Source organism: Phyllobates terribilis, unplaced genomic scaffold (assembly GCF_046119375.1).
Source record: "Phyllobates terribilis strain yellow unplaced genomic scaffold, ASM4611937v1 Scaffold_204__1_contigs__length_3514536, whole genome shotgun sequence".
Lineage (NCBI taxonomy): Eukaryota > Metazoa > Chordata > Amphibia > Anura > Dendrobatidae > Phyllobates > Phyllobates terribilis.
Window position 1 is genome coordinate 632,155 of NW_027362964.1, and position 72,089 is coordinate 704,243.

The 72,089-nt window shown below is 46.7% G+C and overlaps 1 long non-coding RNA gene across 1 annotated transcript; it reads left to right on the forward strand.

The window, feature by feature from the left end:
* Positions 1 to 24,398: 24,398 nt before the first annotated feature.
* Positions 24,399 to 57,157, forward strand: LOC141213659 (uncharacterized). The gene is made up of 3 exons (XR_012283077.1): positions 24,399 to 24,482; positions 26,618 to 26,713; positions 57,063 to 57,157. It is a non-coding gene; the product is annotated as an uncharacterized lncRNA (long non-coding RNA).
* Positions 57,158 to 72,089: the final 14,932 nt, after the last annotated feature.

Consider the following 72,089-nt stretch of genomic DNA (forward strand, 5'->3'; position numbering starts at 1 on the left):
AGCGATTGGCGTGGCCGTAAGAAAGGGATCTTATCACATTGTCCGCTAAAAGAAGTAGACATTTTAGTTTGGCTGGAAGATGGTCTTTCTTCTGCACCTACCCCACGGACACAACCTTTTTTCCCCTTCCCAACACGCCTATTCCCCTTTCCACCAGCAGCAGGCCTTTTTCCACTCATTTTGGTGGTTAACTAATTAACAACTCTGGAGTTGTTTGCACAAAAAAACAATGGATGGTAACCGAGCAGAGCTGAGTGGCCAAACTGTGGTATTAGGCCAAAACTATTGGCTGGGTTAGATGCAGAAAAAAATTATTTTTAATTTGCAACCTGATGGAGGTCAGTATAGATGGACTAATAGACCAAGTCCCACACACCGCTAGAAGCCCAAATATTTTTTCAGAGCTAGATGCAGAAAAAAATTATATTCAATTTGCAACCTGCTGGAGGTCAGTATAGAAGGACTAATAGAACAAGTCCCACACACTGCTAGAAGCCCAAATATTTTTTCAGAGCTAAATGAAGAAAAAAATTATTTTTAATTTGCAACCTGATGGAGGTCAGTATAGATGGACTAATAGACCAAGTCCCACACACTGCTAGAAGCCCAAATATTTTTTCAGAGCTAGATGCAGAAAAAAATTATTTTTAATTTGCAACCTGATGGAGGTCAGTATAGATGGACTAATAGACCAAGTCCCACACACCGCTAGAAGCCCAAATATTTTTTCAGAGCTAGATGCAGAAAAAAATTATATTCAATTTGCAACCTGCTGGAGGTCAGTATAGAAGGACTAATAGAACAAGTCCCACACACTGCTAGAAGCCCAAATATTTTTTCAGAGCTAAATGAAGAAAAAAAATATTTTTAATTTGCAACCTGATGGAGGTCAGTATAGATGGACTAATAGACCAAGTCCCACACACTGCTAGAAGCCCAAATATTTTTTCAGAGCTAGATGCAGAAATTTTTTTTATTCAATTTGCAACCTGATGGAGGTCAGTATAGATGGACTAATAGACCAAGTCCCACACACTGCTAGAAGCCCAAATATTTTTTCAGAGCTAGATGCAGAAAAAAATTATTTTTAATTTGCAACCTGATGGAGGTCAGTATAGATGGACTAATAGACCAAGTCCCACACACCGCTAGAAGCCCAAATATTTTTTCAGAGCTAGATGCAGAAAATTTTTTTATTCAATTTGCAACCTGATGGAGGTCAGTATAGATGGACTAATAGACCAAGTCCCACACACTGCTAGAAGCCCAAATATTTTTTCAGAGCTAGATGCAGAAAAAAATTATTTTTAATTTGCAACCTGATAGAGGTCAGTATAGATGGACTAATAGACCAAGTCCCACACACCGCTAGAAGCCCAAATATTTTTTCAGAGCTAGATGCAGAAAAAAATTATATTCAATTTGCAACCTGCTGGAGGTCAGTATAGAAGGACTAATAGAACAAGTCCCACACACTGCTAGAAGCCCAAATATTTTTTCAGAGCTAAATGAAGAAAAAAGTTATTTTTAATTTGCAACCTGATGGAGGTCAGTATAGATGGACTAATAGACCAAGTCCCACACACTGCTAGAAGCCCAAATATTTTTTCAGAGCTAGATGCAGAAAAAAATTATTTTTAATTTGCAACCTGATGGAGGTCAGTATAGATGGACTAATAGACCAAGTCCCACACACCGCTAGAAGCCCAAATATTTTTTCAGAGCTAGATGCAGAAAAAAATTATATTCAATTTGCAACCTGCTGGAGGTCAGTATAGAAGGACTAATAGAACAAGTCCCACACACTGCTAGAAGCCCAAATATTTTTTCAGAGCTAAATGAAGAAAAAAATTATTTTTAATTTGCAACCTGATGGAGGTCAGTATAGATGGACTAATAGAATGATGCTATGCCCAAAAGATTTTACTTCACTAGGTGCAGTAAAAAAATTGGTATTCTATACACAGGTGGTATATCTTGCAACACAGATAGGCTACTCCTCTGACTAACACACTCTGCAATAGGCCAAAAAGGATTAGCTTTGCTAGATTCAGCCAAATGCTGTGAAAAAAACTTGCACAGCACTGGCACAGACCTGCCTGGCAAAAACTGATAGGAACTGATGTAACCTAGTCCTGAAAAGGACTCCAATTACAATTAGTCTTTACTCCCACAATCTATCTATTTAAGAGCACAGACCTGCTTGATAAAAGTCGTAGGAAATGCTGTAACCTAGTCCTTAAAAGGACTGCAATCACAACTATTCCCTACTCCCAAGCTATCTGTATATTTGTGCGAAAATTGGCTTGAAATTAACAAGGTATAGCGCACACAGCAACAGCGGTGCCGTCTAACACGCAGCTGCAGCAGTGAGAAAATGGTGGCGACGGGGAAAATGGCTTGGTCTTATAGGGCAAGGACATGTGACATACACTGCCAATCACACATGCCCTTGCTTGTGTGAAAAAAAGCACTTCGCTCCGTGTGTGCGCTGCTGATAGGCTGACAGATTGCACCTCCCCACTGCAAATGCGGGAAAGAGAAAAAAAAATGGAGATCTTCATTGTTCCTGCAGAAATCCATCCCCTGCCCCTCCCCCCGCCCCGCTGTACACTCAAACTGCGTATTAACATTAATTTTCATCATTACTGAGAAAAAATCCAGTTATGATTTTGGTGCACGAACAGTTATCGAACATAACCTCGAACAGCCGAATTTTTCTCAAATTGTTCGTGTTCGCCGACCGGCTCGAACACCGCCCAAAACAGCTCGAATTTGAGATTGGCGAACAGTTCGAGTAGAACAACGCTCATCTCTAGTGATCACGCTTCAAAAGTTTGGAAATTTCAAGACTGCTGCATCCCTCTGCAAGACATCAAACAATTTTGGACTTTTCAGAGCCCGTCAAATCTCTCTTCTGACCCATTTTGCCAAAGGAAAGGAAGTTGCCTAATAATTATGCACTCCTTATATAGGGTGTTGATGTCAATAGTCAACACACCTCCTCATTACAGAGATGCACATCACCAGATTTACTTAATTGGTAGTTGGCTCTCAAGCCTATGCAGCTTGGAGTAGGACAACATGTGTAAAAAGTATCATGTGATCAAAATACTCATTTGCCTAATAATTCTGCACGCGGTGTAGATTATAGGAGGCTGAGAGTGCGGTAAATGTTATATATGAGGTTAGAGTGCGGGAGGGCCTACATGATGTATATAACGCACTCGGCCTCCTATATAAAGTATAGACTATAGGAGGCTGAGAGTGCGGTATACGTCATATATGAGGCCTAGAGTGCGGGCGACGGGTCTACATGATGTATACAATGCACTCAGCCTCCTATATAAAGTACAGAATATAGGAGGCTGAGAGTGCGGTATACGTCATATATGAGGCCTAGAGTGCGGGCGGCGGGTCTACATGATGTATACAACACCCTCAGCCTCCTATATAAAGTATAGACTATAGGAGGCTGAGAGTGCGGTATACGTCATATATGAGGCTTAGAGTGCGGACGGGCCTACATGATGTATACAACGCACTCGGCCTCCTATATAAAGTATATACTATAGGAGGCTGAGAGTGAGGTAAATGTTATATATGAGGCTTAGAGTGAGGACGGGCCTACATGATGTATATAACTCACTCGGCCTCCTATATAAAGTATAGACTATAGGAGGCTGAGAGTGCAGTATACGTCATATATGAGACCTAGAGTGTGGGCGGCGGGTCTATATGATGTATACAACACACTCAGCCTCCCATATAAAGTATATACTATAGGAGGCTGAGAGTGCGGTATTCGTCATATATGAGGCCTAGAGTGCGGGCGGCGGGTCTATATGATCTATACAAACACTCAGCCTCCTATATAAAGTATAGACTATAGGAGGCTGAGAGTGTGGTATACGTCATATATGAGGCCTAGAGTGCGGGCGGCGGGTCTATATGATGTATACAACACACTCAGCCTCCTATATAAAGTATAGACTATAGGAGGCTGAGAGTGCAGTATACATCATATATGAGGACTAGAGTGCGGGCAGCGGGTCTATATGATGTATACAACACACTCAGCCTCCTATATAATGTATAGACTATAGGAGGCTGAGAGTGCAGTATACGTTATATATGAGGCCTAGAGTGCGGGCGGCGGGTCTACATGATGTATACAACACACTCAGCCTTCTATATAAAGTATAGACTATAGGAAGCTGAGAGTGCAGTATATGGTCATATATGAGGCTTAGAGTGCGGACGGGTCTACATGATGTATACAATGCACTCGGCCTCCTATATAAAGTATATACTATAGGAGGCTGAGAGTGAGGTAAATGTTATATATGAGGCTTAGAGTGAGGACGGGCCTACATGATGTATATAACTCACTCGGCCTCCTATATAAAGTATAGACTATAGGAGGCTGAGAGTGCGGTAAATGTTATATATGAGGCTTAGAGTGCGGACGGGCCTACATGTTGTATATAACACGCTTGACGCGCCCCCAGGGCCGTGGGGTGCTCGGCAGCCGGGCCTATGGATGCCGGTTTGGGGAACATCACGGTGGCTGGCCCGGTCCGTGACCCAGTGCAGTCAGTGAAAAGGGGTGTTTTAATTTATAGGGGATTTGTAAAGTTCGTGACGCCACCTGTGGATTGCGGCTAAAGGGAGCCGCCGCTGTGGAGCAGTCCTCTGGAGCTGGTGTTCGTCAGCAGGGATGGTGTGGCTCTCCACAGGTAGAGCTAGCTCCAGGGCAGTGTAGAAAGTGTAAGTTGCGCTGGGCGTTGTAGTGCCGGGACGGAGAGCTGGCGCAGATGAAAGAATTGACGGAGGCAGTACAGTGCAGTCATCCGAGTTTTTACTCACAGTTCTTATGACAGTTCCACTGGTGCACTGTACGGGTGCTAGTCTCCCACGTCGCGCTGTGTTCACCAGGAAGGGGTTCAGTTCTTCCTCAGCAGGTTAGGAGTACCTGACAGAACTCCACTTTCTCGTGTTTCTAGCTAGACCGTCTTCACGCTGGGTCTTTCTCCCTTCTGCCCTGCGCTTCCCCACTCCCAGACCTGCTTGACCCTCATGGGGATTAGAATGAGGCTTCGGCAACTGACTATACAAGCCAAAAGCCTCCGGTTTTCCTAGCCGAGACTTAGAGTAACACAGCTGGACCAGGGGCCGGTCCCCTTCTAGCGGCCTACGATCCCTCTGTCTTCTGACAGATTCGGGGCGTACGGGTGCCGTCCTGCACTCGCGATACCCCCTAGGATCCCTTCAACAGATTGGAGCCTACTCCCTGCTCCCCTCCTGGGCCTCTAGGACTAGGCCATACTTGTGGAGCAGAGCTCCTAAAGAGACTCTGCTCCCAGACTGTTCTTCTGAACTGTCCTCTCACTAACTGACCTGCCACCCTAAGATGGCTTCCCATTATATACCTACTTCTCCAAGTGCTCCCCCTAACTACTGTACTTACTCCACCCACACCCACTACTGGTTCCCCCTAACTTTGGGTTCCCCCCACTCCAGCCAGGGACAGAGCTCAGCAGAAAACACATTGCATCTTGCCCTTCCAGCCAGCCTGGAGCAGTGTAGTGTTGAATGTGGGTGCTGGGGTTCCGGGCAGCACTCCCTCCTTACCTGAGAGAAGGGAGACACCACACCTCTAGTTGAGGTGCAAGTACCTCTGTGGCGACTGAACCCTCAGGGGCGCCACACACTCATCCTCCTATATGAAGTATAGACTATAGGAGGCTGAGAGTGCGGTAAATGTTATATATGAGGCTTAGAGTGCGGACGGGCCTACATGATGTGTGTCACCCCAGGCCTGGATGCCACAATTATTAAAGGCTGTGTCTGAGAGCAGGAGGGAGGTTAACTGGTCAGGGAACATTAGCATGCAGCACCTCCTGTCCCAGGCCAGTAGGGGGAGCAGGCTGCCCCTATAAAAGCTGGAACTGAGGGCAGGGTTAGGGAGACCAGGACCCACTTCTGAAGCATCCAGAAGGGTTCCCAGAGAAAAGGGACAGGTCAGCAGCAGCTGAGGAGTCCGGGAGGCAGAGGAGGAACAGCAAGCCAGGGACAGAGGCGACGAGAGCCGGTCCTGGCTGAGAGAGAACTACACAACCGGACACTGGGGTCCGAGGCTGTCAGGGTTGCAAGCCCGGCAGCAGATAACCGACCTGAGAGGGATTTTAGGTCCCTTGGCCTGAGAAGCCTGGAGGCTCCGCCACACAGAGTTACCGGTACAGCACGGAGAAGCTACAGGTACCTAAGGCCCGAGTCGCAAGCCATACAGGTGAAGTACAAGGCCAGCTCAGGTACGTGGGCTATCACACCACGAAAAGGGGGATAGTCAGCAAGGGCAGACAGAGAACGGTAGGCCTACCCACTCACCATGATCAGTGGAGCTCCCCGAATGCTCTCAGACACCCAGGCCCATTCCTACCCTGTACTCCTGTTGGGTCATTAGTACTAACTACAATAAAGACCCTGGACTGAAGCGGACTCTGAACCCTTATTATTGCGGCCTGCACCATCACCCCCAGCATCCTATTACACTACCCTGAGGCTACACTCTTCCCGTGGGGAGTTATCCTATCCCTGTGCTGCATACCAACATCAGCCTCAGCGGTCTGCCATGCAGCGGCGGTCATCCCTGACCGCAATCCACGGGTGGCGTAGTCGGACATTCAAAACCCTACAAATAGACTGCCACAGCATTTGGTCTGACCACCCTGAGCCACAGGATCGGGTTGCCACTACTACCCCCAACATTGCACTGAAGCCCGGTTCCGGGTGCCCCACGGGCAGCTTTGGCGTAGTCTGCAGGATTGTGACCAACCCGCCACAAACGTGTATTGCGCGCCTGAAAAAGATTGTACACGTACCTCAAAAGGAAGTTTCCCGCCATTCGGAGCCGTTTCCCGCCATCTTCAGCCGTTTTCCCGCCATCGGACGCCATCTTCGGGACGCCGCGCGGGAAGGAGAGGGGCGTGGACGTCCAAACCGCGTGAGACCTGAAGCCCCGCCCTACTCACCGACGCTGCGCAAGGTCCTGGAAGGAGAGAGAGCGACGCTGACGTCACCAGGACGCGACGCAAGATCCTCGCCCGGAGCAGCACCAGCGGAGCCACGGCCTATGTAAGAGGATCAACGGAAGGTAGGCCACGGTTAACTAGGGGGGAGGAAGATGTCGGAAGCAGAGGCCCCCTCTACCACCAGCGTGGCTGCAGCCGTTCTCCATGCCCTACATCCCCGGAGCAGCCTGGCTGCCCCAATACTCAGGGGAATCCCATACATTAACTGACTTTAAGGAAAGACTGCACAGTTTATTTAAAGTTTATCCCCTGACAGAAGAACAGAAAGTGAGCATTCTGACGGGGCAGTTAACCGGTACAGCCCAGCGGGAAGTGAAATCATGGTCAGATGAAGAGAAAAGGACAGTAAAGGGCATTCTGACCCGGCTGTGGAGTACCTTTGATACCCGTACCTCAGCAGAAATCAAAATGCGGTTCTATGGTTGTAAGCAGCGAGCCCAAGATAGTATCAGAGACTATGACTTGAACCTGCAAGAAGCTCTGGGAGCAACTAAACAAGCTGACCCTGGCAGCGTGCAGGACACCGATAAACTGTTGACTGACCAGTTCATAGAAGGTCTGCTGTCCAGCGCCCACAGAACCCAGCTGCGCCTCATGGCTCTACCGAACCCCGATTTGACTTTTGCGCAGTTCAAAGATAGGGCCATCCGGGTGCTCCGAGAACCCGCACCAGGTGGCGCTGTAGTTTCTTGGCGCCCTGCCATCACTTACCACCAGGAGGCGGCGCCCTACCCCGCAGACCTTGTGGGGGCTGATGCGCAGGCCCTAAATCCATCCCAGCCAGCCAACCTGTACCATCAGGTCCAAGAATTAACCAAGAGTGTGGCTGCACATTGACCATGACCGTACAGTCGTTGCAGGTGGAATCATCAAGACCAATCAAGCTGGCTTCCAGTCCGGAGGATGTCCCGTGGCGTCGACAGAGGAGGATCCCGTCGTTCAGAGGGAGGCCCGCCGACCGTTACACTGAGGATGGACAGCCGTTTTGCCGCCGTTGCAGCCATCCAGGACACATAGCCAGGTACTGTACTTTAAATGGGTCCGACGTGGGGCAGAGGGCCAACCCCCAGGGATAAGGTCATCAGGCCCGTCAAATTGGCGCGATAAGTACGTGGGGGGACGCCCGGTCTTACCCGTAGTGCTGGACGGTATCCCCATGAGCGCCCTGCTGGACACCGGGTCTCAAGTGACTGCCATCCCCTACGTACTTTTCAAGCGGTACTGGAGTGACGCTGACATAACCCGCTATCCAGACAATGTCTTAAGCATCATCGCTAGCAATGGCCAACCCATGCCGCAGGTGGGGTTCAGAGAGATGACTATCAAGATTGGTAAGGTTGAACTGCCGGCACAGGGAGTGATCATTGTGGACATTGACCGTCGTGAAAGTCACCCTAAAATAACCTTGGGTACTAATGTGATTGAAAACTGTCTTTCAGAAGTAATTGTAATTTTGCAGCAGGTGGCGATGAATGCGAGCTCCAGCCAACAGAGGGTCCCCCAGAAAGAGATAAGAGCCCTGATGAGACGGCAACAGGTAGAACTGTCTGGTGGTGAGATTGGTAGCGTGAGGATGAGCGACCCGTTCCCCATTGCCATGCCTCCCAAAAGCGAAATGATGATCTGGTGTCGGACTGCAATCGGGTTAAGAGGGAGAGACTACCAAGGTAGAACCCCTGAATTCAGACAGCAGGCCCACCATTTTGACAGCCCGGGGGGTGGTTGATGTCCGCCATGGAAGGGTGCTCGTACGGATCTTAAACATCGGGGAAAGGGAAGTACACTTGCCCCGGTACGCTACACTAGCCAAATTGTTTGCCGTCGAGCACAATGCTATCAGGGTCGTGGAACCCTTGCCTCCATCCCCACCGGTGGAGAATAATGGCTCCCAGAAACACAAGGAGGACTGGTGCCAGAAACTCCACATGGGTGCTGACTCGACTCCCTCGCACCAAAAACAAGGAGTCTACCGGGTGGTTCAGGAGTACGAGAGAATCTTTGGTAAGCACCCGCTAGACTTCGGCAGAGTGAAAGGGGTAGAACACCACATCCACACGGGGAGCCACCCACCAGTAAAAGAGAGACACAGACCTGTACCCCCTTAACATTATCAGAACGCAAAGGGCATGCTGAGAGAAATGAAGGAAGCTGGGGTCATTAGAGATAGCTGTAGCCCCCGGGGCAGCTCCCTTAGTTTTGGTAAAAAAGAAAGACGGTACAATGAGAATGTGCGTGGACTATAGACAAATCAATCGTATCACCCATAAAGACCCATTACCTAGGATAGAGGAGTCTTTAGCCGCACTAAAATCAGCTAATTTCTTCTCTACTTTGGACCTTACTAGCGGGTACTGGCAGGTTCCTGTGGCAGAGGCTGACAAGGAGAAGACCACCTTCACCACCCCGATGGGATTGAGCGAATTCAACTGTATGCCATTCGGGCTCTGAAATGCACCCGGGACCTTCCAGAGGCTGATGGAATGCTGTCTAGGGCACCGAAACTTCGAGACTGTCCTACTTTACCTGGACGACGTGATCTATTCGAAGACCTCCGAGGACCATCTAAAACACCTGGCAGAGGTGTTCGAAGCCCTGGCAGGCTATGGCATGAAAGTGAAACCCTCCAAGTGCCATCTGTTAAAGCTGAAGGTACAGTACCTGGGGCACGTGGTGAGTGCAGAAGGAGTAGCCCCCGACCTCGACAAGGTCACAGTAATCAAGATCTGGCCAAGCCCCTCAAACATTAAAGAAGTGAGGCAGTTCCTCGGGTTGGTAGGCTACTACTGAAGGTTCATCCCCGGGTTCACAAAGATGGCAGCTCCAATGCAGGACCTCCTGATAGGTCAGTCTAAGACCAGAAGCCAAAAGCCACCCTTCAAGTGGGAAAAGCCGGAAGAGGAGTCCTTCTGCCAGTTGAAGTTGGCCCTCACGGGGGATGAGATCCTGGCCTACCCTGATTATGGCCAGCCTTTCATCCTCCACACAGACGCCAGCAATGTGGGGCTGGGAGCCGTACTGTCACAGAACCAACAGGGCCGAGAAAGGGTGATCACGTAAGCCAGCCGGAAGCTGAGGCCCACTGAAAGAAACCCAGAGAATTACAACTCCTTCAATTCTTGGCAGTGGTGTGGGCCGTCACAGAACGGTTTAAGCATTACCTGGCCTCCGCAAAGTTCACTGTGTACACGGACAACAACCCGCTGACACACCTGGACAATGCAAGGCTAGGTGCCCTAGAACAGTGGTGGATGGCCCGGCTATCCAATTATGACTTCACAATCAAATACCGGGCAGGCAGGACCAACGCCAACGCAGACGCCCTGTCAAGGGTGCCTCACCTACCCGAGGGAGAAGAAGACTCGGAGGAGCTGGAGGAAGTAGAGCTCCCTGAGTTCCACCGGTATGAGGCCACTCAGTATTCTCACCGGGTAAGAGACAAAGACCTAACCACCGTCATGTTGAACCCCTTACTCCTCCACGGCTGGGCTGAAACGCAAGATAGTGACCCTGCAGTTCGCCTGGTGAAAGACCTGTTAACCAAGGCAGACGCTAGCCCTGGCCCGGATGCTCCAGAGGAAGCCAAGCAGTTATGGAAGGAGAAAAGCAGGCTATTCCTCTACGAGGGCAAGCTGTGCAGAAGGCTTGTCAACCACCGGACGCACGAGCTGACCTGGCAGGTAGTGGTCCCAAGACGAGATGCAGCAATGGTCCTGGAGGCCTACCATGACAGAGCGGGACACTTTGGGTGGATGAAACTGGAGTTCCTACTGAGAGAGCGGTTCTACTGGGTCAGTATGAGAGGGGCCATAGAGAAGTGGAGCAGGGACTGCGGCCCATGTCACCTCAGAAGGAAGGACCGTAGCCAGAAGACACCCTTGAGGCCCATCGTCACCAGGCAGCCTCTTGAGCTGGTAGCTCTGGACCATGTGTAGTTGGCTCCAAGCCGGTCCTGCTACATCTATGCCCTCACGATTGTGGATCATTACTCCCGGTTCCTGGTGGTGGTTCCTGTTAAAGACCTGACAGCCCAAACAGCGGCCAGAGCCTTCCAGCAACACTTCTGTCATCCACACGGGTATCCGGAACAGGTCTTGACAGATCAAGGTCCAGCGTTTGAGGCTGAAGTCTTCCAGGAGTTCTGCAACCTCTACGGCTGTAGGAAGATTCGAACAACGCCTTACCACCCGCAAACCAACGGGCTGTGTGAGAAAATGAACAATATCGTCATTGATCTCCTCAAGACGTTGCCCCTGGAAGAACGCAGCCTGTGGCCGGAGAAAATGCCAGACCTGATTGACTTGTACAACCATATCCCGGTGAATGCTACAAATTGCACCCCGGCTTACCTGATGCGCGCAAGACCAGGTAAGCTGCCGATAGACCTGGAGATGGGAGTCCTGACACCCGAGGACACCACACCAGACGCGGACTGGGATACGGAACGGCGGCTACAATACAAGAAGGTACAGGAGAGTGTGGAGAGGAGTCAGGCTCAAGCGAGAGAAAAGCAAGAGAGGCTCTTCAACCAACACACCCCTGCTGGTCCCCTGGAACCTGGTGAGCAGGTCCTGAAGCGGAAGAGAAGGCTTCACAAGCTGGACGACCAGTGGGAGAGAGACCCGTACACAGTACTGCAGTCCAACCACAACAACCCGAAGGTATGTGTGATTACCAAGGATGGAGGAGAAACCACTAGCACCGTCTCCAGAGACCAACTAAAACGGTGCCCCGAGCAACTGCAGAGTCCAAGTGAAGATCAAGATGGCCTTGAACCCGCAGAGGACAAGGAAGAAATGGTCAGCACCGTTCTCGGAGAGTTCCCCCGGACCTGGACTCGGATAAATGATGCCATAGTGGTACCCGCCCTACACTTCCTTCAACCTACCCAGCAGGAGCCTGCAGAAGAACAAGAAGAACAAGCAGCCCCAGAGGCAGAGGAACCCATGCCAGCAGCCCAGGAGAGTCAACCCTCTGCTGACAGTGAGGCTGCCATGCCTGCGTTAAGCCAAATAATCCGCAGACAGCTGCCTGCCCTGCCTGTAAACCCAGCTAGCTTGTCAACCCGGAGCACTAGGGGTCAAATGCCAGCTTGCTGGAAGATCTAAATGTATAATGTATATATTTAATGTGTTATGTTTGTACCCTGGTTATTAATAATGTTTCTCCAGTTTTCTTAGATGCAATGGACTGACAAGTTATGGACAGTGAATAACCGGAACTACCATGTAGATAGTTGCACCTGGTGCCCTCTTTCCAAGTTGGCCACAGAAGAAAAACCTGTCCGGCGTGTCCTCCTTGTGGTCCAAAGTAGTTAGCTCAGCCTTGCCGCCACGCCCAAGGCCAGGAACTTGGGGTTTATAGGGACAGGTCCCCACATCGCTCAAAAACTTCGCCTTGTTGGGTGAAATGGACACCCGGACACGGATCATACTGTGACTCTCTTCTTTTGTTGGTGATATGGACACCCAGGCACAGACCACACTGTGACCTAAAGAACTCAATATGTGGTGTTGTTTGTTATTTCTTTCCGTGTTGTGTTTATGGTCATGCATTTATACCCTGTATTTGTGTTTATTGTTTAGTCCCGGAGTACTAAAATTTACTAGGGGGGAATGTGTCACCCCAGGCCTGGATGCCACAAATATTAAAGGCTGTGTCCATTAGCATGCAGCACCTCCTGTCCCAGGCCAGTAGGGGGAGCAGGCTGCCCCTATAAAAGCTGGAACTGAGGACAGGGTTAGGGACACCAGGACCCACTTCTGAAGCATCCAGAAGGGTTCCCAGAGGAAAGGGACAGGTCAGCAGCAGCTGAGGAGTCCGGGAGGCAGAGGAGGAACAGCAAGCCAGGGACAGAGGCGAAGAGAGCTGGTCCAGGCTGAGAGAGATCTACACAACAGGACACTGGGGTCCGAGGCTGTCAGGGTTGCAAGCCCGGCAGCAGATAACCGTCCTGCGAGGGATTTTAGGTCCCTTGGCCAGAGAAGCATGGAGGCTCCGCCACACAGATGGACCGGTACAGCACGGAGAAGCTACAGGTACCTAAAGCCCCAGTCGCAAGCCATACAGGCGAAGTACACGGCCAGCTCAGGGACGTGGGCTATCACACCACGAAAAGGGGGATAGTCAGCAAGGGAAGCGAGAGAACGGTAGGCCTACCCACTCACCCTGACCAGTGGGGCTCACCCGAATGCTCTCAGACACCCAGGCCCATTCCTACCCTGTACTCCTGTTGGGTCATTAGCACTAACTACAATAAAGACCCTGGACTGTTTGAAGCGGACTCTGAACCCTTATTATTGCGGCCTGCACCATCACCCCCAGCATCCTATTACACTGCCCTGAGGCTACACTCTTCCCGTAGGGAGTTATCCTATCCCTGTGCTGCATACCAACATCAGCCTCAGCGGTCTGCCCTGCAACGGCGGTCATCCCTGACCGCAATCCACGGGTGGCGTAGTCGGACATTCAAAACCCTACAAATAGACTGCCACAGCATTTGGTCTGACCACCCTGAGCCACAGGATCGGGTTGCCACTACTACCCCCAATATTGCACTGAAGCCCGGTTCCGGGTGCCCCACGGCCCAGGGGGCGAGTCAGATGTATATAACGCACTCGGCCTCCTATATAAAGTATAGACTATAGGAGGCTGAGAGTGCGGTATACGTCATATATGAGGCCTAGAGTGCGGGCGGCGGGTCTACATGATGTATACAACGCACTCGGCCTCCTATATAAAGAATAGACTATAGGAGGCTGAGAGTGCGGTATACGTCATATATGAATGGCCTAGAGTGCGGGCAGCGAGTCTACATGATGTATACAATACACTCAGCCTCCTATACAAAGTATAGACTATAGGAGGCTGCGAGTGCGGTATACGTCATATATGAGACCTAGAGTGCGGGCGGCGTGCCTATATGATATATACAACACACTGAGCCTCCTATATAAAGTATAGACTATAGGAGGCTGAGAGTGCGGTATATGTCATATATGAGGCCTAGAGTGCGGGCGGCGGGTCTACATGATGTATACAACACACTCAGCCTCCTATATAAAGTATAGACTATAGGAGGCTGAGAGTGCGGTATTCGTCATATATGAGGCATAGAGTGCGGGCAGCAGGTCTACCTGATGTATACAATATACTCAGCCTCCTATATAAAGTATAGACTATAGGAGGCTGAGAGTGCGGTATATGTCATATATGAGGCCTAGAGTGCGGGCGGCGGGTCTACATGATGTATACAACACACTCAGCCTCGTATATAAAGTATAGACAATAGGAGGCTGAGAGTGCAGTATACGTCATATATGAGGCCTAGAGTGCGGGCGGCGGGTCTACATGATGTATACAACACACTCAGCCTTCTATATAAAGTATAGACTATAGGAAGCTGAGAGTGCAGTATACGTCATATATGAGGCTTAGAGTGCGGACGGGTCTACATGATGTATACAATGCACTATATACTATAGGAGGCTGAGAGTGCGGTAAATGTTATATATGAGGCTTAGAGTGTGGACGGGCCTACATGATGTACAGTATATAACGCACTTGGCCTCCTATATAAAGTATAGACTATAGGAGGCTGAGAGTGCGGTAAATGTTATATATGAGGCTTAGAGTGTGGACGGGCCTACATGTTGTATATAACACGCTTGACGCGCCCCCAGGGCCGTAGGGTGCTCGGCAGCCGGGCCTATGGATGCCGGTTTGGGGAATATCACGGTGGCTGGCCCGGTCCGTGACCCAGGGCAGTCAGTGAAAAGGGGGGTTTTAATTTATAGAGGATTTGTAAAGTTCGTGACGCCACCTGTGGATTGCGGCTAAAGGGAGCCGCCGCTGTCTAGCAGTCCTCTGGAGCTGGTGTTCGGCAGCAGGGATGGTGTGGCTCTCCACAAGTAGAGCTAGCTCCAGGGCAGTGTAGAAAGTGTAAGTTGCGCTGGGCGTTGTAGTCCCGGGAGGGAGAGCTGGCGCAGATGAAAGAATGGACGGAGGCAGTACAGTGCAGTCATCCGAGTTTTTACTCACAGTTCTTATGACAGTTCCACTGGTGCACTGTACGGGTGCTAGCCTCCCACATCGTGCTGCGTTCTCCAGGAAGGGGTTCAGTTCTTCCTCAGGCAGGTTAGGAGTACCTGACAGAACCCCACTTTCTTGTTTTCCTAGCTAGACCGTCTTCACGTTGGGTCTTTCTCCCTTCTGCCCTGCGCTTCCCCACTCCCGGACCTGCTTGACCCTCACAGGGATTAGAATGAGGCTTCAGCAACTGACTATACAAGCCAAAAGCCTCCGGTTTTCCCAGCCGAGACTTAGAGTAACACAGCTGGACCAGGGGCCGGTCCCCTTCTTGTGGCCTACGATCCCTCTGACTTCTGACAGATTCGGGGCGTACGGGTGCCGTCCTGCACTCGCCGTATCCCCTAGGATCCCTTCAACAGATTGGAGCCTACTCCCTGCTCCCCTCCTGGGCCTCTAGGACTAGGCCATACTGGTGGAGCAGAGCTCCTAAAGAGACTCTGCTCCCAGACTGTTCTTCTGAACTGTGCTCTCACTAACTGACCTGCCACCCTAAGATGGCTTCCCTTTATATACCTACTTCTCCCAGTGCTCCCCCTAACTACTGTACTTCCTCCACCCACACCCACTACTGGTTCCCCCTACCTTTGGGTTCGCCCCACTCCAGCCAGGGACAGAGCTCAGCAGAAAACACATTGCATCTTGCCCTTCCAGCCAGCCTGGAGCAGTGTAGTGTTGAATGTGGGTGCTGGGGTTCCAGGCAGCAATCCCTCCTTACCTGAGAGAAGGGAGACACCACACCTCTAGTTGAGATGCAAGTACCTCTGTGGCGACTGAACCCTCAGGGGCGCCACACACTCGTCCTCCTATATGAAGTATAGACTATAGGAGGCTGAGAGTGCGGTATAAGTCATATATGAGGCTTAGATTGCGGACGGGCCTACATGATGTATACAACGCACTCGGCCTTCTATATAAAGTATAGACTATAGGAGGCTGAGAGTGCGGTAAATGTTATATATGAGGCTTAGAGTGCGGACGGGCCTACATGATGTGTGTCGCCCCAGGACTGGATGCCACAAATATTAAAGGCTGTGTCTGAGAGCAGGAGGGAGGTTCCCTGGTCAGGGACCATTAGCATGCAGCACCTCCTGTCCCAGGCCAGTAAGGGGAGCAGGCTTCCCCTATAAAAGCTGGAACTGAGGGCAGGGTTAGGGAGACCAGGACCCACTTCTGAAGCATCCAGAAGGGTTCCCAGAGGAAAGGGGCAGGTCAGCAGCAGCTGAGGAGTCCGGGAGTCAGAGGAGGAACAGCAAGCCAGGGACAGAGGCGACGAGAGCCGGTCCTGGCTGATAGAGAACTACACAACCGGACACTGGGGTCTGAGGCTGTCAGGGTTGCAAGCCCGGCAGCAGATAACCGACCTGCGAGGGATTTTAGGTCCCTTGGCCTGAGAAGCCTGGAGGCTCCGCCACACAGAGGGACCGGTACGGCACGGAGAAGCTACAGGTACCTAAGGCCCGAGTCGCAAGCCATACAGGCGAAGTACACGGCCAGCTCAGGGACGTGGGCTATCACACCACGAAAAGGGGGATAGTCAGTAAGGGCAGACAGAGAGCGGTAGGCCTACCCACTCACCCTGACCAGTGGGGCTCACCTGAATGCTCTCAGACACCCAGGCCCATTCCTACCCTGTACTCCTGTTGGGTCATTAGTACTAACTACAATAAAGACCCTGGACTGTTTGAAGCGGACTCTGAACCCTTATTATTGTGGCCTGCACCATCACCCCCAGCATCCTAATACACTGCCCTGAGGCTACACTCTTCCCATGGGGAGTTATCCTATCCCTGTGCTGCATACCAACATCAGCCTCAGCGGTCTGCCCTGCAGCGGCGGTCATCCCTGACCGCAATCCACGGGTGGCGTAGTCGGACATTCAAAACCCTACAAATAGACTGCCACAGCATTTGGTCTGACCACCCTGAGCCACGGGATCGGGTTGCCACTACTACCCCCAACATTGCACTGAAGCCCGGTTCCGGGTGCCCCACGGCCGAGTCAGATGGCGAGTCAGATGTATATAACGTACTCGGCCTCCTATATAAAGTATAGACTATAGGAGGCTGAGAGTGCGGTATACGTCATATATGAGGCCTAGAGTGCGGGCGGCGGGTCTACATGATGTATACAACGCACTCGGCCTCCTATATAAAGTATAGACTATAGGAGGCTGAGAGTGCGGTATATGTCATATATGAGGCCTAGAGTGCGGGCGGCGGGTCTATATGATCTATACTTTATATAGGAGGCTGAGTGTGTTGTATAGATCATATAGACCCGCCGCCCGCACTCTAGGCCTCATATATGAAATATACCGCACTCTCAGCCTCCTATAGTCTATACTTTATATAGGAGGCTGAGTGTGTTGTATACATCATATAGACCTGCCGCCCGCACTCTAGGCCTCATATATGAAATATACCGCACTCTCAGCCTCCTATAGTCTATACTTTATATAGGAGGCTGAGTGTGTTGTATACATCATATAGGCCCGCCGCCCGCACTCTAGGCCTCATATATGACGTATACTGCACTCTCAGCCTCCTATAGTCTATACTTTATATAGGAGGCTGAGTGTGTTGTATAGACTATAGGAGGCTGAGAGTGCAGTATACGTCATATATGAGGCCTAGAGTGCGGGCGGCGGGCCTATATGATGTATACAACACACTCAGCCTGCTATATAAAGTATAGACTATAGGAGGCTGAGAGTGCGGTATATTTCATATATGAGGCCTAGAGTGCGGGCGGCGGGTCTATATGATGTATACAACACACTCAGCCTCTTATATAAAGTATAGACTATAGGAGGCTGAGAGTGTGGTATACGTCATATATGAGGCCTAGAGTGCGGGCGGTGGGTCTATATGATGTATACAACACACTCAGCCTCTTATATAAAGTATAGACTATAGGAGGCTGAGAGTGTGGTATACGTCATATATGAGGCCTAGAGTGCGGGCGGTGGGTCTATATGATGTATACAACACACTCAGCCTCTTATATAAAGTATAGACTATAGGAGGCTGAGAGTGCGGTATACGTCATATATGAGGCCTAGAGTGCGGGCAGCGGGTCTATATGATGTATACAACACACTCAGCCTCCTATATAAAGTATAGACTATAGGAGGCTGAGAGTGCAGTATACGTAATATATGAGGCCTAGAGTGCGGGCAGCGGGTCTATATGATGTATGCAACACAATCAGCCTCCTATATAAAGTATAGACTATAGGAGGCTGAGAGTGCAGTATACGTAATATATGAGGCCTAGAGTACGGGCGGTGGGTCTATATGATGTATACAACGCACTCAGCCTCTTATATAAAGTATAAACTATAGAAGGCTGAGAGTGCAGTATACATCATATATGAGCCCTAGAGTGCGGGCGGCGGGTCTATATGATGTATACAACGCACTCAGCCTCTTATATAAAGTGTAAACTATAGGAGGCTGAGAGTGCAGTATACATCATATATGAGGCCTAGAGTGCGGGCAGCGGGTCTATATGATGTATACAACACACTCAGCCTCCTATATAAAGTATAGACTATAGGAGGCTGAGAGTGCAGTATACGTAATATATGAGGCCTAGAGTACGGGCGGTGGGTCTATATGATGTATACAACGCACTCAGCCTCTTATATAAAGTATAAACTATAGAAGGCTGAGAGTGCAGTATACATCATATATGAGCCCTAGAGTGCGGGCAGCGGGTCTATATGATGTATGCAACACAATCAGCCTCCTATATAAAGTACAGAATATAGGAGGCTGAGAGTGCGGTATATGTCATATATGAGGCTTAGAGTAGGGACGGGCCTACATGATGTATACAACGCACTCAGCCTCCTATATAAAGTATACACTATAGGAGGCTGAGAGTGCGGTATACGTCATATATGGGGCCGCCGCCTATATGATATATAGATCGCACTCTCTACCTCCTATATGAAATATAGATCACACTCTTGGCCTCTTATACCACATATACAATCTATAAGGCCTCTTTCACACATCAGTGTTTCCAGTATGTGTTGTGACAGTTTCCACACGTATCAGAGACACTGACACACGTAGACACATTCAGATGAATGGGTCTGTGCACATGTCAGTGCGTTTCCACAGACCGTGTGTCCGTGGGAAAAACACGCTGATATGTTTGTTTTTTTACACCATGCACGGGTCGAAAAACGCCTGCACACGTACGCACTGATGACACACTGATGACACACAGATGATTTCCGTGTGACACGTAGCGGCGCCTGGGAATCAGCAGTACAGTTCGTGCTGTTCCCAGGCGCCGGTACAAAGATGCCACACAGACACGGATATCTCCGGTACTGTTTTTTCCAGTATGGGAAATATCCGGACATGTGAAAGAGCCCCATGTCATATAGGAGGCCGAGAGTCTGTATGTCATATAGGAGACCGAGAGTGCGGTATATGTAATATATGGGGCCTACTGTGTATAATGTATAGATCGCACTCTACCTCCTTTATGAAATATAGATCACACTCTTGGCCTCTTATATGACATATACAGAGTATATGTCATATAGGATGCTGAGAGTGCGGGTCTATATTACATATACAACACACTCAGCCTCCTATGTAAAGTATATATTATAGGAGAAGGAAAGTGCGGTCTATATCTCATATAGGAGGCCGAGAGAGTGGTGTATGTCATGTGTGGGGCCTATATGATGTATAGATCGCACTTTCTGCCTCATATATGACAAACAGACCGCACTCGCGGCCTCCTATATAAAGCATATATTAGGGGAGACCGAGCATGCGGTCTGTATGTCATAGAGGAGGCAGAGAGTGCTGTACACGACCTATAAACTCGCACTCTCTGCCTCCTGTATGATGTATAGACCGCAGTCTCGTTGTTCCTTATGTAGTGTATACAGCATAATAAAGTGTATAGTATGGTGCTGTGTTTGTATAATATTATGTAGCGTTGTGTATATAATATATTTTTAGCGCCAACATATTCCGCAGCACTTTACATTACAGAGGGGACATGTACAGAAAATAAAGACAGTACAGGATAACACACAACTCAGATACCAAGAGGGGTGAGGGACCTGCTGCTCGCAAGCTACAATCTATGGAGAAATAGGGAGACACGAAAGGTAAATGATAAAATGTGCTGATATTGTGCGATACAACCATTATAAACTAAATAGGGTCTGCACCAGCCAGCATGTGTACAGTACCAATACAGGGGACTATTAAGTGCATGGAGGGTGTGTACACAGATGCTACAAGGGTTTATATATGAATATAACAGGAGAAACAGAGTTTATATAGGCATAAAACCAGTATAGCTTTATTAGATACAAGATAGTAAAAAAGCCACAACAGTGGCGACACAAAGTAAATAACAGATTACAAAATACAGTACATGGTAACATATGTAGAGAGTATATGTGGCAAACCACCCCCCCCCCAAAAAAAGGGCTATAGAAGGGCAAGGGGTACTCCCCGCAATCAATTGTTATATTCAACAGCTTCCGCAGGGAAGAAAGACATGGGAAGGATCCGCTACATCTCCACCTTTAATCATGAGTGGGGGGAGATGCGGCAGATCCTCTCCAAGCATTGGGGTGTTCTTGGTGCGGAGCCCTCCCTACGAGAATATGTGGGGGACTATCCACTCATGACACCCAGGAAAGCCAATAACCTGGGTGACATGTTGACACGGAGTCATTATGTTCCCCCACTTACCAACCCTTTTGGGTCCTGAGGACCAAGGATTGGCTTTTTTCCTTGCGGCCACTGTCTGGCATGCGCCAATGCCGTGCGCTCTGTCTCCTTTTCCTCATCCGACGGCTCTCGTGAATACCAAATTTGTAATTATATATCCTGTGGTTTAACCCATGTGATTTATTACGCAACTTGTGCCTGTGATTTAATTTACATCGGTTTGACCACGAGAGAGCTAAGAGTGAGGATACGGGAACACGTGCGCGACATTGGCGCGGCCAGAACGGTGGCCGACCAACGGGAGCCAAAAACTATCCCACGTCACTTTCAATGCAAACATAACTGCGATCCAAAATCTTTGAAGGTGAGTGGAATTGATATTTCACACCTTGGCTCCCGTGGAGGTGACTGGACAAAGGCTCTTGGTCAAAAGGAAGTAAAATGGATCGTATGTCTGAATACCATGTCTCCTCGGGGCCTTAATGAGGCACTTAGCTTTGCCCCCTTCCTGTGACATGGGCCTCGCCTGTTATATCATTCTCCGCCTTAGATGTTATATAACCAATTTTGGCCCTTTTGGCTATTTTTGTTTTTAATATTTATCTGGTATTTTCAATATTTGCTTTTTACCTTTTAATCCCTATTTTTCTTTATTTTTCCTCTTGGCTCCTTTTTTCTTTGGTCCATATATAGCATGAGAACGGAACCACATCCTATTTTATGCGCTGATCAACATCACTGGATTTAATGAGACCGGCCCTGCATACTGTATACATGGACATCTCTACACATTTGATGTTATACTGTCGTGACTTGTATTATCGGCCATTATATATATAATGCATTGCAGGACTAATGATTGCTTGACCCTTTGTTATTTTTTTGGATGCCAGCCTCTGCTATTGGCCATTATGTTGCTAGGTGACACACGATGCGGTGCGCATGCGCTCTGGGCACGCTGCTCTCGGCCCGGGCATGGCCGTCTTTCTCCTGGCCGCGCACTTCCGGTGCACATACCATGTGTTTCCGGCGTGCGCGTTACCAGGTGACGGATTCTGACAGTTTCCGGCGCCTAGCGCATGCGCCGACGAGCATCGGTCACTTATTCACTTCCGGTCACGTGACTAGTATCGCGGTCACGTGACCGTGTGAAAAGACTTTAAAAAGGTCCCTGTCCTTTACAAGCTTATGCCTCTTGAGAAAGCCCATAGCATCGGGGCGAAACACGCGTCGAGCCTCCCTTTTGGTCTCTTGGTGCCTTGAGTTTATCCTGTTCCTGGTCTACTTGTCACCTTTCTTCTGCTGGCCCTCCCTTATTAGTGACTGGTAAGCGGTATTTGAATTCTCCTCGACATTTGATGCATACCTGCACACTTGTGCGGATACTCTTTACTTATGGTATATTCTATATGTTCTCTGCTTATCACTCCCTCTTTTTTTGGGGGGGGTTTTGCCACATATACTCTCTACATATGTTACCTTGTACTGTATTTTGTAATCTGTTATTTACTTTGTGTCGCCACTGTTGTGGCTTTTTTACTATCTTGTATCTAATAAAGCTATACTGGTTTTATGCCTATATAAACTCTGTTTCTCCTGTTATATTCATATTTAATATTGAGTAGGCTTGTGGCCATTAGAAGCTATGTATTTTCTAGTTGTCTTCCCGCCACGACTCTAAAAGATGAAGGCCGTTCTGTGTATAAGGGTCTATATATGCTACTACAGTATACACAGTATATGGTGTACAGATGGTTAGATACTAAGGTGCTGCGTATATAGTGTGGAATCCACACTATATACACTGCCATAGCTATACATTATATAGTATATACACTGCTCCACTCTATATTCTTGAACACAGTGTATACAGTGCTGGCCAAAAGTATTGGCACGTCTGCAATTCTGTCAGATAATACTCAGTTTCTTCCTGAAAATGATTGCAATCACAAATTCTTTGGTATTATTCTCTTCATTTAATTTGTCTTCAATGAAAAAAACACAAAAAGAATTGTCCTAAAGCCAAATTGGATATAATTCCACACCAAACCTAAAAAAGGGGGTGGACAAAAGTATTGGCACCCTTTGAAAAATCATGTGATGCTTCTCTAATTCGTGTAATTAACAGCACCTGTAACTTACCTGTGGCACCTAACAGGTGTTGGCAATAACTAAATCACACCTGCAGCCAGTTAACATGGATTAAAGCTGACTCAACCTCTGTCCTGTGTCCTTGTGTGCACCACACTGAGCATGGAGAAAAGAAAGAAGACCAAAGAACTGTCTGAGGACTTGAGAAACCAAATTGTGAGGAAGCATGAGCAATCTCAAGGCTACAAGTCCATCTCCAAAGACCTGAATGTTCCTGTGTCTTCCGTGCGCAGTGTCATCAAGAAGTTTAAAGCCCATGGCACTGTGGCTAACCTCCCTAGATGTGGACGGAAAAGAAAAATTGACGAGAGATTTCAACGCAAGATTGTGCGGATGGTAGGATACCCAGGAAGACCCCACTTCTTACCCTGAGACATAAAAAAGCCAGGCTGGAGTTTGCCAAAAAACTTACCTGAGAAAGCCTAAAACGTTTTGGAAGAATTTTCTCTGGTCAGATGAGACAAAAGTAGAGCTTTTTGGGAAAAAGCATCAACATAGAGTGTACAGGAAAAAAAAAGAGGCATTCAAAGAAAAGAACACGGTCCCTACAGTCAAACATGGCGGAGGTTCCCTGAAGTTTTGGGGTTGCTTTGCTGCCTCTGGCACTGGACTGCTTGACCGTGTGCGTGGCATTATGAAGTCTGAAGACTACCAACAAATTTTGCAGCATAATGTAGGGCCCAGTGTGAGAAAGCTGGGTCTCCCTCAGAGGTCATGGGTCTTCCAGCAGGACAATGACCCAAAACACACTTCCAAAAGCACTATAAAATGGTTTTAGAGAAAGCACTGGAGACTTCTAAGGTGGCCAGCAATGAGTCCAGACCTGAATCCCATAGAACACCTGTGGAGAGATCTCAAAATGGCAGTTTGGAGAAGGCATCCTTCAAATATCAAGGACCTGGAGCAGTTTGCCAAAGAAGAATGGTCTACAATTCCAGCAGAGCATTGTAAGAAACTCATTGATGGTTACCGGAAGCGTTTTTTTGCAGTTATTTTGGCTAAAGGTTGTGCAACCAAGTATTAGGCTGAGGGTGCCAATACTTTTGTCTGGCCCTTTTTTGGAGTTTTGTGTGAAATGATCAATGATTTGATTTTTTCTTCATTCTCTTTTGTGTTTTTTCCTTGCAAGCAAATTAAATGAAGATAATAATACCAAAGAATTTGTGATTGCAATCATTTTCAGGAAGAAACTGAGTATTATCTGACAGAATTGCAGGGGTGCCAATACTTTTGGCCAGCACTGTATGTATTGTGGTGCAGCGGCATTGCTATAATGATCTAGTATGTCTGTTTAGGCTATTTCCTCCCCCTCAGCTGACTGGTCACATGACTGTGACATCACACAGGTCCTTTTGCTCACAGAAGGTATGGACACGTGACTGTGAGATAAGCACAGGTCCTGTGGCTGTGTCTACAGGATATATAAAAACCTGGTGAGTTGAGCAGTGGGCAGTGTACCTGTGAGAGAGGCATGAGGCCTGTTCCCCGGGTGGGTGGGACACTGTTTGTCTGAAGCCTAGTGAGGCCGGGTGAAGCCTGGATCCCATGTGGATGTCAGTAAGCCTTGGAGGGCCAGAGGCTAGAGACCCCATCTGGGAAACAAATGGACCAAAGCAGCTAAAGCCCGACGTAGGTAATACTATTTGTGTTATGGACATTTTCATGGACATTGTTTTATTATTACCTTGCGGGAGGCTGTAACTAGAGCCAAGTGGGCCGGTCTGCCACTTGGGCTCGTGGACTTTATATCTGTGTCGGTGGGCCACGGAGTTGGACCCGGAAATCAGCAGTTTATGGAGTTAATAAACTGCTGACTTGAGAAATACCGGAAAATATGGCAGGTGTGTTTTAAATTGACGCAGCGAAGCGAGTATCCCCCAGGATAATGACAAGCGCTGCCTTACAGTATATATAATGTGTGTGTATAAATATATATATATTTATATATATTGCAGAGTACCACTTCTGTCCTGTATACTGGGCATAATTCTCTATGTATTATCCTTTATATACACTGGATAGTACCAATTCTCCTGCACTGTATACTGGGTGTAATTCTCAGTATCTGTATATACACACTGCACTGCTAAAATAAAATGTATAATAATAATAATGTGAGTGGTTTCCCCTCTGAAACTTACCATTCCCAGCATGCCCTGTCAGATTTAATCCTTCAGGGTTTACTGGGAGTTGTAGGTTTGTTACTGCACTGATGATGCGGGGACGGGTATTGCATCCGAGCCCACAGCACCAAGTCATTCACACTGTAAGGCTATTTTCACACTTGCGTTGTGAAATCCGTCCAACTCTTCTGCCTGGAAAGAGTCGGATAGATTTCACAAAATTCCAGCACTTTCCTGATACAGCCTGATGCTCCCTTTGACTATAAAGGGAGGCTGGTCGTGAGCCAGCAAAATAGGCAAGCGCGCTGCTACATTGACTGTGCTCTATACATGCCAGGTGCAGGCAGTATAATACAGCAGGCACCGAACTGCAAAGATCAGGGCTGGCGATGCCACCATACCCAGTTATTTAAACCCTCAGATGCCACGTTCAATAGCAATTGTAGAATCTGTGACGTAAAGCAGAGGGAGGCGACTCATATTGGAGCAGTGAAATCGCCTCTGCCTGGCACATTCCCATGGTAAGCTGTAACAGGTACCTGTGTATAATTTAAGGAAAAAATGCTGGGATGATCTTCATGATTTTTTACCATATTTTTGCATCCTGCTTTTATAAACAGATGTTTCATACTTACTTGCTCCCTACCGCTGAGGTCCTCCATGCCTCTTGCATGTCAATGCTCTGGGTCTCGCTGTGCTTATATCTGCCACAGCAATGGCCACATGCTCCACTGCAGTCAATGACTGGCTTCACATGTCACCACTGAAACCAGTTATTGGCTCCTGTGCCGGCTGTGATAGATGGAAACACTATGTGGACTGTTCCATGGACATGGAGAAGGTGATGTAGAAGACCGTAGCGGTGCATAGCGGGTAAGGACCTATTCACATTTCAATTTTTCACTGACATGTGTTGTCCACATTTCTCATTTGCAGCACGCATACACATTGATTTTAATGTGTGTTCACACATCAGTGTTGTTTTACGGACCATGGGTCAATGAAAAAAATTCATGAACACATGCACTATTTTTGGTCCGTGATGCGGACCAAACACACACACACTAAATTCTATGGGTCTGTGAAAATCACGGGAATGACATCCATGTTTGGTCCGTTTTTAACAGATAGATGCATTGGAAATTATTTTCTGAGCTGAGCAGTGTCCATGGAATACGGATGACCCATTGAGGGCACACAGACGTGAAACGGACCCTTCATGGATGAAACGTACACATTTTAGACACGGTGTGAACAGTGCCTAGGTACGAATCTTCTGTTTAGAGAGGCATGCTGAGGGCACTTGCTAGAAAATAATTTTTCCAGAACATCCCCTTTACAGGCCAAAGTACGCTGCAAACAGTACAATTGCAAAATAAGACAATATACAACAGTTTCCTCTTTACAATGAAAGAACTAATAGTATTACATGTTCTTTTATGTAGGACCAATGTGAATGCTGTGCATTGTGAACAAGCAAGAGCTGAGAATACTGCGTAGACCACCGGATCAGTTGGTAGCCAGTTATAAAGTGATACAGGGTAGGTGATACATGAAATCTAGTATTGATAGCTAGCTTTTTGTTTTACTGGTAGAACATTGACTCAGAAATACAATGAATACTAAATGGAATTTAGGCTAGTTTCACACAAGTGAATCTACTGTGTGAAACACGCTGCTGGTATATCCGCTCTGGAGGAAGATCGTGCCGGCATTACACTTACATATACTCATATACAATGCCCAGCGCTTCCTCCTGTTCTGTAATGTAGTGACAAGCTGCAAATTGCATCTCGTTAGATTACAGAGTTGTAGTGTGGGCGCCTAGAGTCAATTACCCTGGTGGGCCCTAGGCACCCCAGTCCGACCCTGGCAATATTATTATCCTTTTGTCATAATATCACATAATTGTGTTATCTTCATTGTGCTTTATACAGATAACACCATGCTGTTTTGCACCATCTTGTGGCCTTTTTTGAGTATTACGCTCCCACTATGCACAGTGTTGATTTCTCTCTATGAACTATGAATGCTACACTACTTTTGCAGATTGCCCCGGTGGCACGCATTCTCATCTGGTGCCCTGCCAGTTCTCTTCCTGTATCTTTTGTTCCCTTCGGCGTCACAATCCAGTTTGTGTCACGGTCGGTCATGTGATGTGGGTCGAGGCAAGCTCCCGGACTTCACCAGTTCACGCATGCGTCACTACACTCTGCGTCCCTCTCCTATTGGCTAGCGCAGCATTTTTATTCTCTCTCTTCCTGTGATGTGTCGGGGTGGGCACATTGTAAGGCAGCTCCTGCTGTGAACAAAGTATGCAGTAAACTCATTTTTTCCCATCCATCCTGAGTGTACGCTATTTGACCGTGCCATGTATGGGAATATATATATACCTTTTACCCCAATCTTGTATACTTGACCATTATTTAGTCCCCATACCCCCGTATATTCTCATAGCATCATCAATAGTATACATGTATTTTTACACATATTTGCTTATATATATTTCAGATGATGGTTATATACAGTATACTGTATTTGTGATTTTATACTAAGCAGTGAGTCTCCTTTACATTTTACTATTTATATGTGTGATCTGCACCATCTTCCTGTTTTTGTATGTCCACTGCACCTTTTTACTTCATCAATAAAGTTAATCTTTTATGACATTTATTTATGAATCGCTATATTGACTTAATTATTATTTTTTTGTCCCATCTATCAGTTTTGCTAACGATTAGTCTGTTGGCGCTAATGTCTGAGATATATGTACACACACTTATTATCCTCTAACATCAGAAGCACAGCGCACTTTATCCAGGACCAACAGGAATATACCTCGAGTGTCCTTATTGTTATATATATGACTCGCCCCCAGGGCCATGGGGTACTCGACAGCCGAGCCTTATGGCTGCTTTTGGGGGAGATCACGGTGGCTGGCCCGGTCCGTAACCCAGGGCGGGTCAGTGTAAAAAGGGGGATATTTTGTAGGGGAATTTGCCGTGACGCCACCTGCGGTGTCTGGTGAGGATCACCAGCGCTGCAACAGTCCTCTGAGGCAAATTTTAGGACAGCTTGTGATGGATCGGCTCCCCACAGGTGGAGCAGGCCTCAGGGCAGTGTAGATAAATGGAGGAGGTGTGCTGGGCGTTATAGTGCAGGGAGGGAAATGGCACCGGCGAAATAAAGGAGCGGAGGCAGCTCAGTGCAGTCATCCAAGATTTACTCACAGTTCTTAGACAGTCCACAGGTGCACTGTACCGGCGCAAGCCTCCCGCGTCGCACTGCGTTCACCGGGCAAGGTTTCAGTCCTTCCTCAGGCAGCTCGGGTGTACCTGGCAGAACCCCACTTTCATATCTCACTCTCCTCCTCTGACTGAACACACTCTCTCTAAGATGGCTTCCCTATTTATACTCCTATCAAAGTGCTTTCTCTAACTACTTCCTCCACCCACACCCACTACTGGTTCCCCCCATCCAGCCAGGGACAAGGCTCAGCAGCTGCGCTCTGCATGTTGCCCCCCCAGCCGGCCTGGAGTAGGGTAGTGTTGGATGCAGGTGTTTGGGGTTCCGTGCAGCACTCCCACCTTACCTGAGAGAAGGGAGACACCACACCTCGGGGTGAGGTGCAGTACTTCTGTGGCGACTGAACCCTCAGGGGCGCCATATATATACCGTATATAATTAAAAATAAAAAAACAGAATATCCTCCCGCCATTTTTACTTTTTCAGTTCTTTTATTGTACTCTAATGAATTTACATTTTTTAACTACCTGATTCTTGTCATTCCCTTTCTCCTTTTACCCCAGCCCTGTTACAAGCGCAAGTCTGTATATATCAGATATATACCATTTTATCTACTTTACCCATTAGACGACTGTGGTAATCGTCCTTTCTTGCAGCAGGTTTCAAGGGCTCAACTGCAAGCACCACCATCCTTTTTATTACTTAATTTCTGAGTACAGATCACCATAAAAAACACGAATCTGTCAATGAGTTTATGGGAAAAAGCAAACAAGTTATGGACTGTGGAAGAGATATATGTGACCAAAATGAACACTCATTTCCAGCAGATGATACCTATGACCTATCCCTACACTAAATACAGCTAACAGCGGTATTAATAGGGAATAGAATAGATGTTACCTTGATATTTTTTTTAGGTTGCAGCAGCAAGGACTATAAGGCAATAATTCTTGACTAGATGCCTGTAATAGCTATCCCTACTGCGACAGCTCAAACTACATGAACTACAGATAAGAACGGTATTATTAGAGAATATAATCTATTTGAATTAGCCCTGAAAAAAGCTATTAGTTTAACGTAGCAGCACCAAGGACTGTTATTTCATCAACCCTGCTGGGGAATATAGTGGAGCATTTCGTATCTACTCAGCCTAATATGGAGGAGACCAGGATCTTCTATACTTACTGTACAAAGTCTCCTGTCCTGGCTGTGACATCCTGTATGCAGTGTGAGAACTCCCAATGTGACGACCACCTGACAGCCCACAACAAGGCACTGGATCATATACTAATAGAATCCGGCTCTTTTGGTTTCCAAAAATGCTCCCTCAACAAGAAGATGGAGCCTCAGAAAAGCATTTTTTACTATTAATAAGGAGTGGGTGTCCTAGACTGGTAATGCATGCGCTTTAAGGACTGCCAAAAATTAGAAGGAGGCACTCCAATACCTCTTTGAAGAGACGTAGTGGAGGGACTCAGAAAACCTTTTTTTCCCATTATTAATGAGTGGGTATCCTAGACTGATAATGCGCATGCACTAAGTGCATGGGCTGGAAAACATTTAGGCTATGTGCCCACGTTTCGGACCTGAAGCATATTTTTTACGCTTCTCCCTGGCGGGAAAATCGCATGCGGATATTACATGCGGTTTTCCTGCCAGGTAGAAGCGTTTGTGAGGCGTCTTTGCATGCATTTCCGCATGCGGGTTATCAAGCACTTCTCCAAGCATCACTTGGAAAAGTGCTTGACAACTTGTTCAGAATGGTAAAAAATAAACTTTATACTCACCTTCTGATGCATTCTCTGCCCCGTCCGGAGGCTTGAGCGGCTCACGCTGTTGTGTGCAGGACCTGCTCTGACGTCATTGTGTCATGTGGTGGGTCACATGACTCAGTGACGTGGCAGGTCCTTCAGACAACAGCGCGACGGAGGGAAAACATCAGAAGATAAGTATAAACTTTATTTTATTCTTTTTTTTTACAGGTTCTTTGGTACCCAGGTCTGGATGAGAGTCTCCTCTCATCCAGACTTGGGTACCATCCGCACATTGATTCCGCTGCGCTTCCGCAAAATTAATGAACATGCTGCGGATTTTTGACCGCAGCATATACGCTGCGGAAAAATCCGCAGCATGGGCATTGACATTGCGGAATGCCATTGGGGACCATGGGGTGCGGATATACATGCGTTTTTCAAGCGTTTACGCTGCGGAAATTCCGCAGCATATACGCTTGAAAAACGCTACGTGGGCACACAGCCTTACCCCCGGAGGGGGTATACATTTATATCAGAAAATGTTAGCGATAGGCCTCTCAAAATTCTCAATGCGGGTATTATAAACACCCTTAAAAGATTTATAGTAAGGGTAGCATAATCACCCTGTTGATATGGTGGTGGAGGAGAAGGAGGAGGAGGACATAAAAAGGTCAACCTGTCAGCATTTTCAGTTGAGAGGCGGATGTGCCTATCAGTTATAATTTTCCCGGCGGCACTAAAAACCCGCTCTGACAAAACGCTAGCAGCAGGGCAGGTCAGGACATCCAAGGTGTAGAGAGACAGTACATGCCATGTGTCCAGCTTGGATACCCAATAGTTGTAAGGCACAGAGGAATCATGAAGGACGCTGGTACGGTCAGCAAGGTACTCAGCATCTTCCAAAACTTTTCCCTCCTTGTCAGAGTACACCAGACATCAGGGCCTGGGCGCTGGGAGGGTTTGAGAAAACTGTCCCAGACCTTTTTTAGTGTTCCCCTGCCTCTGCTCCATCTGGTGTGTGTCTCAATCGTCAGTACTCCTTTGTTGTCTAAGGAACTGTGACCTCTGCTGCCTGCGTTGTCAGATGGAATTTTTTTTTTAATAATTCCTCAACTAGGGCCTTCGAGTACTGCAACATTTTATTAGACCTCTCCGCCACGGGAAGGAGAGATGGAAAGTTCTCATTGTAGCGTAGGTCTAGAAGGGTGACCAACCAGTAATTAGTGTTGGCCAAAATGCATATAACGTGAGGGTCGCAGGAAATGCAGTGGAACATAAACTCAGCCATGTGTGTTAGACTGCCAACAGCCAAGACTTCTGTCCCCACCAAGAGGACACCTGTCCATCTTCTCCACCTCGTCCTTCCTCTACTCCTCCTCTTCAGGCCATCCTCACTGTACTGATTGGATGAAGGTGGTGTGGGTAGTACCGTCTGTAGCTCAGGCAACCAGTGTTATGATCAGCTACAGGGACTAAGGAAATACAGGATATCTGTCCCTACAATAAAACTAAACTATATCCCTACGATGTAACGGGGAACCTGATCCTGCGATCAGACCCGCTAAAGTCCTCGGCTAGTCTGTACGAAGACCTATAGATGTGAGGGAGGGATCCCTACAAGAAGTAGGGACTGGGATAAGTTGGACACCTCCTAGCAGAAATAGTAGCAGTCAAAGACAAACACACAACAAAAAGCATAGAGGTCAGAAGACCTAGCAAAACTAACAGAGAACGGCAACAGAGCACCAAGCTAGCTCAAGAGTAGTAAATACAATGAAGTCCAGCAAGGCCAGGAGGGCGGAGCCGGATAAAATAGGCAAAAATGGTCATGTGACCAGCAAACTAAAAAAAACCTAACAGGAGAGCTCTAACAACCAGCTCCTTAACTCCTCCTCCTCCTCATTATGTATATAGTTAGGTCCATATATATTTGGACAGAGACAACATTTTTCTAATTTTGGTTCTAGACATTACCACAATGAATTTTAAACAAAACAATTTAGATGCATTTGAAGTTCAGACTTTCAGCTTTCATTTGAGGGTATCCACATTAAAATTGGATGAAGGGTTTAGGAGTTTCAGCTCCTTAACATGTGCCACCCTGTTTTTAAAGGGACCAAAAGTAATTGGACAATTGACTCCAAGGTTATTTCATGGACAGGTGTGGGCAATCCTTTCGTTATGTCATTCTCAATTAAGCAGATAAAAGGCCTGGAGTTGATTTGAGGTGTGGTGCTTGCATTTGGAAGGTTTTTCTGTGAAGTAAACATGCGATCAAAGGAGCTCTCCATGCAGGTGAAACAAGCCATCCTTAAGCTGCAAAAAACAGAAAAACCCATCCGAGAAATTGCTACAATATTAGGAGTGGCAAAATCTACAGTTTGGTACATCCTGAGAAAGAAAGAAAGCTCTGGTGAACTCATCAATGCAAAAAGACCTGGGCGCCCACGGAAGACAACAGTGGTGGATGATCGCAGAATAATCTCCATGGTGAAGAGAAACCCCTTCACAACAGCCAACCAAGTGAACAACACTCTCCAGGAGGTAGGCGTATCAATATCCAAATCTACCATAAAGAGAAGACTGCATGAAAGTAAATACAGAGGTTCACTGCACGGTACAAGCCACTCATAAGCATCAAGAATAAAAAGGCTAGACTGGACTTTGCTAAAAAAACATCTAAAAAAGCCAGCACCGTTCTGGAAGAACATTCTTTGGACAGATGAAACCAAGATCAACCTCTACCAGAATGATGGAAAGAGAAAAGTATGGCGAAGGCGTGGTACAGCTCATGATCCAAAGCATACCACATCATCTGTAAAACACGGCGGAGACAGTGTGATGGCTTGGGCATGCATGGCTGCTAGTGGCACTGGGTCACTAGTGTTTATTTATGATGCGACACAGGACAGAAGCAGCTGAATGAATTCTGATGTATTCAGAGCCATACTGTGTGCTCAGATCCAGCCAAATGCAGCCAAACTGATTGGTCGTCGTTTCATGCTACAGATGGACAATGACCCAAAGCAACCCAGGAGTTTATTAAAGCAAGGAAGTGGAATATTCTTGAATGGCCAAGTCAATCACCTGATCTCAACCCAATTGAGCATGCATTTCACTTGTTAAAGACTAAACTTCAGACTGAAAGGCCCACAAACAAACAGCAACTGAAAACCACCGCAGTGAAGGCCTGGCAGAGCATCAAAAAGGAGGAAACACAGCATCTGGTGATGTCCATGAGTTCAAGACTTCAGGCAGTCATTGCCAACAAAGGGTTTTCAACCAAGTACTAGAAATGAACATTTTATTTACAATTATTTCATCTGTCCAATTACTTTTGGTCCCTTTAAAAACAGGGTGGCACATGTTAAGGAGCTGAAATTCCTAAACCCTTCATCCAATTTTAATGTGGATACCCTCAAATGAAAGCTGACAGTCTGAACTTCAACTGCATCTGAATTGTTTTGTTTAAAATTCATTGTGGTAATGTCTAGAACCAAAATTAGAAAAATGTTGTCTCTGTCCAAATATATAACTGTATGTCCCTCAATTTTGTTATATGTCACCCATCCTGGTAAACAGTTGAAACCAGAAGTTTACATACACTAAGATTACTATGCCTTTAAACAATTCTGGACTGCCCATATGATGATGTCATGTGTTTGTAAGCTTCTATTTTTTTGGCAACATCTGAGTTAATTAGAGACACACCTGTGGATGTACTTTAATGCACACCTGAAACGCACTGCTTCTTTGTATAGCATCATGGAAATGTCTAAAGAAATTAGCCAAGATATCAGGAAGAGAATTGTGGACTTGCACAAGTCTGGCTCATCCTTGAGTACAATTTCAAGATACCTGAAGGTGCCTCATTCATCTGTGCAAACAATTATATGCAAGTACAAACAAAATGGGAATGTCCAGCCATCATACCACTCAGGAAGGAAACGGTTCTGTGTCCCAGAGATGAACATGCTTTAGTCCAACATGTGCATATCAACCCAAGGACAAAAACAAAAGACCTTATGAAGATGATGGTGGAAGCTGGTAAGATTGTGTCAATATCCACAGTGAAACGAGTACTGTATCAATATGGGCTGAAAGGCCACTCTGCCAGGAAGAAGCCATTACTCCAAAAGAAACATAAAAAGCCAGATTAATGTTTGCAACGCACAGGAGCAAAGACCTTAATTTTTGGATACATGTCCTGTGGTCATAATGACCATCATTACGTTTGAAGGAAAAAGGGAGAAGCTTGGAAGCCTAAAAATACCATCCCAAATGTGAAACACGTGGGTGGCAGCATCATGTTGTGGTTTTGTTTTGCTGCAGGAGGGACTGGTGCACTTCACAAAATAGATGGCATCATGAGAAAAGAAGATTATGTGGCAATACTGAAGCAACATCTTAAGACATCAGCCAGGAAGTTAAAGCTTTGGCATAAATTGGTCTTCCAATTGGACAATGACCCGAAGCATACTGACAAAATGGTAACAAAGTGGCTTAAGGATATCAAAGTCAATGTTTTGGAGTGACCATTACAAAGCCCTGATCTCAATCCTATAGAAAATTTATGAGCAAAGCTGAAAACGAAGGTGCGAGCAAGGCGACCTACAAACCTGGATCAGTTACACAAGTTTTGTCAGGAGGAATGGGCCCAAATTCCGACCAACTATTGTGAGAAGCTTGTGAGAAACGATTGACCCAAGTCATTCAGTTTAAGGGCAATGGTACCAAATACTAATGAAATGTACAGTATGTAAACTTTTGACTTTGCAGTAAGTAATAAAAATGCTTTAAAACATTCTCTCTCTCATTATTCTGGCATTTGGCAAATATTAAAAATGATGGTAATCCTAATTGATCTAAAACGTGAAAGGTTTATCCTGATGTCATGTTAGATATTGAGAAAAACATGTATATGTGTCTTTTTATATAGTGTATGTAAACTTCTGGTTTCAACTGTATATGCCCTCCCATCCTGGTATATATATCCCCCCCCATCCTGTTATATATGTGTCCCCCATCTTGGTATATATGTTCCCCCTATACTTGTATATATGGCCCTCCCATCCTAGTATATATGGTCATCCAATCCTGGTATATATAGCCCTCTCATCCTGGTATATATGGCTCTTTCATCCTGGTATTTATGGCCCTTCCATCCTGGTATATATGATCTAAAATACTGGTATATGTGGCCCTCCTTCCTGGTATATATGATCTAAAATCCTGGTATGTGTGGCGCTCCATCCTGGTATATATGCCCCCCCCCCCCCCATCCTGGTATATATGTCCTCCCCAACCTGGTATTTGGCCCTCCCATCCTGGTGTATATGGCACTCCCATTCTGGTATATATGATCTCCATCCTTGTATATGTGGCCCTCTATCTTGGTATATATGTCGCCATTTCTAGTATATATGATCCCCATCATGCCGCATACTTAAAAAAAAATAAACCATTCTGCTCACCTTCCCTTTGCTCCTACACGGTGCGGCACCATCTTCTGAGGCTGGCAACTTACTTCAGTGTATAAACGGCGCAGCGGCCCTCACATGCCGACATCAGCTGCCAGAATATTCACTGCTCCCCACGCCTGGGATTATGGGGGGGGTCTCGCATAAATTGAAACTAGAATACATGGTGGAAGGTGTAAAAAGCAAACAGGACACAGTAAAGTAACATTGTGTAGATACACAGTAATACTCATCATACATGATTGTGTCAACAAAATGGAATTCTCTCACCCATTCTTTGTTTCTCCGGGATGAAAGTTGCTGTCTGGGGAGTTCCTTCTGGACCAAGTAGTTGTATAAGCTGGCCCTGTTAGTCCCTTTAGGCTCAAACTTAAACTATCCCCACAAAGCTCCCGCTCTGACAAGGGCAGACCACAGCCAGCCCTGTATGGAGGCCCTGCACTTTCCCTTTGACATTTTGTTGACACAATCATGTATGAATTATTATAAATATGTAGGATCTGCACTCAGACCTCATACTTGTGTTTTGAGAAATCTCTGTTTTTCATTTAAATGTCTGGATTCCTGGAGATAGAAATAAATGCTTAATCCATGGAATAAAGGGAAGAACAGAGATTTTCCCCTAGTTTAATTGATGTATATCTGGATCTGTTAAAAATTGGTGTTTCAGGGGAGGGCGACTTACTGTGTCCCCCGTATACACCCTCTTCCCTCTACAGATTCTATCCAGAGCCTGGTCTTCACACCTGAAGATAGAGTACAAGCTCTTTATGTATTTTTACACATATTTAATATAGAGATGGTCCCCTGACTGTGTTAATGGTAATAATCATTCCAGCATTGAGATCCATCTCTCTTTTTATGGGTGGCATTATCTGTTTATTGTTCTTAACTATTAAATATTAAAAGTTATGTTTTAGATTCTCACTTTAATTGCTGTCTAGTATCTAATCTATAGTGAGAACATATCTCAATATTGGTTGGTGTTACTCTCACTGTTTTGCTTGTTGCTGAAAAGGTGAAAAACCAATTAAAAACAATTTCTGCTTTTGCCCCAAATTAATGGAACGTGTGTATCCATATCATGGATGCCGATACAGTTGAAAACAACAATAGGAAAGGGAGCCATCAGCTGTTGCTCCCTCTCCCATCATTCCCCCTCTCCATCTGAACTCTGTGATGTCTCAGTGTAGAAGGCGCGATGACATCACTACAGCACGCCCTCTGTGCTGAGCAGTGCAGGGGCTGGAGCTGCGAGGGATAAGGGAGAGGTGAGTATTTGTTTATTTATTTTATATGTATAGAGGACTACATGGGGCCCATAATACTGTATGGAGCACTATATGGTGCCCTTAATACTGTATGGAGCACTAAATGGTGCCCATTATACTGTATGAACCACTATATGGGGCCCATTATACTGTTCCAAGGATTATGTGGTGCCAATAATACTGTATGGAGGACTATATGGGGTCCATAATACTGTATGGAGGACTATGTGTTGCCCGTAATACTGTATGGAGCACTATATGGGGAACATTATACTGTATGGAGGACTATGTGGTACCCATAATACTGAATTCCCCCCCCCCCCCCAAATACTCAGGAGCTCATGAATACACAGTGTTTAGAAAATAAATGTCAGACTAAGGGACCAGAAACCACCACATTCCGATATGAGAACTGCCAGTCTTGATGAATCAGGGCTAAATCTTTACTTGAAAGTTTCAAATGTAATAGAAATGTTCTGGCTGCAGTGAGGAGGTCATGTGATTGGCAGTTACTGGTCATTCCTGGCACCTGCAATGAGAGAGCGAGCACAGCGACTTGTCTACAAGGAGCATCCGGAGAGTTTTTAGCCATAAAGGCACAATGTTTTGTCATTTTTTCCTTTTCCTCCCATTTGTACCCTCCCCCATTTCCCCTTTTTTCATTTTTGCAGGATTTACAGGATTCCATCATCCTTTTACTGGTCATCGTGTGGCAAGTATCATTCTCTGTAGCCCATATACAGTTCACAGAGCACAATACATTCACATTACACAATGTATACACAGAGGGAGGAATGGAGCTGTCCACATTATTTGATCGGGAAGGAGCTGTGTAACAGATTTATAGTTTTAGAGTCATAAAAGAAACATTAAAAGTGTGCATCATCCGTCAGAGGTATCGGTTTATCTTATATGTCCCAGCGTATACATTAAATGGATGCCTAAATGTGATATAAAAATAGTCTATCACTGGTCATAGAGAGAAAGGGGACAAGAGAGCAGGAGAACTATATATGTATATGACTCACCCCCTGGGCTGTGGGGCACCCGGAACCGGGCTTCTGTACGATGTTGGGGGTAGTAGTGGCAACCTGATCCCGTGGCTCAGGGTGGTCAGACCAAATGTTGTGGCAGTCTATTTATAGATTTGTGAATGTCCGACTACGCCACCCGTGGATTGTGGTCAGGGTAACCGCCGCTGCAAGGCAGACAGCTGAGGCTGGTGTTGATGTGCAGCACATGGGTAGGATAACTCCCCACGGGAAGAGTGTAGCCTCAGGGCAGTGTAGGTGAATGCTGGGGGTGATAGTGCAGGCCGCAATAGTAAGAGTTCAGAGTCCGCTTCAAACAGTCCAGGGTCTTTATTGTAGGTGTTATTAACGACCCAACAGTAGTACAGGTTAGGAATGGGCCTGGGTGTCTGAGAGCATTCGGGCGAGCCCCACTGGTCAGGGCGAGTGTGTAGGCCTACCGTTCTCTCTATGCTCTTTCTGACTATCCCCCTCTTCGTGGTGTAATAGCCCACGTCCCTGAGCTGGCCGTGTACTTCTCGCCTGTATGGCTTGCGACTCGGGCCTTGGGTACCTTTTGCTTTCTCCTCGCTGTACTGGTCCCTCTGTGTGGCGGAGCCTCCAGGCTTCTTAGGCCAAGGGACCTGCAATCCCTTGCGAGTTGGTTCTCTGCTGCTGGGCTTACAACCCTGACAGCCTCGGACCCCAATGTCCGGTTGTGTGATTCTCTCAGCCAGGACCGACTCTCGTCGCCTCTGTCCCTGGCTTGCAGTTTCTCCTCTGCCTCACGGACTCCTCAGCTACAGCTGAACTGTCCCTCCTTCTCTGGGACTAGTCTCAGTCCTGAGCTAGGTCGTCCAGTTCTCTCTAACCCTGCCCCCAGTTCCAGCTTTTATAGGGGCAGCCAGCTCACCCTACTGGCCTGGGACAGGAGGTGCTGTATGCTAATTGTCCCTAACCAGGGAACCTCCCTCCTGCTCTCAGACGCAGCCTTTAATATTTGTGGCATCCAGACCTGGGGTGACACATTCCCCCCTAGTAAAATTTAGTACTCCGGACTAAACAGGAAACACAAATACAGGGTATAAATGACAACATAACATATTTACAAGTACATTTTGTCCTTAAGGCCACGGCGCTTCCGTGACCGGGTGTCCATATCACCCAACAAGGTGAAGTTTTCCACAGTGTGGGGACCTGTCTCCATAAACCCCAAGTTCCTGGCCTTGGGCATGGCGGCAAGGTAAAAGCTAACTACTTTGGACCACAAGGAGGCCACGCCGGACAGGTTTTTCTTCTGTGGCAATCTTCACAAGAGGGCACCAGGTGCAACTATCTACGTGGTAGTTCCGGTTATTCACCGTCCATAACCTGTCAGTCCATTGTATCTAGGAAAACTGGGAAAACAGTATTAGTAACCAGGTAACAAGTATAACACATTAACTACATACTTTACATTTAGATCTTCCAGCGAGCTGGTATTTGACCCCTAGTAATCCGGGTTGACCTGCGTAACCCACTGTCTGGTGGTGGTCTAACCTGGCTTTCCCCACTAGCATTTAGGGTACAGCTACTAGCTGGGTTTACAGGCAGGGCAGGCAGCTGTCTGCAGGTCCTTTGGCTTACCGCAGGCATGGCAGGATCACTGTCAGCAGAGGGTTGACTCTCCTGGGCTGCTGGCATGGGTTCTTCTGCCTCCGGGGCTGCTTGTTCCTCTTGTTCTTCCTGCTCTGCTGTAGGCTCCTGCTGGGTTGGCTGAAGGAAGTGTAGGACGGGTACCACTATTGCATCGTTTATCCGAGTCCAGGATACTCTCCAAGAACTGTGTTGATCATTTCTTCTTTGTCCTCTGCAAGTTCAAGGTCATCTTGATCTTCTCCTGCACTCTGTAGTTGCTCGGGGCTCCATTTTAGGTGGTCTCTGGAGACAGTGCTAGTGGTTTCTCCTCCATCCTTGGTAATTACACATACCTTCGAGTTGTCGTGGTTGGACGGCAGTACTGTTTACGGGTCTCTCTCCCACTGGTCATCCAGCTTGTGAAGCTTTCTCTTCCGCTTCAGGACCTGCTCGCCAGGTTTCAGGGGACCAGCAAGGGCTCTCTTGCTTTTCTCTCGCTTGAGCCAGATTCCTCTCCACACTCTCCTGTACCTTCTTGTACTGCAGCCGCCATTCCGTATCCCAGTCCGCGTCTGGGGGAGGTGTCCTCGGGTGTCAGGACTCCCATCTCCAGGTCTATCGGCAGCTTACCTGGTCTTGTTCGCATCAGGTAAGCCGGGGTGCAATTGGTAGCATTCATCGGGATATGGTTGTATAAGTCTATCAGGTCCGGCAGTTTTTCCGGCCACAGGCTGCGTTCCTCTAGGGGCAACGTTTTGAGGAGATCAATGACAATATTATTAATTTTCTCACACAGCCCGTTTGTTTGCGGGTTACATAGTTAGTAAAGCCGAATAAAGACTTGCGCCCATCAAGTTCGACCTGTAAGTTCTGTAATTGCTAAAGTTGATCCAGAGGAGGGCAAAAACCCCAAATGATTTAGCCAATCTTCACGTGAGGAAAAATTCCCTCCTGACTCTGAAACCAGGCGTTGTCCGAATCTTCTTACAGCCGTAGAGGTTGCAGAACTCCTGGAAGATTTCCGCCTCGAACGCTGGACCTTGATCTGTCAAGACCTGTTCCGGATACCCGTGTGGACGGCAGAAGTGTTGTTGGAAGGCTCTGGCCGCTGTTTGGGCTGTCAAGTCTTTAACGGGAACCACCACCAGGAACCGGGAATAGTGGTCCACTATTGTCAGGGCATAGACGTAGCCCGACCGGCTTGGAGCCAATTTCACATGGTCCAGAGCTACCAGCTCAAGAGGCTGCCTGGTGACAATGGGCCTCAAGGGTGTCTTCTGGCTGGTAAGTCCTTCCTTCTGAGGTTACATGGGCCGCAGTCCCTGCACCACTTCTCTATGGCCCCTCTCATACCGACCCAGTAGAACCGCTCTCTCAGTAGGAACTCCAGTTTCTTCCAACCCGAAGTGTCCTGCTCTGTTATGGTAGGCCTCCAGGACCATTGCTGCATCTAGTCTCGGGACCACTACCTGCCAGGTCAGCTCGTGCGTCCGGTGGTTGACAAGCCTTCTGCACAGTTTACCTTTGTAGAGGAATAGCCTGCTTTTTTTCTTCCATAACTGCTTGGCTTCCTCTAGAGCGTCCGGGCCAGGGCTAGCGCCTGCCTGGGTCAACAGGTCTTTCACCAGGCGAATTGCAGGGTCACTATCTTGCGTTTCAGCCCAGCCGTGGTGGGGTAAGGAGTTGAACATGATGGTGGTTAGGTCTTTGTCTCTTACCCGGTGAGAATACTGAGTGGCCCCATACCGGTGGAACGCAGGGAGCTCTACTTCCTCCAGCTCCTCCGAGTCTTCTTCCCCTTCGGGTAGGTGGGGCATTCTCGATAGGGCATCTGCGTTGGCGTTGGTCCTGCCTGCCCGGTATTTGATTGTGAAGTCATAGTTCGATAGCCGGGCCATCCACTGCTGTTCCAGGGCACCAAGTCTTGCATTGTCCAGGTGTGTCAACGGGTTGTTGTCCGTGTACACGGTGAACTTTGCAGAGGCCAGGTAATGTTTAAACCGTTCTGTGACGGCCCACACCACTGCCAAGAATTCTAGCTTGAAGGAGCTGTAATTCTCCGGGTTTCTTTCAGTGGGCCTCAGCTTCCGACTGGCGTACGCGATCACCCTTTCTCTGCCCTGTTGGTTCTGTGACAGTACGGCTCCCAGCCCCACATTACTGGCGTCTGTGTGGAGGATAAAAGGCTGGTCATAATCTGGGTAGGCCAGGATCTCATCCCCCGTGAGGGCCATCTTCAACTGGCGGAAGGACTCCTCTTCCGGCTTGTCCCACTTGAAGGGTGGCTTGTGACGTCTGGATTTAGACTGACCTATCAGGAGGTCCTGCATTGGAGCTGCCATCTTTGTGAACCCGGGGATGAACCTTCGGTAGTAGCCTACCAACCCGAGGAATTGCCTCACTTCTTTGATGTTAGAGGGGCTTGGCCAGCTCTGGATTACTGTAACCTTGTCAGGGTCGGCGGCTACTCCCTCTGCACTCACCACGTGTCCTAGGTACTGTACCTTCGGCTTTAACAGATGGCACTTGGAGGGTTTCACTTTCATGCCAAAGCCTGCCATGGCCTCGAACACCTCAGCCAGGTGCTTTAGATGGTCCTCGTAAGTCTTCGAATAGACAATCACGTCATCCAGGTAGAGTAGGACCGTCTCAAAGTTTTGGTGCCCTAGACAGCATTCCATCAGCCTCTGGAAGGTCCCGGGTGCATTGCAGAGCCTGAATGGCATACAGTTGAATTCACTTAATCCCATCGGGGTGGTGAAGGCGGCATTCTCCTTGTCAGCCTCTGCCACAGGAACCTGCCAGTACCCGCTAGTAAGGTCCTACGTAGAGAAGAAATTAGCTGATTATAGTGCGGCCAAAGACTCCTCTATTCTAGGCCTCGGGTATGCGTCTTTATGGGTGATACGATTGACTTGTCTATAGTCCACGCACATTCTCATGGTACCGTCTTTCTCTTTTTTACCAGAACCAAGGGGGCTGCCCAGGGGTTACAGCTGTCTCTAATGACCCCGGATTCTTTAATTTCTCTCAGCATGCCCTTTGCGTTCTGATAGTGTGCGGGGGGTACAGGTCTGTATCTCTCTTTTATTGGTGGGTGGCTCCCCGTAGGGATGTGGTGTTCTACCCCTTTCACTCTGCCGAAGTCTAGCGGGTGCTTACTAAAGATTCTCTTGTACTCCTGAACCACCCGGTAGACTCCTTGTTTTTGGTGCAAGGGCTGTGGAGTCAGCACCCACGTGGAGTTTCTGGCACCAGTCCTCCTTGTGTTTCTGGGAGCCATTACCTTCCGCCTGGGGAGATGGAGGCAAGGGTTCCACGGCCCTGACAGCATTGTGTTCAACAGTATACAATTTGGCAAGTGTAGCGTACCGGGGCAAGTGTACTTCCCTTTCCCCGATGTTTAAGATCCGGACGGGCACCCTTCCATGGCGGACATCAACCACCCCCCAGGCTGTCAAAATGGTGGGCCTGCTGTCTGAGTACACTGGTTCTACCATGGCTTGGTAGTCTTTCCCTCTTAACCCGATTGCAGTCCGACACCAGATCATCATTTCACTTTTGGGAGGCATGGCAATGGGGAACGGGTCGCTCATCCTCACACTACCGATCTCACCACCAGACAGTTCTACCTGTTGCTGTCTCATCAGGGCTCTTATCTCCTTCTGGAGGACCCTCTGTTGGCTGGAGCTCACATTCATCGCCACCTGCTGCAAAATTACAATTACTTCTGAAAGACAATTTTCAATCACGTTAGTACCCAAGGTTATTTTAGGGTGACTTTCTCGACGATCAATGTCCACAATGATCACTCCCTGTGCCGGCAGTTCAACTTTACCAATCTTAACGGTCATCTCTCTGAACCCCACCTGCGGCACGGGCTGGCCATTGCTGGCGATGATGCTCAAGTCATTGTCTGGGTAGTGGGTTATGTCAGTGTCACTCCAATACTGCTTAAAAAGTACATAGGGGATGGTAGTTACTTGTGACCCGGTATCCAGCGGTACACTCATGGGGATACCGTCCAGCACTATGGGTAAAACTGTGCGTCCCCCCATGTATTCATCACGCCAATTAGACGGGCCTAATGACCTTATGCCTGGGGGTTGGCCCTCTGCCCCAGGTCAGACCCATTTAAAGTACAGTACCTGGCTACGTGTCCCGGCTGGCTGCAACGGCGGCAAATCGGCTGTCCATCCTCAGTGTAACAGTCGGTGGGCCTCCCTCTGAACGACAGAATCCTCCTCTGTCGACGCCACTGGACATCCTCCGGACTTGAAGCCAGCTTGATTGGTCCTGACGAGTCCATCTGTAATGACTGTACGGTCCTGGTCAATGCAGCAACACTCTTTGTTAGTTCTTGGACCTGGTGGTGCAGGTTTGCTGGCGGGGATGGGTTTAGAGCCTGCACATCAGCCCCCACAAGGTCTGCGGGGTAGGGCGCCGCCCCCTGGTGGTAAGTGATGGCAGGGCGCCGGGAAACTACAGCGCCACCTGGTGCGGGTTCTCGGAGCACCCGGATGGCCCTATCTTTGAACTGTGCAAAAGTCAAATCGGGGTTCTGTAGGGCCATGAGGCGCAGCTGGGTTCTGTGGGCGCTGGACAGCAGACCTTCTATGAACTGCTCAGTCAATAATTTATCTGTATCCTGCACGCTGCCAGGGTCAGCTTGCTTGATTGCTCCCAAGGCTTCCTGTAAATTTAGGCCATAATCTCTGATGCTGTCTTGAGCTCGCTGCTTACATCCATAGAACCACATTTTGATTTCTGCTGAGGTACGGGTATCAAAGGTGTCCCGTAGATGGGTCAGAACCCCCCCTTACAGTCCTTTTCTCCTCAGCTGTGCAAGACTTTACCTCCCGCTGGGCCGCACCAGTTAACTGCCCTATCAGTATGCTTACTTTCTGTTCTTCTGTCAGGGGATAAACTTTGAACAGGCTATACAGCCTTTCTTTAAAGTCGCCCAAGGTATGCGACTCGCCGGCATACTGTGGCAGCCAGGCCGCTCCGGGGATATAGGGCATGGAAAACGGCATCACAAGCTGCAGCGGCTACGCTGGTGGTAGAGGGTCCCTCCGCGTCCGACATCTTCCTCCCCCCTAGTTAACCGTGGCCTACCTTCCGGCGATCCTCTTCTGTAGGCCGTGGCTCCGCTCGCTGACTCACCCCCTGGGCTGTGGGATACCCGGAACCGGGCTTCTGTACGACGCTGGGGGTAGTAGTGGCAACCCGATTCCGTGGCTCAGGATGGTCAGACCAAATGTTGTGGCAGTCTATTTATAGATTTGTGAATGTCCGACTACACCACCCGTGGATTGCGGTCAGGGATAACCGCCGCTGCAAGGCAGACCGCTGAGGCTGGTGTTGGTGTGCAGCACAGGGGTAGGATAACTCCCCACGGGAAGAGTGTAGCCTCAGGGCAGTGTAGGTGAATGCTGGGGGTGATAGTGCAGGCCACAATAGTAAGAGTTCAGAGTCCGCTTCAAACAGTCCAGGGTCTTTATTGTAGGTGTTATTAATGACCCAACAGTAGTACAGGTTAGGAATGGGCCTGGGTGTCTGAGAGCATTCGGGCGAGCCCCACTGGTCAGGGTGAGTGTGTAGGTCTACCGTTCTCTCTATGCTCTTTCTGACTATCCCCCTCTTTGTGGTGTAATAGCCCACGTCCCTGAGCTGGCCGTGTACTTCTCGCCTGTATGGCTTGCGACTCGGGCCTTGGGTACCTTTTGCTTTCTCCTCGCTGTACTGGTCCCTCTGTGTGGTGGAGCCTCCAGGCTTCTTAGGCCAAGGGACCTGCAATCCCTTGCGAGTTGGTTCTCTGCTGCTGGGCTTACAACCCTGACAGCTTCGGACTCCAATGTCCGGTTGTGTGATTCTCTCAGCCAGGAGCGGCTCTCATCGCCTCTGTCCCTGGCTTGCAGTTTCTCCTCTGCCTCACGGACTCCTCAGCTACAGCTGAACTGTCCCTCCTTCTCTGGGACTAGTCTCAGTCCTGAGCTAGGTCGTCCAGTTCTCTCTAACCCTACCCCCAGTTCCAGCTTTTATAGGGGCAGCCAGCTCCCCCTACTGGCCTAGGACAGGAGGTGCTGTATGCTAATTGTCCCTAACCAGGGAACCTCCCTCCTGCTCTCAGACACAGCCTTTAATATTTGTGGCATCCAGACCTGGGGTGACACATATACACACAACAAGCTTTATAGGAAAGTAATGTATATAACTGAAATTACGTGTATAAGTGGGATTCCACTGATTCTGATCAGAAGGATGAGTGCTTTAATGCGGAAAGAGAGGTTAATTCCCCCACTGACTCAGTAAAAGCACATCCCATACATCGCAGGCGGATCATAGATACCCCTGTAGGTGCACAACAGAGAGATGTGTTGGAGGATTATAGTCAGCAAGAACTTAATAATCTTCATGATTGTTTTTCTCAAAAAGCCAATGAATCATTGATTACTTGGGAGGTAAGACTGTGGGAGATAGGGGCCCATGGAGTACAAGTGGATACAGTAGATGGTCCCAAGTTTGTGCAACTAAGTCATGATCCTGTAGTGAAGGAAGCGTTCTGTACACTGCGGATTCGGTTGCAACATTCGACTTGCAGTATACTGGATGTTGTGGCTATGGCATTACAGCCTAAAAATCCATCTGAAGCAGATTGGCCCCCTAATAAGAAGCCATGGTTTACATTAAAAGATTGTTCCCATAGGTTGAAGGAAGAGGTCATGAAAAAATGCTATTTCTGTAAGGACCTATGATGACTACATGGCAGTGCTAGTTAGTGTGTCTGTCAGAAATCGCATAATCAGGGCTGCTCCCCAGCTTATAAACATATAATGATGACCCTAATGGTAAACCAGACTGGGAAGACCATCTCCAACACCCTAGAGGCAATTCGGCAATTGGGTAATTTGGGAGATTGGGGCCCCAGGACTAGTGGTAATTTTGTTTCCGGAGAGCAGCGTAGAGAATCTAAAAACAATAACAATGGCTCCCGCATATCGCGCAAGGATATGTTTATTGCCTTGTTGAAAGATGAGGTTCCCAAAGAGGAAATTGATGGGATTGGTACTGACTAGTGATGAGCGAGCGTGCATGCTCGCTACTGCTCGGTGCTCCCCCGAGCATTTCACTGCTCGAGATGTGTGGCGCCCCTGAGGGTTCAGTCGCCACAGGGGTACTGCACCTCAGCTCGAAGTGTGGTATCTCCTCTTCCAGGTAAGGATGGAGCATTTCTCAGGACCCCACTTTACCACTCAACACTAAACCACTCCTGTCCAGTAGGGGGTCTAAATGCACCAGGGTGCTGCCCCAGCCCGGGATAGAGGAGATGGGGGGGAACCAAAGATGGGGGGAACCATGTAGTGGGTGAGGGTGGAGAACATACTTTTAGGAAACACTTATTCTTTCATATTTAATCTCCGGCCATCTTAAGTTCAAGGTCTTTGATTGTGATATTCGTCTGTGATTGTGGTATTCGTCTGTGATTGTGGTCTTCTGCCAGAGTCCAGCAAAAGTCTGCAGCTGACTGAAGATACACGGTCCTCGTTCTCTGGCCTTGAGACGAGGAGCGGGTCTGAGTTAACCACTGTCTCTACCCGGTCAAGGTCCTGACCTAAGAAGGCCTGGAGGGGAGCAGGCAAAAGGATCCCAGGGGGGATACGGACGGAGCGGAGTGGCCACCTGTACTCTTTATTCTGGCCTAGTCAGAGGGATTCCTGCTGCAAGAGGGGTGACTGGCCCCCGATATCTGACTTTGTTACTTCACGTCTCAGTCAGAAAAGCCCGGAGGCTTAGTGGATCCCAGGGGGGATACGGACGGAGTGGCTTACGCCACCTGTATCTCTTACACTGCGTTTATCCAGTGGGACCCGGCCTTACACCTCGTTCTAACCACACACAGTCAGGAGAAGATTTAGTGGGAGAACTTACCAAGGAGAGGAACACACACCAGAGGGGTCTCGACAGGTGCTCCTGATCTACCTGGAAAGTGCTGGACCCACCATCCCGGTGGTCGCAGTACGCCGTGAGTAGCAGAGGGAAGCTTTTGCGGCTGAAGTTCATCTGAAAGTGAGTAAAAGCCCTGGATGACTTCACACACCGCCTCAGCCTGTTATTTCCTGCGCGGCACTGCACCCACCATTCCTTCTCACACTGCCCTGAGGCCTGCTCCGCCTGTGGGGAGCTGTCCCATCTTAGCAGCCCGTAACACCAGCCTCAGTGGACTGTAGCAGCGCTGGTGTCCATCACCGGAAACCGCAGGTGGCGTAGTCGAAATATCACTCTTACTTGAAAGGCCAATATTTTTATGTGACGGCCCTGGGCACGGAACGGTCCAGGCCACGACTGCCTCCCCCGCTACCCCTACACTGACCCGGCTCCGAGTAAACCCATATCCCAGGGAGGGCTGGAGCGTCGCAGATGCTCGGCGCTCGCCGAGTATTTCCGGGGGTTGCTTGGCGGGAACTCGGGTCTCCTCCCTGCATGTTTGGTGCTCTTTAGAGAGCCAAGCAACATGCAGGGATGGTCTGCCACACACTGTAATGCCGCAGCCATGTTGGTTGTGGCATTACAGTGATTGGCTGGCCGCACAGCGTCATCAGGTCTATATCAGACCTGGCGCCGCCATGCTCGTCACAGTCACTCCGGAATCAGACAGTGTAGGGAGAGCTGCTGCTAAGCTAGGGAGAGATTTGCTTGTTTCTAGTTAGTGTAGGTATGCCAGACTATATTAGAGACACATATTCATCTCAACTAACAGTCCTTCTGAGGACTAATCCAGCTGCAGAGATATCAGTGCTAGGCAGGCAGGCAGAGTATATAGCAGACTGCAGTGCACATAGCAAGAGGGTCCATTCCAGTTCTGTCTGCTGCTTTTCCAGATATTTCCAGAAAATAGCCCTAGGTATCGGGTCAGGAATATATATATTTTTATTTTAATCCTGATTATATACTTAAAGCAATCCAGAGAACACCATTTTTTATCGTCATTTGCTTGTTGGCACTGCAGAGTACAGCCAGGTCCTTTTCATATTACAGCGCTAAAAATGCAGCTATTTAAAACTGCTTTGTCCATCACACGGATCACATATAATTGCGCTCCAATTTGAGCCATTTGTAGTGAGCGTGGAAGATATTGTCGTCCATTTTAAATGCACAAGGCACGTGGCAAGAGACGGGGAACTGGACGTGATGGTGATGGTGCATGCAGAGGCCGAGGCCGTGGGCAAGCTGAAATTGTGCCACAACAAACACCCACTGCTTCTCGCTCGACCTTCCTGTCCCAATTAATAGGGGACCATAGAACACCACTATTGAACACAGAGCAGTGTGAAAAGGTTAGTGGTTGGATAGCAGATAATGCTTCCAGTCACTTAGCCACCACCACCACCACCCTGTCTTCCACACAGGTCAAGTCTCAGTAGCCGTGAGTCTGGACTGCATATTCCTCACCCTGATCCTCCCCTTCCTCCCACCATGCCGAGTGCCCAGAGACAACTGATCCCACACTTGGACACTCCGAAGAGCTGTTCACTTTTCCATTTATAGATTCGGGCCTCTTGCCTGGTCCACTTGAAGCGGGGCAAGAGAAGATCGCATTTAGCAATGCCCAAATATTTGAGCAGCCACGGTGATACGAAGGCGATGGTGGGAAAGTGTCACGAGAGGTGGACTATGAGACACAATTGCCAGAAAGTCAGGAGGAGGACCATTGTGCGGAGGTGGAAGACGAGGTGGTGGATGATATAGTAACTAACCCAACCTGGCAGGAGGACATGCAGAATGAGGACAGCAGCACACAGGGGGAGGAAGGAAGAGCACCCCAACAGGCATGAAGATGCACTGTGGTGGTCGCAAACAGAAGGCGAGAAAGAGTTCCCAGTAACACCAACTCGACGGACGTTGCCAGTGCAACTGTTGGGTCTTCTCGAGTCTAATTGATTTTTAAAGACTCTGCCGATAACCCCAAAAAGGCCATTTACACCACCTGCCAGGCCAGCATTAGGCCAGAATGATTAGGCACATGGCAGCAAAGCACCCGACTTTGTGGGCCGAACCCCAGGGTCCAGGAACAGTGTCTGCAGGTGACACCACTGCTTCTTCCGCTGTTTTGTGTGCAAGCCAATCCCCTGTCCATAGTGCATGCGAAGATGCCTCCTGCCCTGCACCTGTCGTTGCACAATCTCAAATAGCATCATCAGCAAGCACGTCCTTGTCCCAGCGCAGCATTCAGTTGTCCATACCCCAGTCCTTGGAACGCAAGCGCAAATACGCAGACAACGCCCCATAGGCCACACTACTAAATTTCCACATTTTGCGACTGCTTGCGCTCGAAATGTTGCCTTCTAGGCTCGTGGAGACGGAAGCTTTCCGCGACCTGATGGCAGCGACCATCCCTCGGTACTCGGTCCCCAGCCGCCACTATTTCTCCTGATGTGCCGTCCCTGCATTACACAACCACGTGTCCCACAACATTAGCCATGCCCTCAACAATGCAGTTACAGGGAAAGTCCACCTAACCAGGGACACGTGTACAAGTGTTTGTGGTTAGGGACGGTACATCTCGCTGACGGCACACTGGGTTAACATAGTGGAAGCCCAGTCGGACCTTGGGACGGAACACATCCTCCCGATGCCGAGGATTGCAGGCCCTAGGTCAATCAGGGTTGCCCCCCACAGTCTACAGCTCCTGCACCTCATCCTTCTCCTCCTTTTCAGCCTCAATCTCCGAAATGACCATGTAGCACCCTGAGGATTCGGCTGCTACAGGGGTATTGCACCTCAACCCAGAGGTGTGATATTCCACTCCCGGGTAAGGATGGAGTGTGGAGCTGAGCTCGGTTAGCTGCATGCACTACACACATCCCATTTCCGGAGGGCAGACCAACGGTACTCCCACTTAGAAATGTGCAGGTACGATCGAGTCTGTCCTTGGCTGGAGTGGGAGGGGGGTGGAATATCCCAGTAGTGTAGGGGCAGATAGGGGGAGCAGTCTGGGTAGTGCTAGGAGCTCATTGGGTGCTGGTCACCTGAGCTCACACATAGAGGGAGTATATAAGGTGGGAACCATCTTAGAACAGGGTATTTGTAGAGGGTCTGACAGGCAGACAGTCACCAGCCAGCCTGTTGTGGAGGAAAGAAGCAGAAGAGCAGAGCAGCCCCAGGCCCAGAGAGAGAGAGAGGAGAACGAAGGACCCAGAGGGGGAGAAAGAAAGAACTCTGAGAACCCAAATCAGACCAGAGGGTGAAGAGTTGGCAACAGGGTACCGGATCCCAAGCTGGTGGAGGCTACAGCACACCTCAGCCAGAGACCGGAGGTCGTGGGCAGCATCTGCCACGACCACCCACTAAATCCACCCGGAAGGCAGACCACGAGTAGGGTCAGGGAACCCAGTGACAAGGGTTCACCAACAAGAGGCCCGAGGGAGCCGGACATAGGTGGATCCCTGGTGGGGACGGCCAGAGACGAGGACAGGACAGAAAGGGAGCTCAGAACCACGCTCCAGAACTACTTGGGGGTTGGCCGAGTCCAGGACCTGGTGGACGCAGCACGGCTCGGGTGGTCACTCAAGGCCGGAGTGACCGGAACAACAGCAGTAAGTAAAAACCCTGAACTGCAGAACCCGACTCTGTCTCTCATTACCATCCTCTCTGCACCTCTACAACCACCATCCTCTGCACCTGACCCCCTGAGGCTATACCCCTCCCGTTGGGGGTTATACTACCTAAGCTGCGCACACACCATCAGCCTCAGTGGACCCTGCTGCAGCGGCGGCCGTAGTGACCGCAATACAACGGGTGGCGTAGTCGACATAAAGAACTTTAGTAACATCAGTAAGGACTGCCACACACTGAGCTTGACGCCCTGGGCACGGACCGGGTCACCGCCACTCGGAGACTACAACCCCCATCTGATCCGGCTCCGGGTATTCCCCTAAAGAATATGGCCCAGGGGGCGCGTCAACTTCATCAGTCACAAGCTGGAAGCACTGCCTCAGCCAAGCGGGCTGTGCTGAAGCTAATATGCTTAGGTGGCAAACCGCACAATGCTGAAAAGTTGTGGACAGCTCTGAAAAAGCAAGCAGATCTGTGTCTGACACTACTGAACCTACAGTCAGGCATGGTCATGTGTGACAATGGCCGGAACCTGGTGGCGGCTCTGAGGTGAGGCGAGCTCACACATGTACCATGCCTGGCCCATGTGTTTAACCTCGTGGTTCATCGGTTTCTCAAAACCTACCCAGAGCTGCTGGATCTGCTCATCAAAGTACGCCGCCTGTGTGCCCATTTTAGAAAGTAAGGTACAGCTTCCGCTGCCCTTGCCGTGCTTCAGCAGCGTTTGCAGCTTCCGGCTCATCGACTGGTGTGTGATGTCTCCACGCGTTGGAACTCTACACTGCAGATGTTGGAAAGAATTTGTTAGCAGAAGAGGGCAGTTGTTCACTACCAGCATCAACAAGGCTGTATTCAGTTCAGACTCCACACAAGACCTCAGGGGTGGACATGGATAGCAGACATCTGTACCATCCTCCAAAATTTTGAGGATTCCACCAAGATGGTGAGCGGTGATGACGCCATAATTAGCGTCACCATCCCGCTTCTCTGTCTGCTGAAACGCTCTCTGCTCAGAAGCAAAGAGGATGCATTGCAGGCGGAGCACAATGAGATGGAGCAAGGAACCATACAGGATGATTACACACAGTCCAGCCTCATCTCATCCCAACGGGGATTGGGTGACAATGAGCAAGAGAAGGAGGAGGAAGAACAGGAGCTAGTTTCTTGCGCTATAGACGGTACTACCTGCACAACTGTCATACCGTCAGTTCAGCGTGGATGTCCTGAGGACAGGGAAGAGGAGGAGGAGAGCATGATCAGTCATCCTCTTGGTGAGGACACGGAAGTCTTGCCTGTTAGCAGTCTGGCACGCATGGCTGAGTTTGTGTTACGCTGCCTTTCCCGTGACCCTTGCGTTCTCCAAATTTTGGGTGACAGTCATTACTGGTTGATGACACTTCTAGACCCACGCTACAAGGAAAACATTATATCTCTTATTCCTGAGGCGGACAGGTCTACAAAAATGGGGCAGTACCAGAAGGCCCTTGTTGTGTAACTATTAAAAAAATTCCCTTTTGAAAACGCTGGCAGCAGAGGTCACAGTTCATTGGACAACCAAGGAGTACAGCCGAGAGAGACACAACTCCAATCCAGCAGAGGCAGGGGAACACTGTCAAAGTTCTGGGAGAGTTTTCTCAGCCCCTCCCATTGCACAGGCCCTGAGGTGCGGGTTACTCTCACAAGGAGTGCAAAGTTTGGGAAGATGCTGAGGGAGTACCTTGCCGACTGTACCAATGTCCTCCATGATTCCTCTGTGCCTTATAATTATTGGATATCCAAGCTGGACACGTGGAATGAACTGACTCTCTACGCCTTGGAGGTCCTGGCCTGCCTGGCCGCTAGCATTTTATCAGAGAGGGTTTTTAGTGCCGCTGGTGAAATTACAACTGATAAGAGCATCCACCTGTCAACTGTAAAAGCTGACAGGCTGACTCTTATAAAAATGAACAAGGGCTGGATTGGGCCAGACTTCTTAACACCACCATGATAGCAGCGTAACATAAACTTAAATCCAGTGTCTTTTTTTGGGAGGTGTATTCCCATGCATCTTTTCACAGCCACACATGGGTATACGCTTCCTGATTTTGGATATTTGCTTCTGGTCTTCAATATGTTCATTTATACCCCCCAGGGGTAAATGTTTGTCAGCCCATACGCTTAGTGCATGGGCATTACAAGTATAGGAGACCCGCTCCTTTCTAATGGGAACATTTTTTTATGAGGCCCTCCTCCACATCTTTTCCAAGGTGCATTGGAGTGCCTCCAAATTTTTGGCGCCCTTGCATTCACTGCATAGGCCAACACAATGGGAGACCCACTTCCTATTAATAGGAACATTGTTTTCAGGAGGCCCTCTAACCTCCACGTCTCTTCCAAGGGACATTGGAGTGCCTCCCAATGTTTGGCAGCCCTTGCATTCACTGCATAGGCAAACAGCATGGGAGACCCACTTTCTAATAATGGGAACATTGTTTTCAGGAGGTCCTCCTCTAAGTCTCTTCAAAGGGGTACTGGGGTGCGTCCAAATTTTCAAAGGGGTATTGGGGTGCGTCCAAATTTTGTGCAGCCCTGCCACTCACTGCATACGCAATAATAGTATAGGAGACCCACTCTTTAGTAATGGGAACAACAAAGCACAGCCGGCTGATGGCTCTCTAAGAATGGTAAGGGCCGACTGCTGGCCCTTTAAGAATAGAAAAGGCCGCCTGATAACCCTATAAAAATAGGCTTTGTGACTTTCAGAGTGCCTCCTTCATAAATGAAACAGGATGTGTCTGATGATGTGTCACACACCACATGGCCAGATAAGGTTGTAAAATATTAAAATTACATCTCCCGGTGAATGCATTTGTCACGGTTGAATGCAAAAAGGCATCAAAAACGCTGGTGTGGAGTATTTTTGGTTTTGGTTATTTATTTTGCCTTATATACAAGTCATTACCCTGTAAAGGATGTTCCTTAACATATTTCCCAGGAAAATCCATTTTGGTTTCGTTTTTGTATGTTTTATTGTGAGTTCGTAAAAGTGGCGTAATACCTCTGACAACGTTGTTCACAGCAGTGACCTGGGAGTCAGAAATGCTTTCAGGGGTCTTCCCCATGCTGTTCCCATGTCATTTGAGCACTGTTCCCATCGATTTGGGCAATTTTTAGGCCTCTGCAGACCTCCGGGGGGAGCCGCCTGAAAAATGTTCGAATTTTTCATAGACTTACATTGGGCTCATTGCTCGGGTCGAGCATTCCAATTTGCTCGACTCGAGCATTTTAGTGCTCGCCCATCACTAGTACTGATGAAATGTGGAAATTATACCAAAAGCGAGGGCTTCATAAGAAATCAGGAAGTTCACAAAATAAAAAGGTGACAGTGGAAGATTCTGGATCCCCACAGCGTGGGCGTAGTTTGACACGGAGAGAGCGGGAGGGCCCACTCCCACTTCGTCCCCAGTGAAACCCACAGCGCCGGGGTTTGAGGATCTTTACGCTGAAGTAAAATTGCTGTTGCAGGAGGTCAAAACACAGCGACAGGAGTTGACTTTTTCTCCCAGAGAGGTTTCCCAGTCAGAGGGAGACACAAGTGATTGACTTCTTGGCCGAGCCCTCCACATAGATAGACGCCCTCATGTAAATTTGGTCATTAATTGGCAAAATAAGAATAGGGGCTCACAACAATAAATGTTATTAATCTTAACCAATCACAGTATATAAACTAAAGGGAAGACATTTTAAAATTATATATTTATTAAGGTATAAAGTTAAAAACATACCAAACAATTGTGCAAAAAAACAAAACAACCCTGACTCACAGGCTAACAGACTAAACATTGTATACTAATTACCAATCAAACAGAAAAAAACCCCAACCAATAACCTAGATTATAATCATGGTTCAGCTTCCCATCTACTGTTAGTAGTTATATTGTCCGAGGTCAGCCTATACTCTCCTAGGTATACCTAAACAAGTAGTATATTGGTTAGATGATTTCAGTATGACATATCTATAACCATCCACTCAAAGGAAGATGCCTAGTACCCAATTTCAACTATAACCATCCTTTCAGATGAAAAATGCTTAATGCCCGAAAAATGCTTAATGCCCGACGCGTTTCACCACAAACTGTCGTAGCGGCTCTTCAGGGGCAACACAAGTTAACAAGCCAATATATGGTTATGTATAACACATTACAGATAACAGTTTCTGTTTACTCCACTGAGAAATCAACAAATAAATCTTCTTCTAGTGTCTCTCTTGCTGTAGCTTTTATTTAGAGATTCATCTAGTATTCCCCATGACCTATAGAGGTTGCTATTCCATCATCATTTATAAACACTCATCAGATCAGAGCCAAATACTCCTTTTGATGATATAGACCTAAGTCTGTCCCACTCCATATGCTGGAAAATATACAGCAAAGATGTGTGGGGGAAAGAACTGTGGCAAGATGTTTGGGCAATTGTGCAAAGAATTAAAGTGACTGTATTTCACGTTGACGTCCATTGTGCTTCAGATAACCTAGAAAGACTCTTCAATTCAATAGCGGATGAACATTCCAAAATATCAGTTGCTGATGCCAGTGAGGAGCCTGACTCAGCTGAAAAGCAACTTGGATTGGCTCAATGGGCACATCAGAAATGTGGGCATCTTGTAGAAAAAGCTACTTATGAATGGGCACAAACCAGAGGAGTGCCCCTCAGGTTACATGTAATTAAGGAAACAATTATGAAATGGCCAGTGTGTCAACATTCACAACAGAGACCTATTCCCCATGTGGTTAGGGGCCATATAGCCCGAGGCAAATTGCCTGGACAAATTTGGCAGGTGGATTATATTGGTCCCCTTCCACAAGATGGAGGATGTGTGTATGTATGCACGGCTGTGGATACATACTCAGGGTACATGATGGCTTGTCCGTGTAAAGCGGCCAATGCCAACAGTACGATCAAAACAATGGAAACCATAGTATTATACTACGGAATTCCATAACAAATTCAGAGTGACAATGGTAGTCACTTCAGGAACAAGAAGGTTGCAGAATTTTGCTCAGAACATAACATTGAGTGAATCTTTCATATCCCATATTATCCCCAAGCCGCAGGATTGGTAGAGCAGATGAATGGGTTATTCAAAGAACAATTAAAGAAATTGGGAGATGGAACTTACAAAGGGTGGAGAAAACATTTAAATGAAGCCCTTAACATTCTTAACAGGCCAATTGGAGAACAGGAAACACCATCAATGAGGATGATTACCCCCAATTTACAGATAATGCCCTTAAAAGCTTCTACCACAGAACAGACGGTTCTCTATTGGGAATTGGAGACGGGAGCACTAGGACCCTATAGGGCTACTCCACAAGCTGCAGGATTAGATCTACAATCCCATGAGGAAATCAGATTGGAACAGGAGTTATAAAGGCAATCAGAACTGCTATAGGATTACAAATGCCTCCTGAACATTTTGGTCTTATAGCTCCAAGGTCAGATTTAGCCTTAAAGGGAATTCAGGTGATGGGAGGAGTGATAGATCAGGACTATCAAAGTGAAATTAAGGTACTCCTGCTGAATAGTGGGGATAGTGACTGGTTGATTCAAAAAGGAGACAGGGTAGCTCAATTGTTGATTTTATCCATCCAGAAAATGAAGGTGATCAAGGGAACAGCCCCCACAGTAATAACTGTCAGAGGAGATAAAGATTTTGGTTCCAGTCATTCTTTAAATGATGGTGCAAAAACATGGGTAAAACAAGCTGGGGATAAAGGTCCCCCAGAGCCTGCAGAGGTGATTGCTAGAGGGGCAGGTAATGTGTTAATAGTGATGAAGCCAGGACAGGAAAAATGGGAACATATTCCAGCAGACAGGTGTTATCTCAGAGAATAATAAATCTGCTCTTTCTTTTTAGTGTCCAATTCAAATATGGAGATGGTGGCTGATCGGTGTTACAGGCATGGTCCTTTCGGTCTCTGTCTCTACCCAACCGTAGTATCAACAAAGAGAAGAAGTGCCAGTCAAAGAAAATGTGGCATTGTGTAAAATTAAACAGAACCTATGGAGTTATTTGGCACAATTGATGAACATGAGCCATTTTTGTATGACAAAAACTGCTACCGCTACCAATATACTAGAGAATTGTATGGTAGCTATGCCAACTCCCTTACAACTGTGGACAAACTCAATAGGGGGGTTTGTCCAAGATGAGGAGATTGAAGGAGATGTGATCCAAAATGATACATATAACCTGTATTACGCTTGTATAAACTGTACTGGAGAGGACTTCCTTACTGAAGACATGATAACTATAAAGACTCAAAATAATGCATCTGCTGAGTTATGTTATCAAATGACTTGTAATCAAAATAAAATGGGTAAAAATAGAAGGTAACAAAAGGCACAATGAACATATCATGTGCGGTTCACGTTCAGATAAAAATTTCAAGAGAATGAGGTAGCGAAAAACATGAAGTGCAACAAAACGGTAATCTCTCTCTCACATATACAACATGTAAAATTGCCCAAGGGGTGGATGTTTTCTTGTGGGAATACAACTTTTAATTATATTTCAGCTAACATAATAGGTGGGCCATGTGTTATTTCTAGATTAGCCCTAATGATGTATCCTTTGTTTCCATCCCATAAAGCTAAACGTCCAAAGAGGGGATTTTCCTGTTTAGCTGAAGATTGTAAGTATAATGTAAAAATATTTAGATTTGAGAGTCCTCAATGGTTGATACCTTTTAATGGCTAACTGAAAAGATGGTAACAAATTGCAAGCTTTCGAGACTACTCAGGCCTCTTCATCAGGCATAGTATACCACAAAATCTGAAGAGTCACATATTTATACACAATAAGACATACAAAAAATGCAATAGGTAAGACAGGTGATGAAAAGCAGAGTTATTATGGAAGAGATAAACAGATCTGGCTATAAATATTTTAGCAGTTAATAGATAAAGAGTGTGAAGGTTTTATTGTCCTGTGATTAGGTCCAGTGTTATGATGGCCTCACAAGTCTGAGGAGCAAATTCCTTAGTTGATGTAGAATGAGATAAATCCATGCGACACATTCATTCCTGTTCTGAAAGTGTTAAAGGTCACCATCAGTTTATATTCATGAAGGAAGCAAACAGACAACTGATGGACACGCGCTACTACAAAAAACTGGAGTCTGACCCTACACAGGACTATTACAAGGAACTAAACAAGTTGGTATCTTGTCTGCCTCACGAATCCATAAGAGCCGATGACCTGATACCAGAGAGTCCAAGAATAGGGACATTCTATATGCTCCCCAAAATCCACAAATCTGGAAATCCAGGAAGACCAGTTATTTCATGTGTGTGCACCCTTACTGAGCAAGTTTCTGGATGGGTAGAGTGTGTTCTTAAACCACTGGTAAAGAGTACACCCAGATACATTCAGGACATGACAGACCTACTGAATAAACTAGCAGCAATAGGTCCTCTACCAGAAGGAACCATCCTGACCACCATGGATGTGGAATCTTTGTATTCTAATATCCCACACAAGGATGGATTAAATGCCTGCAAAATCTTCATAGAAAATACAGGAATTGTTGCTGATTCTGTGGTCAAACTTACAGAATTCATCCTCACACACAATTACATTGAATTTGATAACAACATATATCTACAGGAAATGAAAGGCTAAAGAACCAAATCAATAAACAGGGTTGAAGTACATAAAATCCATATGGACCCATGTTATTGCATGCTGGACTTTAAGTCAGAACGGACCATCATATAAATATACTAGGAGGTCTCTGCTGAGCAGAGAAAAAAAGATGGCCACTAGAGTTCGTACAAATTCATAAAAATATCTTTATTGAAAATATAAATACCACATCAAAACAATTCGTATCTATGCACAAACAGACCACATCATGTGGACACAATGCTGGAGACCAAAACTATTGGATTACAAAGTTACACCATAAAAACCATGTGACACAGCGGCCACAATTGGTGAGCCTACGTATAGTAGATGATTAAGGGGAGGTAATGAAAAAAATATATACATTCTATCTCCAATATATAAATGTTGCATGTAAATTTGTCAATAAAATATAGAGTATTTCATCCTCCCAATTTGTTTAAATCTAATTATGACATCCAGAATACTTATAAATTATGGTTATTAAAGAACATACCCCATATTCAAATGAATGGCATTGCTCAAACATATACCTGGATAGTCACTTGGCCACCAAACGAACCGCTGTTGGCGTCACCCCGACGCACGTTTCGGTAAGAACCTTTTTCAAGGGGTATTCATGCATACTGATCACCCACCCTAATATACCCTGTGACAATTAGTGAAGTGTGCGCATGCTATACCGCCATACCGGAAGTATCCAGCGGCGCGCACAGGCCAATCACCTGACTTCCTACAGACGCATCCCAGTCACCATGGAGAGGCGGCACATGATCCACAGTCACGCGATCGGAAGTACCGCCCCCGTCGTCGGGGACGCCATCCCCGCTACATGCCTGGCCATGGAGTGACGCGGCCCCACCGCCGCAACCGTGGCGCACAGTAACCTTTCCTTGCAACCAGAAATTTTTTTAAACCTGTCCGTTTATAACGACCACAGACAAGATAAAGATTCCCAATTCACATCAGGACTATAAGATCCCAGGTACGTTCAGCTGCATCACATCTAATGTAGTGTACTTAATTATATGTACCAAATGTCCAGCTGGGGGTCTGAAGAATTTCAGAATATAAACTGATGGTGACCTTTAACACTTTCAGAGCAGGAATGAATGTGTCGCATGGATTTATGTCATTCTACATCAACTAAGGAATTTGCTCCTCAGACTTGTGAGGCCATCATAACACTGGACCTAATCGCAGGACAATAAAACCTTCACACTCTTTATCTATTAACTGCTAAAATATTTATAGCCAGATCTGTTTATCTCTTCCATAATAACTCTGCTTTTCATCACCTGTCTTACCTATTGCATTTTTTTGTATGTCTTATTGTGTATAAATATGTGACTCTTCAGATTTTATGGTATACTATGCCTGATGAAGAGACCTGAGTAGTCTCGAAAGCTTGCAATTTGTTACCATCTTTTCAGTTAGCCATTAAAAGGTATCAACCACTGAAGACTCTCAAATCTAAATATTTTTTTATCTACTGGCTAACAGGGTACAAGAATATATATTTTCCCTATAAGTATAATGTAAACCTTTTAACTAAATCAGAAATTCTAGGGTTATCCCTTACGATTGTAGGATCTCCTGCCATAGTCCCATATGCTGCTATGACTGTAGGGAGATTTTCTTGTCTTGTAGCTAGATCAATAAATGCTACCAGTAGAACCTTAGAAGATATATTATTAGATTTACAAATTTACCGGAAAAGCTGTCTTACAGAATAGAGCGACTATAGATTATTTGTTATTAATTCACCACCTTGGATGTGAAGAGTTTGAAGGTATGTGTTGTTTTAACTTGTCAGATCATAGTCAGGATTTGCAATTTCAGATTGATCAGTTACATGATGACATTGATCACATCACACAGAGTAATGGTAAATGGTGGGATTGGTTATTTTATTGGTTGCCTGATTTTGGTTATTTACGCTATATTTTAGGAATAATTTTTGCTATAATCTGTGCTTGTATCGCCTTATGCTGTTGTATACAATCTATTCCTTCTTTTATAGCAACGTGTCGTTCATCTGCTGAAGATATTCTCTTGAGATATGGTATTGTATGTAAATGATATATGGCTTCCAGATGATCAAGGGTGGTTTATAGTACTAAGGTTTTTAATGTCCATCAGGAATCCATATTGGTAGCCTGTCTTTAACCGCTTCCCGACCGCCCACTGTAGATAAACGTCCGCGCTGCCTGGGCTCTGTACAGCGCGGACGTTTAAAAACGGTGGGTGGTCTCGCAGTGCTCAGGACCCCCTGGGTCCTGCAAGCGCTGTGAGAGCGGTGCAGAGCGTTAGCTCTGACAGGGAACATCATCGGGACCTGATTAGATCAGGTCCCAGTGATGTTAACCCTTTGCTGTCTTCTATATGCTGCGATCTATGAAGTGAAGATCTCATATAATGTAATACATGTCTATTACATTACATGAGATCAGGGATCAGAAAAATAAAAATTAATGTCCCATACAGGGACTAAGTAAAAATGTTAAAAAAAATGTTTTGAAACTGTTAAAAAAAAAATACAAAATATATAAATAAAATATTAAACCGATAAATCCATATAGTTATGCAAAAATAAAAAAAGTACACATATTTGGTATTGCCGCGTCCGAAACAACCCGAGCTATAAAACTGTCACACTAATTAACTTCTTATGTGTACACCGTAATAAAAATAAATAAAAAACGGAGCAAAAAACTATGCTTTTTCCTCATATCGCCAAACAAAAAGTGGAAAAAAATGCGATGAAAAAGCAAAATGGAAATAGAAATGGTACCGCTGAAAACGTCATCTTGTTCCGCAAAAATCAAGCCGCTATACAGCTCCATCAGCCAAAAAATAAAAAAGTTATACCTCTCAGAATAAAGCAATTCAAAAAAAATATTTTTTCTATAAAATTGTTTTATTGTGTAAAAGCGCCAAAACATAAAAAAATATACAGTAAGTGTAGTATCGCTGTAAACGTACTGACCCGAAGAATAACGCTGCCTGATCACTTTTACCACACGCAGAACGGCATAAAAAAAAACCTCAAAACAATTCCTGAATTGTTGTTTTTTGTTAATTTTACATCCCAAAAACACGGAATAGAAAGCGATCAAAAAATGTCACGTACCCACAAATGGTACCAATAAAAAATGTCAACTCGTCCCGCAAAAAACAAGCCATCACATGACTCTGTCGGCCGAAATATGGAAAAATTATAGCTCTCAAAATATGGCGATGCAAAAACTAGATTTTGCAAAAAAAAAAGCGTCTCTTAGTGTGTGACAGCTGTCAGTCATAAAAACCCAATATAAATCTGGTATCTCTGTAATCGCACCGACCCGAAGAATAAAGTAATCTAATCAGTTATATCACACTAGGAACGGCGTAAAAAATAAATAAAACCAATTCTTCACCTGCTGATTTGTTTATGTCTCCCAAAGATCGCAGTATGGCTCGGCACACATTTATCCTGCGCTCTGCGCTGAGCACTTACGCCAGAGTTTCCGTGTAAATCTCTGAAATATGTGATTCAGCCGGAACCCATGACGGAAGATTCCCTGTAATGAGGCAGATATAGGCCACTGTGGATGCCCTCTGGCCTGTGATCCCACGGTGTCATTTGTTTTAGGCGTGCATAAAAGTGCGGTTGGCCACAGTTTTGTGCACTTCTGAAAAAAAGGACACCGCTAAACAGAGGCCAGATGGAGTCCAGAGTAACTCTGCTGCCTCATTACAGTGAATGGATCCCGCAGGGGTTTCATCTGAATTACATCACTTGGAAATTTAGATGGAAACCCCGATGTAAGTGCTCAGCCTAGAGCGCCGGATAAATGTTACGTAAAATGTTCCCAATAAAAGCTTCAACTCAGTCCTCAAAAAAAGCTAGTCCCCACTCAGGTCCGTCATCTGTTAAAAATATAAGGGACTTCCAAGTTACTGGTAGCAGAAAGGCTCTGGAAAAGCGAAATGGCCCTTGCCCCCCAAAAGAAATTCAAAAAATTTTGTGCTCCCAAATCCAAATGCCTATTCTACAATATTTTGTTCTCCAATTGTCAAATAGCACTCCGTCCCCCCCAGATCTCGCCATATGGCTGAGCGGTACGATACAGCCACATATGGGGTATTGCCACTTTTAGAAGAAATTGTGTGACACATTTCGGCACCATTTTTACCCATTGCCCTGTGTGAAAATGTAAAATCTGAGGGTAAAACATTTTTTTGTGGTAAAAATATAATTATGCTTTTTTCACTGCCCAATGGTATAAATTTAAAAATTAAAAAATACTCACTACTTCCCTAGATGAATTCCTTGAGAGGTGTAGTTTACAAAATGGGGTCACTTGTGGGGGTTTCTGCTGTTTTGACATGTCAGCGACTCTTCAAATGTGACATGGTGTCTGCTGCCTATCCCAGCCAACATAGCGCTCCTTTCTCTTCCGAACCCTGCCGTACACCAAAGCAGTGGTTTTCCCCCACATATGGGGTATCGGCGTGTTCAGGAGAAATTGAACAACAAATTTCATGGTGCAATTTATCCTGTTACCCTTATGATAGTACAAAATTAGGGAAAGGAAAACATTTTTTGTGGGAAAAATGTGAAAATTTTATTTTTATGGCTCAATATTATAAACTTCTGTGAAGCAGCTGGGGGTGCAAGGTGCTCACCACACATCTAGATAAGTTCCCTAAGGGGTCTAGTTTCCAAAATGGTGTCACTTGTGGGGGGTTTCCACTGTTTAGGCACATCAGGGGCTCCCCAAATGCAACATGGCGTCCGCTAATTATTCAAACAAATTTTACATTCAAAAAGTCAAATGGCGCTCCTTCCCTTCCGAGCCCTGCCGTGCGCCCAAACAGTGGTTTTCCCTCACATATGGGGTATCAGCACGCTCAAGAGAAATTGCCCAAAAAAATTTTGGGTCCATTGTTTCCTGTTACCCCTGTGAAAATAAAAAAAATGGGGTCTAAAGTAACATTTTTGTGAAAAAAGTTAAATGTTCATTTTTTTCTTCCACATTCCAAAAATTCCTGTGAAGCACCTGAAGGGTTAATAAAGTTCTTCAATGTGGTTTTGAGCACCTTGAGGGTGCAGTTTTTAGAACGGTGTCACTTTTGGGTATTTTCTGTCATAAAGACCCCTCAAAGTGACTTCAAATATGATGTGGTCCCTAAAAAAAATGTTTTTGTAAATTTTGTTGGAAAAATGAGAAATTGCTGGTCAACTTTTAACCCTTATAGCTCCCTAACAAAAAAAAATTTTGGTTCCAAAATTGTGCTGATGTAAAGTAGACATGTGGGAAATGTTATTTATTAAGTATTTTGTGTGACATATCTCTCTGATTTAAGGGCATGAAAATTCAAAGTTTGAAAATTGCAAAATTGTCAAAATTTTCACCAAATTTCCGATTTTTTTCACAAATAAACGCATGTGATATCAAAGAAATTTTACCACTATCATGAAGTACAATATGTCACGAAAAAACAATCTCAGAATCAGGGGGATCCGTTGAAGCGTTCCAGAGTAATTGCTTCATAAAGTGACAGTGGTCAGAATTGAAAAAATTGGCCCGGTCACGAAGGCAAAAACGGGCTCTGGTGCGAAGTGGTTAAAGAACCCTTTAACAGTTCAGCTTATGTTAGCCTTGTCATTTTCCAAACGCCTGGACCTCATAGCTCTATTATCAATGTTTAGTTTATAGTATCAAGCAGTACCACATAGCTCTTTTATTAATGTTTAGTGAGAACGATGCATGTTTATATTCGTTAACAATATTTGGTAAGAATATGCTGTGTTTATAGAATGGTAAAACATCTGGTACCAGGAGCCTTTGCCATGTTTCATCTCCGGTGATATACAGTTATATGAAAAAGTTTGGGCACCCCTATTAATCTTAAGCTTATTGTTTTATAAAAATTGGTGTTTTTGCAACAGCTATTTCAGTTTGATATATGTAATAACTGTTGGACACAATAATGTTTCTGCCTATAAATGAGGTTTATTGTACTAACAGAAAATGTACAATCTGCATTCAAACAAAATTTGACAGGTGCATAAGTATGGGCACCCTTATCATTTTCTTGTTTTAAATACTCCTACTTTTTACTGACTTACTAAAGCACTTTTTTTGGTTTTGCAACCTCATTGAGCTTTGAACTTCATAGCCAGGTGCATGCAATCATGAGAAAAGCTACTTAAACTGGCCACTTGCAAGTTGTTCTCCTGTTTGAATCTCCTCTGAAGAGTGGCATCATGGGCTCCTCAAAACAACTGTCAAATGATCTGAAAACAAAGATTATTCAACATAGTTGTTCAGGGGAAGGATACAAAAAGCTGTCTCAGAGATTTAACCTGTCAGTTTCCACTGTGAGGAACATAGTAAGGAAATGGAAGAACACAGGGACAGTTCTTGTTAAGGCCAGAAGTGGCAGGCCAAGAAAAACATCAGAAAGGCAGAGAAGAAGAATGGTGAGATCAGTCAAGGACAATCCTCAGACCACCTCCAGAGAGCTGCAGCATCAACTTGCTGCAGATGGTGTCACTGTGCATCGGTCAACTATACAACGCACTTTGCACAAGGAGAAGCTGTATGGGAGAGTGATGCGAAATAAGCCGTTTCTGCAAGCATGCCACAAACAGTCGGCTGAGGTATGCAAAAGCACATTTGGGGAAGCCAATTTCTTTTTGGAAGAAGGTCCTGTGGACTGATGAAACCAAGATTGAGTTGTTTGGTCATACAAAAAGGCGTTATGCATGGCGGCAAAAAAACACAGCATTCCAAGAAAAACACTTGCTACCCACAGTAAAATCTGGTGGAGGTTCCATCATGCTTTGGGGCTGTGTGGCCAATGTCGGCACCGGGAATCTTGTTAAAGTTGAGGGACGCATGGATTCCACTCAGTATCAGCAGATTCTTGACAATAATGTTCAAGAATCAGTGATAAAGTTGAAGTTACGCAGGGGATGGATCTTTCAGCAAGACAATGATCCAAAACACCGCTCCAAATCTACTCAGGCATTCATGCAGAGGAACAATTACAATGTTCTGGAATGGCCATCCCAGTCCCCAGACCTGAATATCATTGAACATCTGTGGGATCATTTGAAGAGGGCTGTCCATGCTCGGCGACCATCAAACTTAACTGAACTGGAATTGTTTTGTAAAGAGGAATGGTCAAAAATACCTTCATCCAGGATCCAGGAACTCATTAAAAGCTACAGGAAGCGACTAGAGGCTGTTATTTTTGCAAAAGGAGGATCTACTAAATATTAATGTCACTTTTCTGGTGAGGTGCCCATACTTATGCACCTGTCAAATTTTGTTTGAATGCAGATTGTACATTTTCTGTTAGTACAATAAACCTCATTCAAGGCAGAAACATTACTGTGTCCAACAGTTATTACATATATCAAACTGAAATAGCTGTTGCAAAAACACCAATTTTTATAAAACATTAAGCTTAAGATTAATAGGGGTGCCCAAACTTATTCATATAACTATATTTGATCGGTGTTAAGTGACATCGGAAGAGCTGGTCACTCAGAAGAAAGATACTATATTGAACAAATAGACTCTGTCAGAACTTGTGTAACATTTGGTTACGCAAACATTTTGTTTTTAAACAAGATATAAGCTAGTGAAGTTTTCAGCTAAGACAGAAGCCTGTTGACCTGTGGACTAAAAGGGGATGCCCCGACGACGCAGTGTGGATTCATCCCAGGACTTTTCTTGGTCTTCGCTATTTTGCTCCTCACGGCTGATGTCTCCCAGACAGATGATGTATGTTGCTCCTGGTGAAGTTTTTCCTGTATAGTGTGCGCTGTAAGTACTTTACCTTTGTGATTTATATTATGCAAAGGTGTACGCAATATCACACTATTTCCTATTTTCTGTAATCATTTAATTATAATAAAAATTAATTGCCTTCTTTAAAGCCGCATCCGAGCCCTTTAAATACTTGGCAAAACATAACCCTAGCAAAAACCTAACCCTAGCACAACCTTAATCCCAGCACAATCTTAACCCTAGAGTTTATTTTTTACAGCTTTCCTCATGCGGTATAAGTGAGTAGATGACTTTATTCTCCAGGTCGGTGCGATTCCAGCGATACCAGATTCATATCGGGTTTTTATGATTGACAGCTGTCACACACTAAAAAATCCCTTTTTTTTTGCATCGCCATATTTAGAGAGCTATAATTTTCCATTGGTACCATTTTCGGGCACGTGACATTTTTTGATCGCTTTCTATGCCGATTTTTAGGAGGCAGAATAAACAGAAACCAACAATTCAGGAAATTTTTTTTATGCCGTTCTGCGTGTGGTAAAATTGATAAGGTAGCTTTATTCTTCGGGTCAGTACGTTTACAGCGGTACCACATTGATATCTTCTTTTTATGTTTTGGTGCTTTTACACAATAGAAAAAATATTTTTTTTTGCATTGCTTTATTCTGAGAGATATAACTTATTTAAATTTCAGCTGATGGAGCTGTATGGCGGCTTTTTTTTTTGGGGGGGAGGCAAGATGACCTTTTCGGCGCCACCATATTTATTTACAGTTGTCTTTTTAATCGCATTTTATTCCATTTTTTATTTGGCAGTATGATGATAAAGCATCGTTTTTTGCTTTATTTTATTTTTTTTACCATGTTAACTAAAGAGATTAACTAATGGGACAGTTTTATAGGTCAGGTCGTTCCAGATGCGGCAATACCAAATATTGCTGCTGGAGACCCTTAGGATGTCGGCAATGGATCACCCCCCTGGCTGGCTGGATGAGCAAGTGGCTGGATCGCCGACTGTGGAGCCCGGACGGCACCAGGAGCATCTTCCCTGCAAGAACGGAGCCCAACAAATTTAGGTTAATTCATCATGTCTCTTATCCAAGGGGTAGGTCTGTGAATGATGGAATTGCAACAGAATTATGTTCCGTTGTTTTATACCTCTTTTGACGAGGCGGTGGGATGGGTCAAGAAATAAGGAAAAACGTTAGACTGCTGGATTGTTTCTGGGACGGAGCATATTTCATAGATCGTTGCCTGCCAATAAGCTGTTCCATTTCTTGCTCCTTGTTTGAGGCATTCAGTTGCTTCCTGGAATGGGTTGTCCGAGACGTGTCTGGGGGGTACCAATCATTCATTATCTGGACGATTTTTTGTGTTTCAGCCCGAAGGATTCACCGCTGTGTGAATCCACATTGCATGCCATGAAATTGATTGCCGAGCTGTTTGGAGTCCCCCTGGCTTCTGAAAAAACCGAGGGCCTGGCGTCTTGTATTTGTTTTCTGGGGATCGTTATTGATTCAGAGAAGTGGAAACTCAGATTACAAGAGGAGAAAGTGGTGGTGGCAAGGGCTAGGTGGCTGAAAAAGATTACATTGAGGGAGACACAGTCGCTGCTAGGCAAGTAGAATTTTGCATGTAGGGTAATGCCCATGGGGAGGGTCTTCTCCAGAAGCTGGTAAATGCAACGGCGGGGGTAAAGGCTCTTCATCATTACATTAGATTTGTCGGTGTGGGACACTTTCCTCGAAGCGTATAATGGGCGTTTTGATAATGGAAGAGGTAACAGACAAAGTGGACACAAAAGCACAGGTTTTGGCGCTTATTTCAAGGGCCAGTGGTGTGCAGGGGAGTGGCCCCAGAGTTGGAGAGTGGAAGGGCTGTTAAACGTAGCGTTGCTGGAAGTTTTCCCAATAATGTTTGTGGTGACACTGTTGGGTCATCAATTTCAAAACAAACGGATTAGTTTCCGCTGTGATAACATGGGGGTAGTGTTGGCGATCAACAATATTACGGCATCTTCTCCACCAGTAATCAGGGTGTTACGGTAACTGGCATTGGAATGTTTAATAATGTATAACAGCTTCTCACATTCCAGCTGAAAGGAATTCAATTGCTGATGCCCTTTCTCGTTTCCAGTGGGATCGCTTTCGGTCGCTGGCCCCAGATGCAGAGGAGAGGGGGCTCGAGTGCCCACAACACTTATGGAACTTGGTATTTGTGCAGCCCAACCATTAATTAAATGATCCATATCCCTTAGCACATGGAAGGCCTATCAAGCTGCTTGGGGGCTGTGGGAGGGTCGGCTGAGGGGTATCAAAAATACCTTGTCTGAAGAAGATCAGGTAGGCTTGCTGCACCTACGGTTAGGGGAGGGGGCTCTAGGTTAATCGGTTGATCGCAGGTTTGGCATTCGGCTTTAAGATCAGGGGTGGTAGGGATCTGACAAAGAATTTCCTAGTGAAGCAAGCAGTTAAGGGTATTCGTAGGGGGCGGGCACAGAGGGATGATCAGCACCCGGTTTCGTTTAAGCTCCTGAAATATTTGGGAAAGGAACTGGGAGGTATTTGTAGCTCGGAGTATGAGGTAAGGCTTTTCCTGTTAGTGCCCCAAAAAATGCCCAGGAAAAACCTAAGGGTTAGCGAGCTAGTAGCTCCATCTAAGAAGAAAGGCGGGGGGTACTAGCAGGAGATGTGTTTGCAACAAAACAAGGTGTTGAATTTTGGTTGAGGCTTTCAAAAACAGACCAGTTAGGAAGGGGAAAAAGAGGTATGGTTAGGAGAGGTGCAAGGGTCAGGGATGTGTCCTTTAAAAACTTTTGAGTCCTCCAGGGGACTGGGGCAGAATTCAGACGTACCATTGTTGTGTCACGAAGATTGAACATTATTGCAGTATCAATTCACCGTCTTTTTTAGGATGTGCTTGAACAAGTTGGGGTTGGATCCGTGTAATTGTGCCCCTCATTCTTTTCGGATAGGGGCCGCTATGGAGGCGGTGGCTTGCGTCCTGAATTTGAATATTGTAAAATGGATAGGGAGATGGGAATCGAGGCGGATTTTGTCTTGCGTGAGACCGGAGTCGACAGTTAACTTGTGAAAAAAATGTGTATTGTTGTGTTCTGATCACATGTTGTTTCTGGATAGGTTTCCCTCTATTGATTTGGATAATGGGCCACGCCTATGTCCACTGGGCGCGGTGTGGGCAGACATACGACGAGATGGAAGGCAACTCAGTGCTTCAAGGGAGAAAGCTGTTACTCGCTGGCTTGGGTTTAGGGGTATGGGGTGGAACAGGTTGTTGCGGCAGGTGAATAATTTTGTCCATTTAGATCGCCCCCCCAGACATACTGTTATTACACGTAGGGACGTAGGGGGTAATGATTTAAGGGTTCGGCCGTGTAGGGATCTAATCAGAGACGCGATTTATTACGGCTTTGGGCATCTTTTCCGGGGATGATAACGATCTGCTCCGAGATTGTTCCCCGAAAGAAATGGCAAAATGCCTGGTCCATAAAGAGTTTGAATAGAGCACAGAAGAAGGTGAACAGAGCGGTTTCCAATTTTGTTTCCAGAAATGGGGGGGCGTCAATTCGGCATTTTGATTTGGAAAATGGCTCGGAAGATTTTTGGTTGGCTGACGGAGTTCATTTGAACAACTTCGGAATTGATTTATGGTCATTAGCTTTACAAGGGGGCATCGAGCAGGCGATGTTTATGAAAGGAAAGGGGGTCTCGAGTACTTAAGGTTGTCAATTACTCTTGTGGTGGCGTGCTTTAGGGTCCTTGAAGTTGGTTATAAATTGGTATGGGAGTGTCAACAGGACATGGATCCCTCAGTTATAAGTGGTATTTGGGTCTGGTGATTTATGGGACTTATGACAAAGGAATATCGAGTCCCGGGTGTGGCGGTTTTAACCGTTTCTGAACCCCCTTTCGAGGGGGTTCTTGGAGCTCCTGAGCTTGAGGTTCGCAGCTGGGAGTAAGTGGGGTTTGTGTCATTGGGGTCACCAGACTCTTCTTGGCTTCAAGGACCCTAAGACAATTTGTTTATATAACACGGTTTTAATTGCTACTGCTATAATAAAGGGCCACTGTGGCCAATTGTATCCAAGCCACAATGTCTGTCGTTCTTGGGGTTAGAAGATGGGGGTGAGGGTCAACTCACCAAGGATTGGCAATACCAACGTCGACTGTTCCTCAGGGACCTCCCACTGGGTGGATGTGCCTTAAGTACCCAGTGCCTCACAGCAATAGGCTGGGGATGCATTAGGAATATTCCTTTAAGAATTAGGAAGTGATGCCGCCGCTCTAGGCATTCCACCAGGAAACATGCACACAGCAAGAAGAGGAACACAGTGCGCAGCCTGGATGGCAGCCTTGCATGGTGAGCGATAGGAAGCCATGGCGACACGCCGCCAGGGATGTTACAAAAAGTTTAATGTTTTTCATCATACTCACTTCAGAGTGACGGAATTTTCTTATTACTTTTTATGAATTCTCAATATATCAGAAAGTCCCAAAATCAAAGATAGACAAAGAAATTTATTTATCTATTAACATTTTTTATTATTTATAACAAATATTATATTAAATTTAAATAAATTCAATCAATAATAACAGAAAAACTGCACAGGAAATGTTATACATAACAGTAAACAAATAAGGGCTATGTAATGATTGTATTTGCCCTGTCTTTGGTATAAGCTGTAACGGGTCTGGGAGGCGGAACCTCTGGGCTACTATACAAGGGGGCGGTCCTTGTAAGGGAGCGGGTGGCGACCAGGCAGGCAGTCACAGCAGGTGACCGGGACAGTCTCTGGGTGTAGGGGCAGGAGGTCACGGCAAGTGATCGGGGCAGTCTCTGGAAGAACGGGCTGGAGGTCACGGCAAGTGACCGGGGCAGTCTCTAGGTAAAGGGTAGGTATGACCTGTGATGGCTGAACCTCCAGGTAGGCTAGCAAGGCAGATGGAGGATGTGTGCTCCCAGGTGAGCAAGCGAGAGTCTCTGGAATAGCAGGTGGTCACAGCACGTGACGGCGGAGCCTCCGGGCAGGCAAGCAGGCAGGTAGCGGAGAAGCGCTCCCAGGTGAGCGGGCAAGAGTCTGGAATAGCTGGTGGTCACAGCACGTGACAGCGGAGCCTCCGGGCAGGCAAGCAGGCAGGTAATGGAGAAGCGCTCCCAGGTGAGCGGGCAAGAGTCTGGAATAGCTGGTGGTCACAGCACGTGACAGCGGAGCCTCCGGACAGGCAAGCAGGCAGGTAGCGGAGAAGCGCTCCCAGGTGAGCGGGCAAGCTGGTCCATAGACAGACTGACCGGAGTTGTAAGGCAGACCGTCGGACCTCAGGCAAGCAGGCAGGTAGCTGATGTGCGCTCCCAGGTGAGCGGGCAAGTTGGTCCTTAGACAGACTGACCGGAGTTGTAAGGCAGACCGTCGGACCTCAGGCAGGCAGGCAGGCAGGTAACAGGAAATC